This window comes from Pseudopipra pipra, chromosome W (genome assembly GCF_036250125.1).
Source record: "Pseudopipra pipra isolate bDixPip1 chromosome W, bDixPip1.hap1, whole genome shotgun sequence".
NCBI classification, from domain to species: Eukaryota; Metazoa; Chordata; class Aves; order Passeriformes; family Pipridae; genus Pseudopipra; species Pseudopipra pipra.
The window spans coordinates 34330471-34391566 of NC_087580.1; the positions used below are offsets into that span (position 1 = coordinate 34330471).

Below are 61096 nucleotides of genomic sequence, written 5' to 3' on the forward strand. Positions count from 1 at the left end.
TGTGGGCACTGTGTGACCACCTCTGGCATTAACACCCTACAGGAATGAAGACATTGACTGTGAATACACTTGTCTACCTGTAAACCTCAACTTTCTTTGCTACTATACAGCAATAACATTTTCTATCATATTGCAGCTACAGACTTAACAAATAGAATTGCATATATTGTGCTTTAGAAATTAAAATGCATTCCAAAGTCAGGCAATGCTAAACAATGAAAGTCTTGAACCCTCCCCCCCAAACCAGCCCCACTTTCTGGTTTCACCACCAGCCCACTTCCTCACTCTCTTCACACCGGGAGAAATTCTCTCTTTCCACCTCTGAAACAAAAATTCCCTCCCCAAAAGTGATCAGAAAGAGTCTACTAAGGCACTACTGCAAATGGAAGTTGTCTAATAACCATTCCTTCTAACTCAGGAAGGGGAGGAGGTGAAGAAAGTCACAAGAAATGTTTGGATTCCTTCCTCTTCGACGTCTTCTCTTCCCTATCTGACGCTCTGGGACATGTGCAGGGGGGTCAGCATCTCTTCAGAGATGGCTCCTTTCACATCAGAGCCCCTCAAATTGGCTTCCTGGAGGTCACAACCTGATAGGTCACAATTCTGAAGGGGAAAAGAAAAAGAAGTGTCAGTGAAATGCACCCAGAACTCTGTTCAAAGCTTTACTTGAAGTCCATTTACCTGAACTCCATTGTACTCTGAAGCTGGAGAGGTCAACCAAAAGCCAGCAATCCCCCAAATTACCAGCTGACTAGAGGATAGAAAGGAATAGGATGGAAAACGAATCCCAACTCACTTCCAAATCAGTTCCTGCCAACGTTGCTCCCCTGAGGTTACAGTTCTTTAGTTTGGTGTTTCTCAGCGTTGCAACTCGGAGGTTAATTCCAGTCATCTGACTGCCCTCCATGGCCACTCCTTTCAGGGTGGCACCTGGAACACACACAGAAAGGGGTTCTGTGAGGAAAACCAGTCAGAAACACAGCAGCTCCACACTGGTGCTGCCTCAGAGCTGTGTGAATTGGAGGAGGACAAGGGGATTTGGGGCTGAGATGGTCACAGACTCAGTGCAGCCCTTGTGGGCCCTTCTCAGGGTTGGACAAAGCACAGCTGGACCTTTTCTGGGCCATAGAAATGTACAAACACAGGCTTCACTTGGCACAGATTGACAAGGCAAAAGCTTCTCACCTTCCAGATTAGCTTGAAGGCCTGATGGGTCCTCAGAGTTGCAGCCTTTCAGGGACGCTCCCTCTGCGTTGGAGCGCAGCATCTTCACCCCTGGCAGGTTGGCACACTGGCACAGACAGGAGTCACTGAGAGCTGGAAGAACAACACCAAAGACAATCAAGAAGACACTTTTAATTTCTGCTTTGGGAGTAAATCCCATTAAATCATTAGTGTGAGGAGGTGTGAAAGCTTTGGGAACCAGAACAACTCTAGAATATATTTAAGAACTCGATGTTTTACACTGCTCTGTTTGTTCCAGTTCCTCTCTGTTAACACAAGCCCAGCCCTCCCAAGCTGCAGCAGCTCTTCCATCCAGCACAGACCCTGACAGGTCAGCCCTCTCCAGGTTGGCACAGTACAGGTTGGCACGGGCCAGATTGCAGCGGCTCAGATTGGCCACCTTGAAGTTGATGCAGCACCCCTGCAGTGTGTTCCATTGGATACAGAATCTAACATGGGTTTAGCGTGGCAGTGATCCCTAGGGAATATCTGCTGGCCTATCCAGTAGCCTCAGTAGAGGATGTGCTAAGGACACACCAGTAAGAGCTTCTTTTAGTTGCTCCAGTAGCTTTGCTCACTGGGCCATAAGGCATGCACCAGAAATCCTGTTAACATCTCCAGTGTTTAATTAAGCATGAGATCACATTGCTCAGTTCCACTGTTAAACTGCCTCTGTGGTGCAGCCTCAGCTCATCTGGGCACTGCAGGGCTGGGCAGAAAGGCTCTGGGTACTGAGGATCACGGCAGAACCCAGGCCCTGCTGCCATTTTGGGCAAGCTCATCTCAGGCAGCAAAACCCACCATGGAAAGATAATTTTTGGTGTGTCTGCAGGAACAAACCTGGGCCGTGCCATCCTCACTGGCAGTGTCATCTGTCCCCATCATGGGAGTGTCTCCCCTGTTCCTTAAGGAATGATACACATAAACCACCTCCCTGCAAATTTCACCCTAAAAGACAGTAGGGAGGAAACAGTCACATGTGATCCACAGCCTCAGACTCATCTCACTGCACTTGCCAATGCTCCTTAATTCTGGAGTCACTCTTACAACAAAGCATGCAAGTCACCCTCCCAAAGGAATTTTCCAACAGCCACCTCCGACAGCAAGAAGGGACTCTCCAAAACACCTCTGAAAATTTATTTACAATCATCTTCTGCCTTAAAACTGCCCCTGCTAGAGTCCCAGGAGTGATGCTGTACAGAAAACAGGCCATTTAAGGGAAAGTATTAATGAACAGGTGTGCCTCAACACATTTCCAGTCTGATACTGATCTGTTTCTTAAAAATCACATGCCCATCATCAGTCCTTGGTCAGAGCTGTGCAAAGCAATTCAGAGCTCTCTGGGCAGGTTGCACATGGAATTTGTGGACACAAGTCTTCCATGTGTCCTGTCATCCTGGGTTGATCTGTGTGACATCAGAAGGCAAGGTGGCCCAAAAATTGGGGGGAAAGAGTCTCCAAAACCTACACAGTCTCAATATGGACACAAGCAAGATGGAGGAAAAAATCAGAAAGTTATGGGGTGTTTTTCTTGGGAAACATTCAATTCATCCAAACAAACCCCAAACTGTACAAGATAATCTTTGCTGTGTGTCCCGCCCCCTTTTGTTTTTTTTTAAAGTGAGATAAAAAGCACTTCTACAATTTCATACTAAAAAAACCTTCATGGATAAGAAGCAGTATAAACACAGCATAATGCAAGATGCACATATCAATGTTGTGGAACAACTTAGTAGTGCCCCTGGCACCTGCTTGGATACAGAGATAACCCAGAAGTGAAGACTAAATGCAGCCACAGCAGCAGCTGCAACCTGCAGAATTCCCTCTCTTGAGAAAACCTATTTTTATGAATTATTCCTGTTCTTAAATACAAAGAACAGAAAAAAAACCCCTATTATCAAGACCTGTAGAGGCCATTTAGCTGCTGTAATGATCTACCCCATCAAACCTGAGACAAAAGCCAGGTCTCACATGCCTCACATGCACTCCCCAGCCCACCCCAAATGTACAGAGGGGGCTTCACTGTACCCACAGCATTCTCTTGATCTGGTTCCACGGGGATGAGAGTGTGATCTCTGAACTGCAGTCTGATTTTGCTGTCTATTTTTGGCAATTTCCCACCTAAGAAAAATAAATCCTCCTTAGAGAGGAAGAAAACCAGACAAACGGTTAAACTGAGCCCCCCTGTGCTCTCCCCACTCTCTCAAGGCTGGACTGTTTGTTAAGCTATGTTTCAACACCCACGTGTCCTCCAACTTGTTGTGGAGGGGGCAAGGAGAAGGAGATTTTTTAATTCTCTCACCTTTCCTGTCTGCAAATAACTATAATAAATAGCAAGCTAGAGCCCAGGGAAAACTGCTACCGGTTAAATGCTCTCGGGATACAGTTTATCACAGCTGCCAGTTCCAGTCTAGGAGAATCTTTATTCCACTCGAAGGGAGTGTCATCTCTCCCACTAGACACGGGGAGCAAACACACACGTGGGGCCTCACGGCACATGAAGCTGATGCTGGACTGGGATCTGGCAGAGTTCAGGCACACGGTGTGACTCTTGGGGTCGGTGCTGTGCCGGGCAAAGGCTTGGACTCGACGCTCCTCGTGGGTCCCTTCCACCTCAGCACGTTCTGTGATGGTGCGATGAGTTCCCTCTCTTTCAACACTTTTGTTCTTTTCAGGGCTCCTCGCTGCCCGGGGCCCGAAGCCCGCCTTCCGCGCGCCTGCTTCCCTGCCCGTTGTGGCGGCCGCAGCCAGGCGCTGAGTGCCCGCTCCCGGGCGGGCACGGCCGCTCGCTCCAGGAGTGGGGGGGCAGCGCCGGCGCCTCGAGGATTCCCGGGATTCCCTCGGCGGTTTCCTGGCAACGCTCCCCGCGCGCTCCTCGCTCCAGGGCCGAACGTGCGCAGCCAATGGGAGGCGGCGGAGTGGGCGGGGCGAGGCGGGGATTGGGCGGGGCGGGGGCGGGGCCGAGAGGGGCGGTTGGTGGGGTTTGGGTGGGAGCGGGCGGGGCCGGGAGCGGGAGCGCTGCTGCTGAGAGACCCCCGGGCAGCGACCCCCGGGCAGCGGCCCCCGGGGGAGAGACCCCCGGGCCGCTGGTGAGCGACCCCCGGTGCGCGGCCCCGGGGGAGGGAGCCCCCGTGCGCGGCCCCCGGCGCGTGGCCGCTGGTGAGCGACCCCCGGTGAGCGACCCCCAGTAAGTGACACCCGGTGAGCGACCCGCGGTGAACAAGCCCCGGTAAGTGACCCCTGCGGAGGGACCCCCGGTGAGCGACCCGCGGTGAACAACCCCTGGCAAGTGACCCACGGGCAGGGAGCCCCGGTAAGTCACCCCCGAGGAGGGACCCCCGGTGAGTGACCCCCGGGGACAGTCCCCCGGTGCGCGGCCCCCGGGGGTGTCTGTCCGGGGCTGGGCGCGTTCCTTCCCCGTGCAGAGCCGAGCGGGGCCGTGGCGGGAGCGGGGCCGGAGCGGAGCCGGCCGGGGGGGCAGAGGGGAGCCCTGAGCCGCCTTCTGCCCAGGGGGCTGCTGGAAAGGAGCCTGCGCTGGGAGGAGCGGGGGACGTGGCCCGAGGCTGAGGCAGGGGAGCTTCAGGTCAGCTCCTGGAGAAAGGTTTCTGACTGTGTTTTTCGGGGGGGGCTCGGGCACTGCAATGGGTTGCCCAGGTGGAGCCAGCACCCCGGCAGGTGTTTCAGAGGCGCCTGCATCTGGCCATGGCTGACACGCTTTAGTGGTTTGGGGGTTGCTGGGGCAGTGCTGGGCTGACAGTTGGACTTGATGGAATCATGGAACGTGCTGAGTTGGGAGGGTCCCACCGGCACCGTGGAGTCCAGCTCCTGAGTTTTAGGCACCACTAAAGGAACTGAATCTGCATCGAGCTGTTTGGCTCCAAAAACTCTTCTGCCCCTAGTCTACACTGCCAAGTAAAACAAAACAGACCGTGCAAAATAGAGGCCTGTGTTCCCCCCAAAGGGAAGGCAGGCAGTTACAAACCAGGACAGTAAATCAAAGCTCAGAACATACGTTCATGGTCCCCACAGTTGTATGACACATCAAACCAGTCCTCTGTTCATTACCCGTGTAGAACTCTCATCAGGAACCCCAAACTTTCTTGTGTGTATTTGTATAGATATGTTTAGATATGTATAGGTAGATAGATATACATACATAGATATGTATAGGTATATATTTGTGTGTATCTCTGTAAGATTCTGTATCTTTGGATGTGATATTGGCATGCTATTGTTGTGTGGCAACAAGTGGACTTAAAAGGTTGCAACACTTTAGGAGATCACCTTTCTGCTTGTGGGTCCTATTTTTTAAAGAAGGTAACAAGAAAAGAACTCTTTAGCCAAATATAAGTTAAGACATTAATCAGAGCAAATGTATGGATTTTTATTTCCAATTGTACAACAAGTCATTCAACTATTTGCATACTCCAAAGCTGGGTTGGAAACTTCTCCCTCAGAAATAAGAAAAACTGTTTTCTGAGGCTGTTACTGACAGCCATGGCAGAGTTTCCAATAACAAGTCCCCATTCTTGAAATGCAAAGCCTGAAAAATGAAACAAGCGTTAACCTGGAATTCTTGTTGCCAGCACTGATCTGGACAGAAGTTATTAGAGAGTGGAGCAAAGCTTGCACCACAAACAACCTTGGGCTCTGCATTCGTTGGTCATGGCAACAAAGTTCTGCTTTTCAACCCATCTGCTAAGGAAACCTTGCCAGAACTGTGAGCTTATAACACTACTTTTCTTAAGAAGTTACGAGGCCTTAATCCAGTGTACACAGATGAGACCCTGAAGTAGGAGAGAGTCCAGTTGCTGATGATCAGTGCAGATGAGGAATGAGCTCTGCTGAGTAGGCTTCAAGCTTTGTGATTTTTACAAGTGGACTATTTCAAATCTGTTGTAGAAGAAACAGTCTTTTCTGTTTTATCAACTTTCCACTTTCAGAATACTGGAGTTTATCCCTCAAATTCAGCCTGTAGTTTCAAAAGATAAAAATCCTTACAGGAAACCTTTCAGCCTCAGTAGCCAATTGCAACATACCCAGGGAAGTTCAGCAACAGCACCATTCATTAAATGAACTGTTCTGGCCCAGCCATCCCAGAGAGATTGAGCTCCAGTGCTAAACCCCATAGAGTGCCAAGTGCCATAAGAGCTGATTTTTGGCTTCGCTGAGATTCTCTCTGGTTTCATTTGGTGTAGCTGGAACATCTGGAGCAAAGGGTCTGGGCAAAAGTACATCCTTAGAAGGGTCCAGTACAAATCATGTGACAAGATTAGCAATTTCTCTAATTGAGGAAGTATATTAGATAAAGGAATGCATTTTTCTACCTCCTCTTTCCGCACTGCTGCTGTATTCCTTCCTCATGCCCTGTGAGCAGTCCCAGTGTTCTGTGATTGACGCCATAAGGGACTTGCTAACAGGGAACAAACACCTCTGAGACAAAAGGTGCCACCACAGAAAGCTCTTGCTGCCCAAGAAGAGCCCAGGCTGCACCAATGACTACACCTGAAGCCAAAGGATCCAGACTTTCTTTTCTGGTAGAAAGAGCTACTGTTCCCTTTTTTCAGTCCTGTGCTGCAATGGCAGGTCCCATGTTTTGAGAAATTGAATCCAAATGAAGGTTCCTGCCAGACAAAAGGTGCCACCCCAGAAAGTCTTGCTGCTGAAGAAGTGACCAGTCTTTCCCACACACTGCACCTCAAACCCAAAGCTTCCAGACTTTTTTTCCGGGTGGAAAAAGCTGCTGTTCCCTTTTTTCTGCCCTGTGCTGCAATGGCTGGTCCAACCTCCTGGAAAATTGAATCCAACTGAAGATTCCTGCAAGACAAAAGGTGCCACCACAGAAAGTTCTTCCTGTCCAAGAAGTGTCCAGGCTGTCTCACCAACTACACGTGAAGCCAAAGCTTCCAGACTTTTTTTCCTGGTGGAAAGAGCTGCTGTTCCCTTTTTTCTGCCCTGCGCTGCAATGGCCTGTCCCACCTCCTGGAATTTTGAATCCAAATGAAGATTCCTCCTAGACAAAAGGTGCCACCACAGAAAAAACTCTTGCTGCCCAAGAAGTGCCCAGACTACCCCAACAACTGCACCTCAAAGCCAAAGCTTCCAGGCTTTTTTTCCTGGTGGAAAGAGCTGCTCTTCCCTTTCTTCAGCCCTGCGCTGCAATGGCCAGTCCCACCTCCTGAAAAATTTTCTCTAAATGAAGATTGGTGCCAGACAAAAGGTGCCACCACAGAAAACTCTTTCCTGCCCCACAAGTGCCCAGGCTTCCCCAACAACTGCACCTCAAAGCCAAAGCTTTCAGACTTTTTTTCCTGGTGGAAAGAGCTGCTGTTCCCTTTTTTCTGCCCTGCGCTGCAATGGCCTGTCCCACCTCCTGGAATTTTGAATCCAAATGAAGATTCCTCCTAGAGAAAACATGCCACCACAGAAAACTCTTGCTGCCCAAGAAGTGCCCAGGCTGCCCCAACAACTGCACCTGAAGCCAAAGCTTCGAGACTTTTTTTCCTGGTGAAAAGAGCTGCTGTTCCCTTTTTTCTGCCCTACTCTGCAATGGCCTGGCGCACCTCCTGGAAAATAGAATGTAAATGAAGATTCCTGCCAGACAAAAGGTGCCACCACAGAAAGTTCTTCCTGCCCAAAAAGTGCCCAGACTCCCCGAACAACTGCACCTCAAAACCAAAGCTTCCAGACTTTTTTTCCTGGTGGAAAGAGCTGCTGTTCCCTTTTTTCTGCCCTGCGCTGCAATGGCCGGTCCCACCTCCTGGAATTTTGAATCCAAATGAAGACTCCTCCTAGACAAAACGTGCCACCAGAAAAAACTCTTGCTGCCCCAGAAGTGCCCAGGCTGCCCAACAACTGCACCTCAAAGCCAAAGCTTCCAGACTTTTTTTCCTGGTGGAAAGAGCTGCTGTTCCCTTTTTTCAGCCCTGCGCTGCAATGGCCTGTCCCACCTCCTGCAATTTTGAATCCAAATGAAGATTCCTGCCAGACAAAAAGTGCCACCACAGAAAACTCTTGCTGCCCCAGAAGTGCCCAGGCTGCCCCAACAACTACACCTGAAACCAAAGCTTCCAGGCTTTTTTTCCTGGTGGAAAGAGCTGCTGTTCCCTTTTTTCAGGCCTGCGCTGCAATGGCCGGTCCCACCTCCTGAAAAATTTACTCTAAATGAAGATTCCTGCAGACAAATTTGCCACCACAGAAAACTCTTTGCTGCCCAAGAAGTGCCCAGGCTGCACCAACCGCACCTGAAGCCAAAGCCTCCAGACTTTTTTTCCTGGTGAAAAGAGCTGCTGTTCCCTTTTTTCTGCCCTACTCTGCAATGGCCGGTCCCACCTCCTGGAAAATAGAATGTAAATGAAGATTCCTGCCAGACAAAAGGTGCCACCACAGAAGGTTCTTCCTGCCCAAGAAGTGCCCAGACTACCCCAACAACTGCACCTCAAAGCCAAAGCTTCCAGGCTTTTTTTCCTGGTGGAAAGAGCTGCTGTTCCCTTTTTTCAGCCCTGCACTGCAATGGCCTGTCCCACCTCCTGGAAAATTTTCTCTAAATGAAGATTCCTGCCAGACAAAAAGTGCCACCACAGAAAACTCTTTGCTGCCCCAGAAGTGCCCAGGCTGCCCCAACAACTGCACCTGAAGCCAAAGCTTCCAGACTTTTTTTCTCGGTGGGAAGAGCTGCTGTTCCCTTTTTTCAGCCCTGCTCTGCAATGGCCGGTCCCACCTCCTGTAAAAATTTACTCCAAATAAAGATTCCTGCCAGAAAAAACGTGCCATCACAGAAAACTCTTTGCTGCCCAAGAAGTGCCCAGGCTGCCCTAACAACTGCACCTCAAAGCCAAACGTTCCAGACGTTTTTTCCTGGTGGAAAGAGCTGCTGTTCCCTTTTTTCTGCCCTGCGCTGCAATGGCCGGTCCCACCTCCTGGAAAATTTACTCTAAATGAAGATTCCTGCCAGACAAAAGGTGCCACCACAGAAAACTCTTCCTGCCCCAGAAGTGCCCAGGCTGGACCAAAAACTGCACCTGAAGCCAAAGCTTCCAGACTTTTTTTCCTGGTGGAAAGAGCTGCTGTTCCCTTTTTTCTACCCTGCGCTGCAATGCCCGGTCCCACCTCCTGGAATTTTGAATCCAAATGAAGATTCCTCCTAGACAAAAGGTGCCACCAGAAAAAACTCTTGCTGCCCAAGAAGTGCCCAGGCTGCCCCAACAACTGCACCTGAAGCCAAAGCCTCCAGACTTTTTTTCCTGGTGGAAAGAGCTGCTGTTCCCTTTTTTCAGCCCTGCTCTGCAATGGCCGGTCCCACCTCCTGGAAAATTTACTCTAAATGAAGATTGCTGCCAGACAAAGGGTGCCACCACAGAAAGTTCTTGCTGCCCAAGAAGTGCCCAGGCTGCACCAACTGCACCTGAAGCCAAAGGTTCCAGACTTTTTTTTCATTAGGGAAAGAACTGCTGTTCCCTTTTTTCGGCCCTGCGCTTCAATGGCCGGTCCCACCTCCTGGGAAATAGAATGTAAATAAAGATTCCTGCCAGAAAAAAGTTGCCACCACAGAAAGTTCTTCCTGCCCAAGAAGTGTCCAGACTACCCGAACAACTGCACCTGAAAGCCAAAGCCTCCAGACTTTTTTTCCTGGTGGAAAGAGCTGCTGTTCCCTTTTTTCAGCCCTGTGCTGCAATGGCCTGTCCCACCTCCTGGAAAATTTTCTCTACATGAAGATTCCTGCCAGACAAAAAGTGCCACCACAGAAAACTCTTTGCTGCCCCAGAAGTGCCCAGGCTGCCCCAAAAACTGCACCTCAAAGCCAAAGCTTCCAGACTTTTTTTCCTGGTGGAAGGAGCTGCTGTTCCCTTTTTTTCTGCCCTGCGCTGCCATGGCTGGTCCCACCTCCTGGAATTTTGAATCCAAATGAAGATTCCTGCCAGACAAAAGGTGCCACCACAGAAGAAACTCCTGCTGCCCCAGAAGTGCCCAGACTACCCGAACAACTGCACCTCAAAGCCAAAGCCTCCAGACTTTTTTTCCTGGTGGAAAGAGCTGCTGTTCCCTTTTTTCAGGACTGCGCTGCAATGGCCGGTCCCACCTCCGGGAATTTTGAATCCAAATGAAGATTCCTCCTAGACAAAAGGTGCCACCACAGAAAACTCTTTGATGCCCAATAAGTGCCCAGGCTGCCCCAACAACTGCACCTGAAGCCAAAGCTTCCAGACTTTTTTTCCTGGTGGATAGAAATGCTGTTCCCTTTTTTCTGCCCTGTGCTGCAATGGCCGGTCCCACCTCCTGGAAAATAGAATGTAAATGAAGATTCCTCCTAGACAAAAGGTAACACCACGGAAAACTCTTCCTGCCCCAGAAGTGCCCAGGCTGCCCCAACAACTGCACCTCAAAGCCAAAGCTTCCAGACTTTTTTTCCTGGTGGAAGGAGCTGCTGTTCCCTTTTTTTCTGCCCTGCGCTGCAATGGCCGGTCCCACCTCCTGGAATTTTGAATCCAAATGAAGATTCCTCCTAGACAAAAGGTGTCACCAGAAAAAGCTCTTGCTGCCCCAGAAGTGCCCAGGCTGCCCCAACAACTGCACCTGAAGCCAAAGCCTCCAGACTTTTTTTCCTGGTGGAAAGAGCTGCTGTTCCCTTTTTTCAGCCCTGCTCTGCAATGGCCGGTCCCACCTCCTGGAAAATTTACTCTAAATGAAGATTGCTGCCAGACAAAGGGTGCCACCACAGAAAGTTCTTGCTGCCCAAGAAGTGCCCAGGCTGCACCAACTGCACCTGAAGCCAAAGGTTCCAGACTTTTTTTTCATTAGGGAAAGAGCTGCTGTTCCCTTTTTTCGGCCCTGCACTTCAATGGCCGGTCCCACCTCCTGGGAAATAGAATGTAAATGAAGATTCCTGCCAGACAAAAGTTGCCACCACAGAAAGTTCTTCCTGCCCAAGAAGTGTCCAGACTACCCCAACAACTGCACCTCAAAGCCAAAGCCTCCAGACTTTTTTTCCTGGTGGAAAGAGCTGCTGTTCCCTTTTTTCAGCCCTGCGCTGCATTGGCCGGTCCCACCTCCTGGAAAATTGAATCCAACTGAAGATTCCTGCCAGACAAAAGGTGCCACCACAGAAAAAACTCTCCCTGCCCAAAAAGTGCCCAGACTACCCGAACAACTGCACCTCAAAGCCAAAGCCTCCAGACTTTTTTTTCTGGCAGAAAGAGCTGCTGTTCCCTTTTTTCAGCCCTGCTCTGCGATGGCCTGTCTCACCTCCTGGATAATTTACTCTAAATAAGGATTGCTGCCAGACAAAGGGTGCCACCACAGAAAGTTCTTGCTGCCCAAGAACTGCCCAGGCTGCCTCACCAACTACACCTGAAACCAAAGGTTCCTGACTTTTTTCCTGGTGGAAAGAGCTGCTGTTCCCTTTTTTCTGCCCTGCTCTGTAATGGCCAGTCCCACCTCCTGGAAAATTGGATATAAATGAAGATTCGTGCCAGACAAAACGTGCCACCACAGAAGGCTCTTTGCTGCCCCAAAAGTGCCCAGGCTGCCCCAAGAACTGCACCTCAAAGCCAAAGGATCCAGACTTTTTTTCCTGGTGGAAAGAGCTGCTGTTCCCTTTTTTCAGGCCTGCGCTGCAATGGCCGGTCCCACCTCCTGGAAAAATTTACTCCAAATGAAGATTCCTGCAAGACAAAAGGTGCCACCACAGAAAGCTCTTCCTCCCAAGAAGTGCCCAGGCTGCCCCAACAACTGAACCTCAAAGTCAAACCTTCCAGACTATTTTTCCTGAGGGAAAGGGCTGCTAAATTTTTTTTTTTAGCCCACTCATGAATAGGTCAAAGTAACATCCAAAATAGACTCCAGATAAAGATTCCTGACAGACAAATGTCTTACCACAGAAAGCTCTTTGCTGCCCAAGAAGTGCCCAGGCTGCCCCAACAACTGCACCTGAAGCCAAAGAATCCAGACTTTATTTCCTGGTGGAAAGAGCTGCTTTTTTCAGGCCTGCGCTGCAATGGCCGGTCCCACCTCCTGAAAAATTTACTCTAAATGAAGATTGGTGCCAGACAAAAGGTGCCACCACAGAAAACTCTTGCTGCCCAAGAAGTGCCCAGGCAGCACCAACTGCACCTGAAGCCAAAGGTTCCAGACTTTTTTTCCTTAAGGAAAGAGCTGCTGTTCCCTTTTTTCTGCCCTGCGCTTCAATGGCCTGTCCCACCTCCTGGAAAATAGAATGTAAATAAAGATTCCTGCCAGACAAAAGGTGCCACCACAGAAAGTTCTTCCTGCCCAAAAAGTGTCCAGACTACCCGAACAACTGCACCTCAAAGCCAAAGCCTCCATACTTTTTTTCCTGGTGGAAAGAGCTGCTGTTCCCTTTTTTCAGGCCTGCGCTGCAATGGCCTGTCCCACCTCCTGGAATTTTGAATCCAAATGAAGATTTCTCCTAGATAACAGGTGCCACCAGAAAAAACTTTTGCTGCCCCAGAAGTGCCTTTGCTGCCCCAACAACTACACCTGAAGCCAAAGCCTCCTGACTTTTTTTCCTGGTGGAAAGAGCTGCTGTTCCCTTTTTCAGCCCTGCTCTGCAATGGCCTGTCCCACCTCCTGGAAAATTTACTCTAAATGAAGATTGCTGCCAGACAAAGGGTGCCACCACAGAAAGTTCTTGCTGCCCAAGAAGTGCCCAGGCTGCCCCAACAACTACACCTGAAGCCAAAGCTTCCAGACTTTTTTTTTGGTGGATAGAGCTGCTGTTCCCTTTTTTCAGGCCTGCGCTGCAATGGCCTGTCCCACCTCCTGGAATTTTGAATCTAAATGAAGATTTCTCCTAGATAACAGGTGCCACCAGAAAAAACTTTTGCTGCCCCAGAAGTGCCTTTGCTGCCCCAACAACTACACCTGAAGCCAAAGCTTCCAGACCTTTTTTCCTGATGGAAAGAGCTGCTGTTCCCTTTTTTCTGCCCTGCGCTGCAGTTGCCGGTCCCACCTCCTGGACTTTTTAATCCAAATGAAGATTCCTCCTAGACAAAAGGTGCCACCACAGAAAACTCTTTGATGCCCAAGAAGTGCCCAGGCTGTCCAAACAACTACACCTGAAGCCAAAGCTTCCAGACTTTTTTTCCTGTGGAAGGAACTGCTGTTCCCTTTTTTCTGCCCTACACTGCAATGGCCTGTCGCACCTCCTGGAAAATAGAATGTAAATGAAGATTCCTGCCAGACAAAAGGTGCCACCACAGAAGGTTCTTCCTGCTCAAGAAGTGCCCAGACTACCCCAACAACTGCACCTCATAGCCAAAGCTTCCAGGCTTTTTTTCCTGGTGGAAAGAGCTGCTGTTCCCTTTTTTCTGCCCTGCGCTGCAGTGGCCGGTCCCACCTCCTGGAATTTTGAATCCAAATGAAGATTCCTGCCAGACAAAAAGTGCCACCAGAAAAAACTCTTCCTGCCCAAGAAGTGCCCAGGCTGCCCCAACAACTACACCTCAAAACCAAAGCCTCCTGACTTTTTTTCCTGGTGGAAAGAGCTGCTGTTCCCTTTTTTAAGCCCTGCACTGCAATGGCCGGTCCCACCTCCTGGAAAATTGAATCCAACTGAAGATTCCTGCCAGACAAAAGGTGCCACCACAGAAAGTTCTTCCTGCCCAAAAAGTGCCCAGACTACCCGAACAACTGCACCTCAAAACCAAAGCTTCCAGACTTTTTTTCCTGGTGGAAAGAGCTGCTGTTCCATTTTTTTCAGCCCTGCGCTGCAATGGCCTGTCCCACCTCCTGGAAAATTGAACCCAGCTGAAGATTCCTGCCAGACAATACGTGCCACCACAGAAAACTCTTTGCTGCCCAGAAGTGCCCAGGTTACCTCAACAACTGCACCTCAAAACCAAAGCTTCCAGACTTTTTTTCCTGGTGGAAAGAGCTGCTGTTCCATTTTTTTCAAGCCTGCGCTGCAATGGCCTGTCCCACCTCCTGGAAAATTGAACCCAGCTGAAGATTCCTGCCAGACAAAATGTGCCACCACAGAAAAAACTCTTGCTGTCCAAGAAGTGCCCAGGCTGCCCCAACAACTACACCTCAAAACCAAAGCTTTCAGACTTTTTTTCCTGGTGGAAAGAGCTGCTGTTCCCTTTTTTCTGCCCTGCGCTGCAATGGCCTGTCCCACCTCCTGGAAAATTGAATCCAAATGAAGATTCCTGCCAGATAAAGGGTGCCACCAGAGAAAACTCTCTGATGCCCAAGAAGTGCCCAGGCTGCCCCAACAACTGCACCTCAAAGCCAAAGAATCCAGACTTTTTTACCTGGTGGATAGAGCTGCTGTTCCCTTTTTTCTGCCCTGCGCTGCAATGGCCGGTCCCACCTCCTGGAAAATAGAATGTAAATAAAGATTCCTCCTAGACAAAAGGTGCCACCACGGAAAACTCTTCCTACCCAAGAAGTGCCCAGGCTGCTCCAACAACTGCACCTGAAACCAAAGAATCCAGACATTTTTTCCTGGTGGAAGGCGCTGCTGTTCCCTTTTTTCTGCCCTGCGCTGCAATGGCCTGTCCCACCTCCTGGAAAATTGAACCCAGCTGAAGATTCCTGCCAGACAAAAGGTGCCACCACAGAAAACTCTTTGATGCCCAAGAAGTGCCCGGGCTGCCCCAACAACTACACCTGAAGCCAAAGCATCCAGACTTTTTTTCCTGTGGAAGGAACTGCTGTTCCCTTTTTTCTGCCCTGCGCTGCAATGGCCGGTCCCACCTCCTGGAATTTTGAATTCAAATGAAGATTCCTCCTAGACAAAAGGTGCCACCACAGAAAACTCTTTGCTGCCCAGAAGTGCCCAGGTCACCTCAACAACTGCACCTGAAGCCAAAGCCTCCAGACTTTTTTTCCTGGTGGAAAGAGCTGCTGTTCCCTTTTTTCTGCCCTGCGCTGCAGTTGCCGGTCCCACCTCCTGGAATTTTGAATCCAAATGAAGATTCCTCCTAGACAAAAGGTGCCACCACAGAAAACTCTTGCTGCCCAAGAAGTGCCCAGGCTGCCCCAACAACTACACCTGAAACCAAAGCCTCCAGACTTTTTTTCCTGGTGGAAAGAGCTGCTGTTCCCTTTTTTCTGCCCTGTGCTGCAATGGCCGGTCCCACCTCCTGGAAAATAGAATGTAAATGAAGATTCCTCCTAGACAAAAGGTGCCACCAGAAAAAACTCTTGCTGCCCAAGAAGTGCCCAGGCTGCCCCAACAACTACACCTCAAAACCAAAGCTTCCAGACCTTTTTTCCTGGTGGAAAGAGCTGCTGTTCCCTTTTTTCAGCCCTGCTCTGCCATGGCCGGTCCCACCTCCTGGAAAATTGAATCCAACTGAAGATTCCTACCAGACAAAAGGTGCCACCACTGAAAGTTCTTGCTGCCCAAGAAGTGCCCAGGCTGTCTCACCAACTACACGTGAAGCCAAAGCTTCCAGACTTTTTTTCCTGGTGGAAAGAGCTGCTGTTCCCTTTTTTCTGCCCTGCTCTGCAATGGCCGGTCCCACCTCCTGGAAAATGGAATGTAAATAAAGATTCCTGCCAGACAAAAGGTGCCACCACAGAAAAAACTCTTGCTGCCCAAGAAGTGCCCAGGCTGCCCCAACAACTGCACCTCAATGCCAAAAGTTCCAGACTTTTTTTCCTGGTGGAAAGAGCTGCTGTTCCCTTTTTTCTGCCCTGCGCTGCAATGGCTTGTCCCACCTCCTGGAAAATTTTCTCTGCATGAAGATTCCTGCCAGACAAAAAGTACCACCACAGAAAACTCTTTGCTGCCCCTGAAGTGCCCAGGCTGCTCCAACAACTGCACCTGAAGCCAAAGTTTCCAGACTTTTTTTCCTGGTGGAAGGAGCTGCTGTTCCCTTTTCTCAGCCCTGTTCTGCAATGGCCGGTCCCAGCTTTTAAAAAATTTACTCTAAATGTAGATTCCTGCCAGACAAAAAGTGCCACCACAGAAAATTCTTCCTGCCCAAGAAGTGCCCAGGCTGACCCAACAACTACACCTGAAGCCAAAGCTTCCAGACTTTTTTTCCAGGTGGAAAGAACTGCTGTTCCCTTTTCTCAGCCCTGTGATTCAATTGCCGGTCCCACCTCCTCAAAAATTGAATCCTACTGAAGATTCCTGCCAGACAAAAGGTGCCACCACAGAAAGTTCTTGCTGCCCAAGAATTGCCCAGGCTGCCCCATCAACTGCACCTGAATCCAGAGGATCCAGACTTTTTTTCCTGGTGGAAAGTGCTGCTGTTCCCTTTTTGCAGGCCTGCGCTGCAATGACCGATCTCACTGAAACAGGAGGCCAGGCCCAAAAGAGTTAAGTAAGAAATTTGGGCCTGCTAACAAGGTACCAACATCCAAGATGATCTGTGTTCGTTCTGTTCTGCTTACTGGACCAAAGCTTCAGAGAATAGTACAAGAACATGTAATAGGACTAGAAGCAATAAATTAGAAATATAACAGGATCAGGTAGACATTTGAATAGGAGAAATAGGCCGGGAGCCAGGGCTTTTCCCAAGCTTCAGTGAGCAGGTCAAGAACAATGGAAGAGAAGAAAGGTCAGGCTGAAGAAGATGAGTTTAAGCCCCCAGACCAACCAAAATTGAGGGCCAAGACAAGCACCGCCCCAAACCCCGCCTGAGCTCCAGCTATACTCCACCTATTATTACTATGCATAGATAGATGTTGTAATCACTTGAATATGCATTTAATCACATCTGAAGATTGTATAAAAATGCTGATTTTGTGTGAAGCCTTTGAGCAAGTTTGTCCAGAACGAGCTGGCTTACTCCCAACATTGAATAAACAAATACCTTGCTGCTTAAAGATAAAAAAAGTCTCTGAGCAGTTTCTCGGGCCGATTTTTCGGATTCACTTGGCGACCTGCAGCAGCACACCTTCTCCACCCGGCTGCGGAATCCCCCGGAGGACGGGACCCCCTTGGGCACCCTCGGGTAAGTCTTTTTACCCGAAGGGGCTCCCTTCTTCGGTGGCTTCTTGCGGGGGCTGGACAAGAACACTGCCTGTTGATAAAAGGTATTTGTATCTGGTTTCTGGTTTTGTTTGTTCTGGTTCTGGATACCCGTGAGTCAAGGCGGGACGCCGTCTCGCAGGGGACACAGGAGAGGACGCTCTCCCGGGGGAATATCCCCTCTGGTCTGGTCTGGTCTGGTTTTGTCTGTATTTGGCCCAATATTGTTATTGTGTACCTGATATATCTTGCTTACCTTGAAACATCCAGGAGCACATAGTTAAAGGTATTATCATGCTAAGAGTTGCCATATGAGAGGTAGTGCTGAAGAGTTAACTATAAGCACATCACTTTGGATAAGACCTAGAATTAAGATTTGTCAGTTTTGCAACTGTTAGTTATATGTATGAGCCTTGTGTAACAGATGTAAGGTTTGCCTCCCCGACAGACAAGGTTGGGTAGAACCAGTGTGCATATTGCAGAAAAGAGGGACACTGGAAGCAAGAATGCCCTGAATTAACAGGTGGAAATACAGGCATAGGAGAGGCTGTTGTTGCTTACAGAGTACTGAGTGAAGGGGGGGCCGGCAGGCCAGTGCTAGGGGACCTGCTGGTAAAAATTAAGCTAGGGGAAGAAAAAGAAGAATTAGATTTTCTAATTGATACTGGAGCTACATTTTCTGTTTTGAATTAATACCTAAAAGTGATAAATATGTTTAAATCGTGGGTGCCACTGGCCAATCAGAAAAGCTTTCTTTTGAAATCCCTAAAGTTCAAAATTGGAAAACAAATGGGAGTGCATCAGTTTTGGTATTTACCAAATTTATCCAAACTGGTATTGGGCAGAGACCTACTAGAAAATCTGGGAGCTGTAATAGAATTCAAACAAGGTTAAATTGAACTTAAGGTAAAGGAAGAACAATTAATAGCAGCTCTGAGTTTAGCAATGAGCTATGTGGAGCCAAGCCAGGGTAATTCAAATGTCAATCAAATTTTAGATCAGGTATACCCAGGAGTTTGGGCTACTGAAACACCAGGAAAGTCAAAAAGAGCAGCTCCCATTGAAATAGAATTAGAGACAGGAGCAAACCCAGTAGTTAGGAAGCAATATGCACTGAAGCTGGAAGACAGAAGAGGAATTGAGCCAATAATAGACAACTTTTTGAAATTAAGGTTTTGTAGAGTGTGAATCAGATTGCAACACCCCAATTTTACCAGTCAAAAAGACAAATGGAACACATAGGTTGGCTCAGGATTTAAGAGCAGTAAATAAAATAGCTAAAACATACATGCAGCTGTTGCAAACTTGTATACCTTATTAACAATATTAAAAGAAAGTGTAATTTGGTTCACAGTATTAGACTTAAGAGATGCCTTTTTTGCCTTCCCTTAACACAGGAAAGTCAAAGGATATTTGCCTTCAAGTGGGAAAATCCCACCACAGGAAGGAAAACTCATCTCATTTGGACAGTGTTACCTTAAGGGTTAGAAAATATTCCCACAATTTTGGGAATTAATTAGCTAAAGAATTGGAACAATGGCAGTCACCACTGGGAAAGGGTGTACTTTTATAATATGTGAATGATCTATTGATTGTTACTGAAAAACAAGGAGAATGTGCCCAATGGACAGTACCAAATATGCCTTTGGCATAGTTCACACTCATGGAGCAATTTGGAAAAAGAGGACTTTTAACTCTTCAAGGAAAAGTTGTGGAATATACTGAAGAAACTCTATGATTATTAGAAGCTGTACAACTCCCCTCTCAGGTGGCAATTATGCACTGCCAAGGACACCTGAAAGGTAACACTGTCCTGGAAATAAGAAACAGAAAAGCTGATGCAGAAGCTGAATTAGCTGCTGCAAGAAGTAAAGAACTATCAGTAGCAGCTTTAGTGCTAGAAGAACTAGACACAGATCAACAGGTAGAATATCAAGAAACAGATTATAAGTGGATACATGAAAATAGGTGTTAGACAATAGATGAAGTTAACTAAAAACAGATCAGTTAATACTGTTAGAAAAATTAGTGTGGCAATTTGTAAAAGTAAAACATGATAAAACTATTGGGGCTTAGACTCACTCTATTAGCATTTAAGGACTAGAGTAGCAGGACCAAATTTATTTACCACAATAGAGCAAGTCACATCCCAGTGTGTCTTTAATACTGGAACAAAAATACACCAAAGGGCAATAAGTAAAGGGCATTTCCCAGGTGAAATTTGGCAAAATAATTTCTCTGAGCTCCCAAGAAAAGGGGGGGGTCCTGTTATCTCTTAGTTTTGACTGATACATTTTCTGGATGGCCTGAAGCTTTCCCATGTAGAAAAGAAATGAATCAAAAGGAGTGGTTAAAGTCTTGTTGAATGAGATTATACCATGGTTTGGAATGCCTAAGAGCATCTCTTTAGATAGAGGTTCACACTTTTGTGCATGAATTGTACAAGCAATAAGTAAAGCATTAAAAATCAATTGGCAACTGCATATGCCCTACAGACTCCAAGCAAATGGGCAAGTAGAAAAGATGAATCTAAAATATGTCAAGAAACAAATTTTCATTGGTATCAAGCTTTACCTATTGCTTTAATCAGGCTAAGGGTCAAGCCTGGGAAACTGAGTCCATTTGAAATTCTATTGAGCAGACCCTACATGATGCAAGCTGTGAATAGTGAAGCTGTAGATCAAATCAGTAATCAATATGTGTGTGATCATGTTATGGCTGTAGGAAAACAATTGCAGAAAAATGCACAGTGGTGTTAGAACACCAACCCAAGCAGCCTGATTGTAACCTACATCCATCCAACCCTGGTGATCAGGTATATGTTAAGAATCTTTCAGGAGATCCACCACGAGAGAAGTGGGATGGACCCCAGCAGGTGCTGATGACCACCTTCACAGTGATCTGGGTGAAAGAGAAACCCACGTGGATCCACTGCTCTCGAGTCAAGAGGGTTCCAGAGGAAGCATGGAATCATCTACTATCAAGCCTCCTCAATGCTGATCTTTGGACTGATAAGTACATTGGTGTTTGATGAAATTCTTGCCCAAGAATCATTATAATCTCAAGCCTACAACGAGAGTTCTGGTCTACAATTTTATATAGACCCAGAACTTCCAGTTCACCCAGGCAAGCTGAACCAATACAATGCATCTGTTATAGTCCTCCAAGGAACAAGGGTACTGAATAATTGGTAAAATCCTGGTACCCCATACAATGCAAGTGTTTTAATAGGCACAGATCAGATGGTCACCCAGAACTGACGTTACTGTGAAATGTAATTAGTGGCTGATCAGTGTTGGCACACCTTCACTCTAGATAAATCAGTTTCTGTGATGTGTCAGTGGACATTCAGGGAAGGAAATATAACCAGGAGATTTCCAACCAGCAAATCTCCTACCACCCCATTGACTAAGACCACCACCAGTTCTACAACTCCTTCTTTAGCCTGTGAGAGTGTCCACAATTTAACTTTTGCTGGACACTCAAATGATTAGACACTCAAATGAACAGAAGCTGTTGTTAGATCCCACATATTCAGTGAGGAGGGTTCGAATAAACCTTCAAGTAAACATATCAAACATACAAAAAGATTGTCAGCCCTGTATTCAACAAAGCCTTAAAGGCTGGCATGCATAGATGATGGCCAGATCCCCTCGTACCAGAATTCAAAGAGATGTAACTGGATGGTTTGGCACAGGATTAAGTGTATTAAACACCATAGATCAAGAAGTATTAGTGAATAAACTAAGTGCTGTCACATGTGATCTAGGAAAATTCAAAGTCCCTTTAAGATCATCTTTGCTCACTTTGGCAGAAACACAATCATTGGCAGTTAAATTGTTAACATTAGTAGCTAACCACACTGCAAAAGATTTCACCAAAATTATTGACTATGCTGGTGTCATCCATAAAAGGTTTGCACTTGCAATACAATGTCTCCAAACTCAACAGTGGGTACAATCTGTAGCTGCAAGAATATTAAGGGAAGGAACCTCAGGAATATTACCACAGGAGGTAAGAGAAATAATAGCTAGAAACAGTTCTACTACACAATTTGAGAAAAATTACCAGGCATGGTGGCAGTTAGGGAACTTCACTTACAACCCTCAACATGAACAGATTGAAGCTTATGTACTCATTATCAGTACAGCTAAAGAAAAGACCATCTTTCCTATCCTGACATTAGGAGCCATACACCAAAATGTAATTGTCAGACCCATAGACCATAATGTTTGGGCAAGTTATGACCACACCAAGAAAAAGTGACAGTCAGTCAGTACTGAGGCATGTATTCCTAAAGGACAATTAGGATATATCTGTGAAAATGCTGTCGTAAGAAATGAGGATTTATGCTTAGATGCTGAAGATAGTGTGTGTGTACCTTTGAAATGCTTCCCCATGCTAAAACCCAATCACAAGTCTATTACGTAGGAAATGGTTGTGCATGTGTTAGAATCTTTTGTGTGAATTTTACCATAGATACTTGTCATGAAGTAGTGAGTGGTACTAATTTTTTGTTTTACTAAACTAATAGGCTGTGACTTTGATTATATCATTCTAGTGACTACTAGACAACTGATTGAAGCTGATTATACAATGTATCATGATGTGCCAAAATTGCAGACAGGAATGAACATTAATCTTCTAAAGCAATGCTTAAACATCCTGATATAGAAAAAATGGTCCAGGAAGTGAACAGAATGACTAAACGAATGCTCTGGCAAGTAGAACATAACACTGAAAGCATAAAAACTGTTTTAACCAAAGTAGAAAAAGTGGGAGAGCACCACTGGTGGGACATCTTTACAGGATACTCCCCCACGGCATCACAAGTGTTCCACTATTTGATACATCCAATACTGGTATTAGGAGCTGGCATGATTCTACTACTGGTCCTAATTGTTTGGCTATGGTACAAATCAAGCATCATGGTTAGAAGGATGCAGATAATGTGGGCTGTGATGAATACCTATCAAAATTCATTGGAACTTGACGAAAGAATTCATAAATTCTAAACAAAAAGGGGGAAATGAAACAGGAGGCCAGGCCCAAAAGAGTTAACTAAGAAATTTGGGCCTGCTAACAAGCTACCAACATCCAAACCGATCCATGCTCATTCTGTTCTACTTACTGGACCAAAGCTTAAGAGAATAGTACAAGAACATGTAATAGGCCTAGAAGCAATAAATTAGAAATGCAGTAAGATAAGGTAGACATTTAAATAGGAGAAACAGGCCGGGAGCCAGGGCTTTTTCCAAGCTTCAGTGAGCGGGTCAAGAACAATGGAAGAGAAGGAAGGTCAAGCTGAGGAAGATGAGTTGAAGCCCCCAGGCCCACCAAAATTGAGGGCCAAGAGAAGCACCGCCCCAAGCCCTGCCTGAGCTCCACCTATACTCCGCCTATTATTAATATGCATAGATAGATGTTGTAATCACTTGAATATGCATTTAATCACATCTGAAGATTGTATAAAAATGCTGATTTTGTGTGAAGCCTTTGAGCAAGTTTGTCCAGCGCGAGCTGGCTTGCTCCCAACGTTGAATAAACAAATACCTTGCTGCTTAAAGATAAAAAAAGTCTCTGAGCAGTTTCTTGGACCGATTTTTCGGATTCATGACATCATACCATTTCTGTGACATCACACTTCCCATGTGACATCGCAGCTCCCCTGTGACATCACATCTTTGTTGTGACATCAAGGATTCTCTGTGACATCAAATCCATCATATGACATCACATCATATCATCCCTGTGAAATCACATCCTCCCCGTGACATCACAGCTCTCCTGCGACATCACAGCTCCCCTGTGACATCACATCTTTCCTGTGTCATCACATCTCCCTCATGACGTCACAGTCATATGACATCACATCTATCCTGTGATATCATATAATCCCTGTGATGTCACATCCTCCCCTGTGACATCACAGCTCTCATGTGACATCACATCTCCACATGACATCACATCTTCCCCGTGACATCACACCTCCCCTCTGACATCACACCTCCACTGTGACATCACACCTCCCCTATGATGTCACAACCATCATATGACATCACACCTCTTCTGTGAAATCATAACATCTCTGTGATGTCACATCCTCCCCTGTGACATCACAACTCCCCTATGACATCACAACCATCATATGACATCACACCTTTGATATCGTATCATCCCTGTGACATCACATCCTCCCCTCTGACATCACATCCTCCCTGTGACATCACATCGTCCCTGTGACATCACACCTCCCCATGATATCACATCTCCCCTGTGACATCACATCCAGTCACATCCAGATCCATCCCAAGGTTGGAGGGGTGTGTGAGACAGGCAGAACCACAAATGCCTGCACAGCCCAGAGCAGTCAGTGTGGGGCTGCGCTTGCTGCTGCAGAGACCCCCAGGGAACAAACCCAGGCAGGAGTTTTGGGGGGGGTTGTGTCCCTAAGGAGGACACTTGCCTTATTATTGCTTATTATTTGCAATATCTTACAGATCTATCACACAACACCTAAGGATGGATTCTATAGAATATGTGCCATAGATATTTGGGTTGGGTCTGGCTGAGCTGCAGTTCAGTTCCCCACAGCAGCCCTCCCAGGGCTGGGCTTGGCATTGGCAGCTGGAAGGGGGTTGAGAACACCCCAGTGTTTTGGCCACTGCTGAGCACAGCACCAACACTGGGACATTCCTTCCTTAGCTGAGGGCAAGAGCCTGGCAGGGGACCCAAGTAGGCCAGCTGAGCCCAACTGACCCAAGGGACATTGCAGACCATGGGAGGTCAGCTCAGCTCTAAAAGCTGAGGCAGGGAGCAGGAGGGGGGCATTCATTGTCTGATGGCTGCCTGCTGAGGAACCGTCCCACGGACCCAAGCCCTGCTCCTCGGGAGTGGCCGACCATGGCTGCTCATGGGAAGCAGAGAACAAACCCTGTTGTCTTTGGCTTTAAATAAACTGCCTTATCTAAATCCACAGGTTGCTTTTTTTCCCACCTTACTCTTACCCCTGTCCCACTGGGAAGGGGAGTGATAGAGTGGCTGGGAGGGCACCTGGTGTTCAACCACAGTCAACCCACCACACACCTGAACACTTCCAGAGACTGCACCACCTCCCTGGGCTACTTGTTCCAATGCCTGAACACTCTCTCAGGGGAAAAAGGGTTTTGGAATATCTAATCTAAGCCTCACCTGATGCACCTTGAGGCCGCTTCCTCTCTTCCTGTCACTAAAGGCTTTGCAGAAGAGATCGACCCCCACACCCTCTAAAACCTCCTTTCAGGTCATTGCAGAGAGCAATGAGGTCCCCCCTGAGCCTCCCCTTCTCCACACCCAACAAGCCCAGTTCCCTCAGCCGTCCCTCAGCAGACATGTTTTCCAGAGCCTTCCCCAGCTCCATTCCCTTCTCTGGACACGCTCCAGCCCCTCAAGGGCCTTTTGGCACTGAGGGGCCAGAACTGGACACAGCACTCCAGGTGGGGCCTCCCCAGTGCCCAGCACAGAGGGGCAATCAGTTCTCTGCTCCTGCTGGTCACACTCTTCTCCACAAAGACCACGATGCCCTTGGCCTTCTTGCCCCCCTGGGCACACTCTGCCTCATATCCAGCCGCTGTCAAGCAGCACCCCCAAGTCCCTTCCTGCTGAGCAGCTCTCCAGCCCCTCTGCCCCCAGCCTGGAGCGTTCCAGGGGCTTGTTGGGAGCCAAGAGCAGGCCCTGACACTTGGCCTTATTGATCCAGCCTGTCCAGATCCCAGAGTATGTTCCAGGAAGGACATGATGGAACCTCATGGAACCAAGGACCATTGTGACACTGTGGGGCCTTCTGGAGCCAAAGGAGCCCTGGGACACTATGGAATCTCATGGAATCAAGGCAGCACTGTCACCCTGGGAAAACTCCTGGAATTCAGGGCCCATTGTGACACTGCAGCTCCCCATGGAACAAAAGGAACCCTGGAACGCTGCAGAAACTCATGGAACCAAGGGACCATTGTGACATTGAGGGGGCTGATGGAATCAGGAGACCACTGGGACAATCCAGGGTCTCATGAAATCAAAGGAATTCTGGCACACTGTCAAACCTCCTGGAACCAAGGGTTCCTGCTGACATGTGTGTCCTCCTGGAACCAAGGGAGCCCAGAGATATTTCTGAACCTCCCAGAATCCAGGGGCCATTGGGACCCTGCAGAACCTCCTGCATTCAAGTGCTCCTTGTGAAACTGCAGGCTCTCCTGGAACCCAAGGATTCCTGGAACACTGCAGAGCTCACGGAACCAAGGGGCCACTGTCCCACTGCAGCTCCTTCTGAAGCACAAGGGACCCTGGGACAATGGGAAATCTCTGAGAATCCAAAGGGCATTTGGGGACTGCAGGGCCTCATGGAACTAAAGGAACCTTTGGAGACTGTGGAAGCTCATGGAATCAAGGGGTCATTGTGACATGTGGGGCCTCCTGGAAGCAAAGGAATCCTGAGAATGTCTGTGGGAACAAGTTAAGGCAGCAGCAGCTTCATTCAGTTAACCAAGATCAACAAAGAGTGTTTTGGCCTTGACTGGTGTTTTCCATCCAGAGAGTGCTGTTTGCCAAAGTGGAAACCACTTGGAACGCTCTGCATGGCAACCTGTGTTTTTGTCTGGTGGCTGAACACAGCCAGCACATGAGGGGAGGGGAATGTGTGGGATCAGGGCACTGCTTTGGGGCCATGCTGGGAATTCCAGTGGACTAAAAGACAAAGCCCAGGTGCTGTTTCCAAAGGAACCCCAATGAAAGGAGGACGCCGGAAAGATGGGAGGACAAGTCCCGGAATGGAACTCTGTGTGTGCAGCCTCATTTTCTCCTTCAGCACCCACAGGAGAGGAGGCAAAAAGTGAGGGTTGGGACCCAAAAACAGTTTTGAGGATAAAATGAGGATTGAGGGGACAATGGGAAAGTGGGAGGAACAGGGAGAAGGGTGGAAAAGGGGAGGTGGTCTGGTGGGTCGAATGGTCCCATGGGGGTCTTTGGGTACAAAGGGGTTGGGAAAGGGAGGTGGCCCCCCTGAGCTCCCAACATACTGAGGGGTGCTGGATCCAATCTCAGCCTTGGATTATGCCAGCACTTTCAGTTTAAAGGAATTACAGAGGTGTGACTGAATCATTTTTGTACTCCAGGTTAAATGATGGCAAATCAGATTTATTGATAGAAATGAATTTATTTAGAGTTACAAATGATCACACAAAAGATCTTCATCAGAATTATTGACTGCACAATACAAACACTAAAACAACCACGAGCACAGGACAAGATAGGATAGTGCTCTACACTAAAGCAATTGTTGAAGCAATTCTACTAAAGCTGGCAGAAAAGCAATGATTATTAATTGGAGATGGATGGAACTCCTCCAGACCAACGCTGGTGAGGAGATCTCTGCTCTCAGACTCAAGGACTGACCTTAGTGGGTCCCCAGTCAAGGCAGGAATTTCCACACATCCCCAAGAAGGGTTCTCTTGGAAGAAGCTGCCCCTGGGAAAGGGGACTGGCCCATTCTGGTCAAAAGGGATGGACTGACAGTCACTGGACTCCAGGGGTTGCCTCAACATCAGGGGGTTCATTTGGGGTGGAAGCAGCGGCTGAAGCTCTTCTCGAAGTCGGGGCACTGGTAGGGCTTCTCTTACTGGTGGGCCCTCTGGTGTGAGGTCAAGTTAGAGCTCTGGATGAAGCTCTTCCCACACTCCCCACACTTGTAGGGCCTCTCCCCGCTGTGGATGCGCCGGTGCCTGACAAGGTGGGAGTTCCGGTTGAAGCCCTTCCCGCAGTGGGGGCAGCGGAAGGGCCTCTCATCCGTGTGCGTCCGCTGGTGCAGGAGGAGATGTGAGCTGGTCTGAAACCTCTTCCCACATTCCAAGCACTTGTAGGGCCGTTCTCCAGTGTGAATGCGCTGGTGGGTGCAGAGGGTAGAGCTCTGCCTGAAGCTCTTCCCACATTCCCTACATGTGTAGGGCCGCACCCCAGTGTGGATGTGCTGGTGGGTTAGGAGGGTAGAGCTTTTACTGAAGCTCTTTCCACATTCCCTACACTTGTAGGGCCGTTCCCCAGTGTGGATGCGTTGGTGGGTGCGGAGGGTGGAGCTCTGGTTGAAGCTCTTCCCACACACCCCACATGTGTAGGGCCGTTCCCCAGTGTGGATGTGCCAGTGAGTAAGGAGATCTCTGCTCTTCCTGAAGCTCTTCCCACATTCCAAGCACTTGAAAGGCTTCTCCCTGCTGGGAGGCTGATCAGGGACCACCAGGTCAGAGCTCTGCCTCAAGCTCCGGCCGCCTTCCCGGCACAGGCTGGCTCTTTCCTCCTCAGAGCACCCTGGGATGGCTTTGGAGCCCCTCCTGCGGGGGGATCTCCGGCCCTTTTCCTCCCCGCTGCCTTCCTGCGCCGTGGAGCCCTTCAAAACGGCCTCTCCCACCAGGGTCTCACGGGGGGATTTGTCCTCCGGGCTCTCCGTCCTCAGCTCGGGGCCTGGGGCAGGAAGCAAGAAGGACAGGCAGGGGATTTGCCTCCGGCCCACAGGGAAGGCCAAGGACATCCCCCCAACTCCGGCCCCGTCAGGACGGCGGCGCCAGCGGGGTTGTCCTGCAGCCGGGGCCATGCTGGGCTGACAGAGCCAGCACAACACCCGCCCAAAGGGACACTGACTGCCTCCTCACCTGCCTGGGGGGCCCAAGGCATCTTCCTCTTCCTCGCAGCCTCCTCCTCCATCCGACCAAGCTTTGGGAAGGACAAATCCTGATGGGGGGAAAACAAGGGCTGAGTGCGTTGGCTTGGGGGTTCCTCCTGCCCAAGTCCATCTCTAGAACTCACCGGGCATCCTGTGTCCATAAAAACCTCCAAACCACCAAGAATAAGTCCAGAAAAACCCAAATCATTGAGATTCAGGCAAAAGCCCTTCAGAAATAGTGAGAAGACTCCAGCCCCCCCAAACTGCAAAAAGTTGACATTCAGCTAAAAAATACTCTAAAATATGAAGATTAGCCCAAAAAAATTCTCCTAAGAGTTCCCCTTCTCTGGTTTCCCCCCTCTGGGGATGCTGGGGGTCCCACTTAGGGATGTTGGGAGTGTTGGGGGTCCCAGGGGTCCCTTCTCTGACTCTCGCCTTCAGGGTGCCGCATTCCCAGGAATTCCCCCTCTCCAGGTTCTCCACTTTGTTGTCCTAGGGGATCCCAGGGGTCCCCACTGTCCAGACTTCCCCTTTTCTGTGCCCCCCCTCTCCAGGCTCTTGAAGCTCCTCCCTCTCTCCAGCCTACCCCACACTCCAGGGATCAAGGCATGGGGACACCAAGGCACACCCACAATCCTACTCCCGCTCTCCCCCCTCCTATTATCCCCTGTCTCACCCCTTTCCCACCAGCCCCCAAAACCCCGGCTCCCCCCAGCTCCCTTTAGGGGTGACCCACCACCCCTCATGCTCCCTTTGGGGGTCCCACCCACTCTTTTCACTTCTCTCTGTACAAAATTGCTTCCTAATATCCAACCTAAACCTCCCCTGGCACAGCTCAAGACCCAGCCCTCTTGTCCTACTGCTGCTTCCTGGCACAACAGCCCCACCCCCACCTGGCTCCAACCTCCTGGCAGGGACTTGCAGACAGTCAGGAGGTCTCCCCTGAGCCTCCTCTTCTCCAGCCTCAACACCCCCAGCTCCCTCAGCCTCTCCTCACACCACTTGGGCTCCACTCCCTTCCCCAGCCTCGCTGCTCTTCTCTGGATCCTCTGACCCCAAAAATGCTCCCCCTCCCATAGAAAGGCCAAGGGCATCTGGGGACACACTGGGGAATTTGGGGGGCTTTGTTGGGCACTGGGTGATTACTGGGGGATACTGGGACACACTGGGGGGAACCAGAGGGCATTGGGAGGACTGGGGGGTTACTGAGGGACACTGGGAGGGCACTGGGAGGGACTGGGGGGGAACTGGGGCACACTGGGGGGCACTCGCAGAGAACTGGGGAGTTACTGGGGGATTACCAGGATACATGGAGGGACACTGGCAGGTTACTGGGCCATACTGGGGGTTACTGGGTGCTCACTGCAGGATCAGTGGGCCATACTGGGGGTTACTGGGTGCTCACTGCAGGATCAGTGGGCCATACTGGGGGGCAGTGGGAGGTCACTGGGACACACTGGCTGGTCACTGAGGGGGTTACTGGGCCATACTGAGGGTAACTGGGAGGTCACTGGGATATACTGGGGCACTGGGATCCCCTTACCCGGATGTGGTACATCCCCCCACCCCGGATTTTGGGGAGCATCCCTAGGCGCCCCCCCGGGGGCTGGGGGACCCCTTGAACCCCATTGCTGGGCTTTAGGGGACCCCCTAAAATCCCCTCAAAACCACTGAAATCCACCCCTCGACCCATCAAAACCTCCTCAAGGACCCCTCATCCCTCCCCAGCACCCTCTAAACCCTCTCAGTGACCCACAAAACCCACCTGAGACTCCCCAAGCCCATTCAGGGACCCCCAATCCCCCCCACGGGCCCTCCAAACCGTCTGGGACACCTTAAACCCCCTAGAGACCCCAAAACTGCCTCGAAGGTCCCTGCAAAGCCTCCCAGGAACCCCAAACCTCCCCAGAGACCCCCAAAGCCCACCTGGGACACCCCAAATCTTCTCAGAAAACGAAACCCCCATCAGAGCCCCCCAAAACCTTTAAGGGACCTTCAACCTCCCCCCTGAGTCCCTTCAGGGACCCCTCAAAACGTCCCCGGGAACCCCCAAACCCCCCCGCTAAACCCTCCCGAGCCCTCCAGCCTTTCCACCCACACCCGCGCTCCCCGCAGCCCCCGAGGGGATCCCCAGACCCCGCTCTCGCCACCCCCCCGCCAACTCACCCAGCGAAGTGCAGCGGCCGCAGGCGAGTCCTCCTCACTCCCGACCACGAGGACAAAATGGCGCCCGCTCCGCGCGCCCTCCGCCTTTACAGACCCGCCCCGCAGCCAATCAGCGCGCGGCCACGGCCCCTGCCCGCCCTTCGCCACGCCCCCACCTGCGCGGTGCATTGTGGGAGTTGTATTCCCTGCGGTGGGGGAGGACCGGACTTGTTGGGTTTTAGTTTTTCTGTCTTCTTTTATTTTCTCTTTTTTTCTTTCTTTCTTATCTTTCTTTTTTCTTTCTTCTTTCATTTTCCTCTTATTTTTCTTTCTCGTTCTTCTTTTTTTTTTTGTTCTTTTTTTTTCAAATTTTTTCCTGCTTTTTCTTTCTTTTCTCCTTTTTTCTCCTTTTTCTTTTTTTTCTTCCTTTTCTTTGTTTTTCTTTTTCTTTTTCTTTTTTTTTCCTTTTTCCTTGTTTTTTATACATTATTTTCTATCAGTTGTACTTTCAATCAGTTGTACTTTCAAGGAAAATGTAAACACGTATCAAAACAATCTCTAGGTACATAGCTTACAACAACAGATAATCTGCCATTGTTCCACGTTTGTGAGGATTCCCAAGATCACAAACCCTGAGACACCAAGGGTGGAAGTGAAGCAACTTTATCCTGTCCCTTGCCACAGCCTTCAATCCACACCCAGCCCTGGATTTCTGCAAAGCCGCTGGGCAGGAGCAGGAGATGGAGCTGGTGCTCGGCGGGAGGGGCAGGAACAACAAACCCGTGTCTTTGGCACAGGGGAAGGAATTTAGTGCTTGAGGGGTTGCATTCCACAGGCTGCCCTGGGGATCAGCTTATGCTTGGACAGTAAGAACAGCAAGAACATTCCTAATAAAAATGCCAGAGGGAAGGGAGCGGAGGGGGAGCAGGGGCAGGAAAAGGAAGCAGAGCGATGGAAGATGGGCTGGGGCGGTCGGGGCTGGGGGAAGGCAGGCTGGACAATGCCTGGTTTGGTCCAGCAGCTGGACCAACTCCAGGGCAGATGTCGGGGGAGCCTCTGCCACAGGGACATGGACAAACAGACCCTACAAAAGCTCTCAGAGGGGTTGGGGGCTCTGGGCGGGGCTGCGCTCTCGCCTCAAGCCAGGATATCCCAGGGCAGTGGAACAGCAATTCCTGTCAGCTCCCAGCAAAGATTATTGGGGTTTGCACTGGGGAAATATTGACGCTCCAGCTTCTTCTCTTTTTAGAACTTTGAGCTTGCAGTCGGGTAGAAGGGCTGGTGGGGGAGTGGGAAGAGACCCATTTTGAGGGACACATCTCATCCCTCAGTTAGATGGAGCTAAACCTCTGATCTTGCTTAGGAATAGCTGCTGATGCTCAGTTGTCTTCTTTTCCTTCTGCTTTAGTGGGATATTACATTTCCCTGCAGTACTGGTGATAGAATGCTATGTCAGCTGGAATGGTTTGGTTCTCACAGAAAGCATAAATGCATTTTAAGGAAGGTATTTTTAAATAGGGGAGGCCTCAAAAAAAAAAAAACCAAACAAAATCCCAAAGGTAATATAAGTGCAGAATCAAGTGAACTTTGGGGTTTCCTTTTTAATTCTTGGGTAGAAAAGCCATCCCAGTCAGGGACAGCAATTTCTTGCATTGCTGAAAAAAAACCCATCAACAAACAAAAAAAGAAATCTGAATTTTTTCTCCTTCAGATTTGGTTTTGATCATAAGAATCCTTGTAGTTAAAAGGGCTAATTTACTCTTTCTAGAGGAATGTTTTAAGTGTGATTATCACAATATCACAGCTGCTGACAAGGTCTAAAATAGGACATTGACCTTGAACGTGTTCCTGTGTTTAGGATGTGGTACTTAACATTCAAGAAACAATAGAACTGCAGCTCATTTATTAAGGTATCATCTCAAAATGTTCACTCTCGCTCTGTAAATACATGTCACAAGGATTGTAGAAAGCTTGCAGTATCCCAGGAAGTACATGTGGTATTTTATCAGTCTAAATATGCATAAGATTTTCAAGATTTCTGCTGGCAATACTCCATAACTAAAGTAAATTTTCCCTTTGGTGCTGCACTAGTTTATGATTTAATTGTTACTGACATTCCACCAGTCATATTATTAGCTTCACCAAATGAAAGGGAAATAATCCTGTATTAATTAAAGAGAGCAACTGAATTCCCTCACTCATCTTATCCTTGGCTTTCTAAGACAGTGATGCACTTCAGCTTCCCTACAGAAACTTCCACTAAAAAATAGCTTGAGGTGATAGTGAGAGATCCATATTGAAGGGTGTGCCTGAATTATCTTTAGGGAGGAGACCTTTTTGGTTGGTTACAGACAATGTGCCTGTGGCTCCCTTTTTCTGTCTGGGTTTTTTTCCCTTTCTTTTTGTCAAAGGCTTTGGAAAAGGTGTTTTGTCAAGAGAATAATATTCATTTATAGCAATGTGAATGGTTTCTATCCTGTACCATTGAAGGCAGTCATCTAAATACCCATACCCATGCCCTTGGAAATAAAACAAGGAGAAAACATGGAGTATTTGTTTGAGACCAGATACCTTGAATGTAGTTCAGTAACATGGAAAGGCAATTGCTGTTATTTCACAGAGACATTTCTTTGTATGCTGGAACTGAGAGTAGCAGCAAAAGCTAAAAGCCTTTCAATGTGTCTTTGTGAACACACTGTGGGTAAGTTCAAAGGAGCATTCAGAGATTGTGTTGTGTGAGCTTTTTTCCCTCAGATCAAAACAAGGAGTAATTAATGCTAAATCCAGCAGATGGCTTTCAAGTAATAACTTGGTCCAGTTTGTCCAACTGTGTACAAACAGGTGAGGAAAATCTGGAACTTTAGAAGGGTTAGTTTTTTACCTCATTAGCAGGATATCCAGGGGTGCACCAAGTGCCTGCCAGTGAGGAGCACAAGAGACCAGTAGACAGTGACAATCTTGTTCTAATGTTAATCTCACTGGAGCACAGAATGAGGTCACATCTGAGTTATGTTTCTTAATTTAGTGATTGGGAATAAAGAGAAAATCACATATTTGATGACACTTTAGGATTTATTTCACACTCTTAACAACAAGGTATTTTGCAGCTGGACTTTGAATAAGGTTCCACGGTGTATTGCAAATTAGTATCTCAAGTTAACAGTCTACTTCTTCCCAAACAGAAATCTTGTAGGAAACAACTTGTACAAGAGCACTCTATTGTCATCCTCCAAAACCTTGGAGAAATCCCAGAGACCCCTCAGGAAGGAATTTGGGGCCTCAAGCACATGACCCGTATATAGAGGCTGAGGACTCAGGGGTCAGTGGCGTGAAGATTGAGGACAGAAGAGGAGTAGCCTGAGAGGTCTGGAAGGGGGGTGTCAGAGATGGTGGAGCTTTTCTTCCTGTCAGAAAACAGCCTAAGAAAGAACTAGTGCCACCAAGGGCAGCTGGGGTGGCCTAGAGTGGTGACAAGAATCAAGAAATTTCCCTCTGAGGTCAGTGTTGTGGTGCAATATGTCACAAAGAAGGAGTCTGGATGAGCCCAAGGCTTTGTGTGTGCAGGAAGAGCCAGGGAGGACGCAGAGATGTCAGTGCAGGAAGGTGCCAGCCAGGTGGGGCAGCCGGGGGGATGAGGACAGCCTGCAGGGAAAGGGGCAGGGCATGGACACCGTAGGACAGCCTGGGCTGGAGAGGAGACAGGGAGGGGGAGAAGCTGAAAGGCCCTGACACAGCCACCTTCTGCAGGCCTTTGGCCATGGCTGCTGTCTGTGCCCCTGATGCCAGGAGGAGGGAAGTGCCCCTTGCAGCCCTGGGGCCTCATGGCCTCCTTGTCCCTGCTCAGCAGCCTGGCAGGTGCCACCCCATGGTCCTGCCCTTGGCATTGCACATCCCACATCCCAGTGCCCCAGGAAGAGCCCTGAGGAATGAGGCAGGGACAGGATGTGCCTTCCCAGGGGCTGGGGGTCAGGGCTTGGTCCTCTGGATCAAGGAAACAAGTCAAAGTTTCTTCAGCATCAGAGCCACCTTTCCCTTGCTTGTCCATCCTTGTCATCACTGTCTGCAGTTTTCTGCTCTAACTGGAACCCGGGGACACGTTCTCAGTTGTGTCCCTCAGTGAGACTCATTAGCACTACAAGAAAAATTAGTGTTTCAGTCGCACTTTGACTTGTTGAAAAGTTGTTTGAACTTCCTCTCAGGGACTGAGTCTCATGTAAACAACATCAACATCCCCTGAGGGTCATGAAATGCCTGGGGCTGTTGCTGTGCTGCTGAGCTGGGCCGGGCTCCTGGCACGCAGGGAGCTCCTGACAACCAAGAAGAGCTTCAAAGAGACAGCTCTGCTGGTGGGCAGCTCCTCTGCACAGCCCAGCAGGGCTGAGGGCACTGCCTGCAGCACCCAGGGCACAGGAGAGAAGGCAGAGAGATGAGAGGCAGCCTGGGCTGGGAGGTGACTGAGCTCTCACTACAGGAGAAACCTTCCCAGGATTTGAAAGAAAGAATTCTCTGGCTGTGGGAAAGTTTAACTTGCCTTCTTGGAGGCATCTCCTAAAGCTGCCACATCCCACAGCTTCCAGGATCTTTCAGCAGGACTCTCCCAGTTGCTGCAGTGCAGGGGACGTGGCCATATGGCAGAGCAGGGCAGGAGGTGCAGGCAGCAAGGGCAGAGAGGAGAAGGGAGCAGGAGGTTCAAGGGATCCTGGGGTGGGAGGACAGGGCAGAGCTGCTCAGGGCAGGAACCTTGCCAGCCCTTTGCCACGGTCAGGCTCTGGCTGCAGAGCAGTGCAGGTGAGTTCCTGCAAGTGCCTCTGCCAGCTGCCAAATGGCAGCAGTGGCAGGAGCTGTCAGGATGGCTCTGCTGGATTTGCTGGGGTGCAGCAGGAGAAGCTGCTGCAGAGCAGGACTTGCTGCTGCCCCATCAGAGGCCCAGGGCCAGAAGGTTCCCTGTGCCAGGGCTGGCTGTGGGGTGGGAAGGTGGGGGTGCAGCCAGGGGTGCCCAGGGCTGTGGTGCAGAGCAGGGTCCTGCCCCCAGGGCTCTGTGTGCTGGGGCAGGGACTCTGCTGCCTGCCAGGGGCAGCTCTCAGCCCGGCCAAGGAGCTCCCACGGCCCTGCAAGGAGAAGGGGTGGGTGGAAGGAGTGACCCCTCATGGCAGGGCAGGGCTGGGCAGGGCCCTTCAGCTGCAGGCTCAGGGCTCCTCACAGCTTCAGCTCTACCTCCTCCATTTCCAGGGGCCCTTCTCAGGAAGCACATCCCCCCAGAACACCTCCCCCTTCCCAGCCACCGCAGGCTGTCTGGGATCTGCTCTGCAGCCCCTGCCCAGGCAGAGCTGCCCCTGGGCACTGGGCTGGGGATGGCTCTGGCAGCACTGGCAGGGAGCTGAGCTGGGCACAGGCAGGGGCTGCTGGCAGGAACAGCTCCTCACCCAGAGACAGGCAGGCAGGGAGAGGCAGCTGCTGCCACAAGTGCTGGGCAGGGGGATGTGGGCCCCTCCCTGCTGTCCCCCCTTCCCTGAGCAGCTCCTGCCTGGGCTCCTTTCCCAGCCTAAGCAGAGCCTGTGCCCTCAGGCCCACGGGGGCTGGGCTGTGCATTGCCCTGCAGCAGCCAGAGCCCAGGCAAGGACAAGGCCCTGATTTCCAGCTGTCTCTCTGTGTCCCTCCTCCCTTGGCAGCAGCACTGTGGCATTTCACTGCCATCCCCTGCTGCCTGGGCTCTCCTTGTTCTCACCAGTGGGTTTTCTGAGCCAGTGTGGGGGTTGGGGGTGGCAGATTCCTGTCCAGACACAACACCTTTGGGTGCTGCTGTGGGGATGTGTCTGTGGGAGCCAAGTGCCCAGGTGCCCTCCAGGCACCTTCAGAGTATTCAGCTGTTTGCCTGGGTGTCCTGCAGGGCTGCAGGTGCCCTCCAGAAGGGCACAGCTCTGCCATAGGATCTCTGTGCTGCACAGGATCCCCATGGAGAAAACTTCTCAGTGCTAAATCCATGGAAGTGCTCTGGGCAGCTGTACTTGGGAGCTGCAATGATCCCTCTGTGTGGCAGTCTGGGAGGATAGAGATGAGATCCTAATCAGGCATCCTGAGGAGAGGCAAGGATTCTCTCAATGTGCTCTTTGAACCAGGATTCCTCTGATCCCAGAAGTGCCTTGTTTCTTTTTGCAGGGAATTCCTAAGACCATCCCTCTTCAGCTCCAAGCTGCCAGCCAGGGGCAGCTGTGAACGGGAAAGATGGCCAGCTCTTGTCTCTGCACCAAGAGACCACTCCTTTGCCTCTCAAGACTCACAAGATTTCACTTGGAGCACAAAGTCCCCCAAATCCCCTCCCTCTGTTCTGCCCTTGGCCAAACTGTGACCAGCAGTTCTGGAAACACTTTGATACATCACAAGTGCATTTAATTGGAGCTCACCCTGTGCTCCAAGTTGCCTCTCACTGCACAGCAAGAAGGATTCTTCGGGAGCCCATTCCAGGGTCCCTGCTCTCAGTGCCCCCTTCAGCCAGCAAATCCCAGAGCTCAGGGAGAGGGATGCAGAGAGATCTTCCTGAAAAGAGGCCCTGAATGTTGAATTGCTATGAGACCTGCAAGATGTTTTGCTGATTGAGTCTGGCCTAATTCAGTTCTGCCTTTTTTACCTCAACAGAAAACCATACCCTGAGGCATCAAATGTCCAACAGCAGCTCCATGCCCCAGTTCCTCCTCCTGGCATTCGCAGACAGGCGGGAGCTGCAGCTCCTGCACTTCTGGCTCTTCCTGGCCATCTCCCTGGCTGCCCTCCTGGCCAACGGCCTCATCCTCACCGCTGTAGCCTGCGACCACCACCTGCACACCCCCATGGGCTTCTTCCTGCTCAACCTCTCCCTCAGAGACCTGGGCTGCATCTGCACCACTGTCCCCAAAGCCATGCACAATTCCCTCTGGGACACCGGAACCATCCCCTACACAGGATGTGCTGCACAGCTCTTTTTCTTTGCCTTCTTCATCTCAGCAGAGTTTTATCTCCTCACCATCATGTGCTACGACCGCTACGTTGCCATCTGCAAACCCCTGCACTACGGGACCCTCCTGGGCAGCAGAGCTTGTGCCCACATGGCAGCAGCTGCCTGGGCCACTGCCTTTCTCAGTGCTCTGCTGCACACAGCCAATACATTTTCCCTGCCCCTGTGCCAGGGCAATGCCCTGGGCCAGTTCTTCTGTGAAATCCCACACATCCTCAAGCTCTCCTGCTCACACTCAGGCTACCTCAGGGAAATTGGGCTTATTGTGTTTAGTGCCTGTCTAATATTTGGTGGTTTTGTTTTCTTTGTTTTCTCCTATGTGCAGATCTTCAGGGCTGTGCTGAGGATCCCCTCTCAGCAGGGACGGCACAAAGCCTTTTCCACGTGCCTCCCTCACCTGGTTGTGGTCTCCCTGTTTATCAGCACTTTATTCTTTGCCCACCTGAAGCCCCCTTCCATCTCCTCCCCATCCCTCGATCTTATTGTGTCACTCATGTACTCAGTGGTGTCTCCAACACTGAACCCCCTCATCTGCAGCCTCAGGAACCAGGAGCTCAAGGATGCTCTGAGGAAACTCATAACTGGGTGTTTTTCAGAAGCAATAAACTCTCCTTCTTCTGCATGTTATGTACCTCATTAAAGGCCAATCCTGTTATGGACGTCATTAAAGGCCCACCATATCTTCTCTGTTTTTTACTCTTGGTAGGGCTGTTATTTTTGTGAGAATTTGTTCACACCAAAAAATCTTTATATCTATAAAGATATAAATAAAGATATATATATCTCTTTATATAGCTATAAACACCATTTTCAATTCTGTGTTTGCCTTTCTAGCCTGGCCCACAGGCTGTACAAATTGGGAATTTTACTCACTGTGTGCTTAAACCAAATAAAGAACTCTGCATTGGCTTGTTTGCCTGACATCTTTCCTCTCTGACTTCTCTGCAGCTGCAGGGTCGGTGCCTCTGTGCAGAGCTGGGCCAGAAAAGAGTCCCAGCAGAGCAGCACTGCCAGGGAGCAGCAGCCCTTCTCCTGCGTGGCCTCCTCTCCCTTCCCTTCCACACTGTCCTGCAGAGCCCTGTGTTGTTGGAGGCCTCAGTGCTCTGGCAGTGGGTCCCAGTCCTGCTGCAGGACTGTCCAGGGACTGCAGGCAGGGACAGCCACGGGCACTGCTGGCACAGAGCTGACCTCTGCAGCAGCACTGCCATCCTGCAGGGGCATCTCCTCAGGCCAGGGCCTCAAAGCTTCAATGTTCTTTCCACTTTGCTCTCCAGGATGTGCCCAACACAACGCCCTGCAGAGGAAACCAGCAGTGACCAGCACAAGGGTGGGAGTGCTCAGGGTGGGGGCACCCAGCAGTGCCCTGGCACAGCCAGCGCCGCTCCCAGCACTGGCCTCTCACCCCAGGCCATTGGGCTTGTTCTTCCCTCCAAGGAGGGACAGCAAATGACCAGCTCAGGAGTCCATGTTTGCACTGCATGGACAAGACATGCCCATGTGTCACAGCTTGGGGCTGGGGGGGTGGAAGGCTTAGACAAAGTTGATGGCAGAAGCCGTCTCGCTGAGCTACAAGGGGCAGAAAGGACCCCCTTGCTTTGCAAATTCCTTCTCAGAGAGGAGCCTGGCTGTGGCTGGATCCAATCTCAGACTCAGATTTTCATTTCAATTGAAGGAATTATAGAGGTGTGATGCAATCACTTTGTCCTGCAGGTTTTAGTGATGGCAAATCAGAAATATTTCTATAAAAACAATGATTTATTATGACAAATGAATAAAAAATTGATCAGACAAGTGAACAGATGAAAGACCTTAAACAGAATTATTTACTTCAAATTATAAAAGCCAAAAACCCTTAGTAGTATAGTGTAATGAAGCCAGGTAACACCTGAAAAGCGAATTTAAGCAATATAAAGAGTTAAGCACAAAATGTAGAAGCAAGCTTTAGCAAGGCACATAGAATTCAGCATTAGGAAAGCGGAGACAATAAATTCACTGAGGTACAGGTCACTCTGACACAGGAGAACATAAACATGAACAGAAAATGCTAGTACACACAAAAAGAGACATAGGGAGAGGAAACCAAAGAGATAAAGAGAGGGACATGCCAAGAAATTAGGTATTGGTGCCAAATACCGAAACTCTCTGCCAAATTCATAAGGAAGCTACCCAAATTAGGGAAGGTTCAAAAGTTTAGGAGGATGATGATGAAAAGGACATGAGGTTCATGATGAAGGAAGACCGGAACTCCCACCGAAGTTCTCCCCAAATTAAGGACCACGCCTCTAACTCCGCCTCAACTCCACCTGTTATGAATATTAAAAGTAGATGTTGCAATGTAATGAATATTCATAATATATGATGTAATTGCTTGGCAAAACGTGTATAAAAGTTGGATTGTGTGTTTCTCGAGTTGGAGCAGTTTGTCCAGGGCGACCTGGCTGCTCCCCGGCCGTGAAATAAATACCTCCTGCTTATAGACTGAAATTCTGTCTCTGAGCAGTTTCTCCGCGCCTTGTTTTGGGGCATAAATTGGCATCAATTTGGCGAGCCAGGCAGGAGAGGGGGGTCTTCCTGAGCCAGGACCCAAGGGGCCGGGACGCTCTCAGGGCCCCCCGACTGAATTTTTGTCGGCAGAGTCTCCCAGACCCCTTGGATCTGCGCAACGGTGGACAAGAACCTCTTGCTTCAAATTAAGAGGTATTTATGTTTTGAACTGCAGTTTATAAAGGAAAGTAATTAAGTTGGTGGGGATAGGACGCTATCGCCCAAAAGGGAGCTGAGGGACGCCTCAGCATTAGCCCTAAAGCTGGGTTAGAGTCCCAGGTATTGAAAGTTGCAGGTTAGAGTCCTGCACAGATAGCAGGTTAGAGTCCTGCCAAGAAAGGGTTAGAGTCCCTAAACGGGTTAGAGGCCCGACACTGCAGTGTAAAATTGTCTTTTCTTTGTAATGCTGTGTTCACCCTTTATGTTTCTGTGTCCTGTTTGCAAATGTTCTTGCTCTAATTTACCCTGATCATTCTTTGTTTGTTTGTTTGTTTTGTGTAAGATATTGTCTGGTAATGCATTGGAAACTGTGCTCGACTCAGAAAATTAACCATTTTTAATTCTTCCGAGGCTGCTTGAGAGTTTCTAGGAGCTTTAGGACCCAGAAAAGCTCCTTGTACTAGCAAAGAATTCTTGGAATGCGGTTTCTCTTGCAAACTGTTCTGGTTTTTGTCAACGAGTAAAACGAAACTAAAATAAGCTATTTAGGTACTGAGAGAGAGTCTCATTTACGATTTCATTGTTTGCAGCAGTTTGTTTGTCTGTTGAAAAAATTAGATGTTGTGTTTTTCATATACGGTATAGTCCTTGAGACGTCTTTTTAACTCTATATGGGAAATGATTGCAATCTCAGTTCTATAAAAGTGAATAAGCTCTTGCCGGCACGTATAAATCCTAGGATTAAAATCTGTCCTTTCTGTTATTGTTCACTGTATGTTAGAGCTTTGTGTAACAATTGTGGTAAATATATTCTGGGTCCAAGAGGAACACAAGAAATAGCGCTCAATCGTACCCTTACCTTCCACTGTATACGCTGTTGGTCAAATCAAGATTTGGCAGAAACTAAGTGGGTGAGATTTTATTGCTGCCATACTCATAGACAGGTATTTGTAACATCTTGGTTGCATTTTCTGTAAGAAGTGTGTTTTATAGTTTGCAGCAACATCCTGTGAGTTTGTGGTAACATAAATCGGACAGCCGACAGCAAAGCCATATCTCTCGGTCTGCGGCGCCATCTCGCGACCTTGCTTGGTAACGCAGATTGCTCAGATAGAAACCAGAAGGTAGGAAAGTTCTCCTATATCAAGTGTGCAAGTGTGAATGTGAGTGTGATTGAGACGCGGCTCTGCTGCGGGGCGAGTGGGAGTCCCGCTCTGCGGTTCCTGTTCTCCGCGAGGAGCCAGGCCAGAAACGGACGAAGCGATTGGAGATTGCGTACATGAAGTGTTGGGGCAGAATCAGAAATACTCTAAGACGGTGGAATAGGATAAGGAAAGTATTGCGATTTAAAGTAGAATTTACTGACATACCGAAAGCTACACAGTGTGAATACGTTAGTGGAAGCCTAGCCCAATTGGACATAGAAGCACGGATTCAGAGACAAGAATTGCTTGACATAATAGAATATCACGTAAAGGAATTCATAAGAAAAATAGAAAAGGAGAGTGGGAGGTTGGGATACGATCCTCTAGTATTAGAAGAGTTTCTTGGTTGGACACCCGTTTGGGAACACGATCCCCAGATTAGCTGGTATATTACTGACGCACAGATAGTAGAAAAATCTGGAAGAGCACCCTATAGGTTTGTCTGATAAGCCCCTACCTCTCACAAACCTTATCCATCACTACATCACCAGGCCCTACGATAATAATGGGAAGCCAGCAAAGTAAGGACATAAATATGAAAACCCCCCTGGGGTGTATCCTAAAGCATTGGAGAGATCTAGGGGGAGCCCCAGGAGGAAACATAAGCAAGAAAACACTCTTAAAGTACTGCACGCAATGGTGGCCTCTGTATAAACTAGATGATGATGAAAAATGGCCACCTGAAGGGACAATAAATTACAACACTATTTTACAGCTTATGTTGTTCCTCCGTCGACTGGGCAAGTGGGATGAAGTGATTTATTGCGATATGTTTTTCACGCTCAGGAATAAGCCTGAGTGGCAGAGAGAATGCGGAGTAAATGTTGCACCGCAGGACCCCTTGGTTTTAGCTTTGGAAAAGGATAAGAAAAATTTGAAACCAAAAGAACGTTGTTGTGATGCTTGTAGTATCGGACAACAGTGTCTTAAATTAAAAAGAAGGGACAGTGAAGAAGAAAGTAGAATAAGTCTATGGGAGTACCAACCATATGCTCCAGGATACGGGATACCACGACCAAAGCGGAGAGAAGGTGAAAGAGACACTAGCCTATTAGGAGATATTTCACTAGAGCTAGGAAGATTTAGGACCGGATATAGTCCTCAAAAATCAAAAGACAGTTGGGAAGAAAGTAGCCCATCAAAATCGGAGAGCCCCCAAGGAGAAAGCAGCTCGCAGGGACTGAGTAGTCCACAGGGATCAGAAAGTTACAGAGAAGAAAGCAGTCCACCTAGATTAGAGGTCGATAGGGAAAAAAGTAGCCTGATAAGACCGGAGGGTCACGGGGAAGAGAGTAGTCCGCCTAAACCAAAAGACGACAGAAATAGAGATAGCAGTACACCAAGAAAAGAAGATAGCATCTATAGAGTGGAGAGTAGCACACCAAGAGCTGATTATGAGGGCGAAAGTAGCCCATTGAGACCAAGGGGCAATGAAAAGAAGGGTGATTTCCCCAAGGCAAGATGTAGTAAAGAAGATAGTGACATTATAACTCAAGGGGAAAAGGAAAACAACTCACAAAGATTAAACATAGTGATTCAAATAGACGATAAAAGGGATACCAGAGAGATAGAGGAAAATGAGGAGCGCAGCCCCGGGCAGGCTGAGCGCCGACAGCGTCTCCTCCAAACCCAGAGAGAGAGGCGGCTGGACTGTGTGAATCATGCTAGAGGGTTGGCAGAAGATGACTGGGCAGGAACGGGGAGTGAAGACGAGGAACCGAAACGGGGAAAGAGAAAAGAAAAAAGAAAGAATAGAATAGATACTGGGACCCAAGAAGAAGACCCTGGGGGAGGAACTAGTCACCTACACTATACTAGATCTGTAGCACGAAAAGAGGCAAGAGAAAGGATCGGGGGAAGTCATACAATAGCTCCCCTCCGACAGATAATGCCTATCGCAGGAGACCAGGGACGAGTAAAGGTAAAGATGCCATTTACAACGAGTGATTTGAACAGCTGGAGAGAAGAAGCCCGGAATTTTAGGAAAAATCCAGAAGGGGTAGCTAAGAGGTTCGAGTTAATTGCAAAGAACCTAGACATTGACTGGAATGATATAGCAGTAATGCTATCAGAATTAACAGAAACGGAAAAGGAACTAGTATTAAAAACGGGGAGAGATCATGCCAGCATGTTCCCTGAAGAGTTAGAAGTTGTATTTCCAAGTAGAGATCCGGAGTGGGATCCAAACGACCCCGATTCTTATGGGAAACTGGTGCAATATAGGAAGCTAATAGCATTAGGTCTGCGGAAAGCAATACCTAAAGCCATTAACTGGGCAGCTTTGTATGATGTTAGACAGGGAAAGGATGAAAGTCCCTCAGAATTTCTGGATAGACTCAGGACCGCCATGAGACAATATACACCCCTAGACCCAGCATCAGAAGAAGGGAGACAACAGCTACTAGGATTGGTAATGGGGCAGTGTACTCCCGACATTAGAAGGAAATTACAAAAACTTAAACATCCAGCAAATAGAGATCTAGAGACATTGATGAATGAGGCCTGGGAAGTATACAACAACAGAGAAAAAGAAGAGAAAAAGAAGGAAGATAAGAGAATTGCTCGAGTCGTGGCAGTAGCAGTGGCAACTCAAAACGCAAAATTCCCAGATGCAGGTGCCAGGGGTAGAGGTCGTGGTTACCCTATGAGGGGGAGAGGGGGATTCAAGCCCCAACCCATCAGAGTAGGACCGGATCAATGCTCCAATTGCTTCCAGATAGGCCATTGGAAACGAGACTGTCCCCAGCTAAGAGAAAGGCTTGCAAACACTGCCATTGCACATCAGAGCAGTGACTGAGGGGGACCGGTGAGTCGTTCCCTAGCAGACCCACTGGTTAAAATGGAGCTAGGGGAAGGTGAAAAAGAATTAGATTTTCTGATAGACACAGGGGCAACATTTTCGGTTTTAAATCAAGAGTTGGTACCCAAGAGCGATGAATTTGTACAAGTTGTGGGAGCAACAGGCCAACCAGAAAAAGCTTATTTCCTAAAACCTATTAAATACAAAATTGGAAAACAAATGGGGATCCATCAGTTTCTGTACTTACCAAATTCTCCAAAACCTCTACTGGGTAGAGATTTATTGGAAAATTTGGGAGCTGTAATAAAATTCAACAAAGACAAACTGGAATTCCAGGTAAATGAAGAACAACTGATTACAGCCTTAAGCTTGACGATCAGTTACATAGAGCCGAAACCTGAAAGTCGGAGTATTGAGCAGATTATGAGTGAGGCATACCCATTGGTATGGGCTACTGATGTACCTGGGAAATCAAGACAGGCAACACCTATTGTTATCGAACTTATACCTGGAGCAAGACCAGTAGTAAGGAAGCAGTATCCCCTGAGATTAGAAGACAGGAAAGGGGTCGAACCCATAATTGAGAAATTCCTGGAATTAGGACTATTAGTGGAATGTGAATCAGATTATAACACACCAATCCTGCCAGTTAAGAAACCAAATGGAACTTATAGACTGGTTCAAGATTTGAGAGCTGTGAATGCAATAACTAAAACTCTACACCCAGTGGTGGCAAACCCTTATACCCTCTTGACTAAGCTAAAGGACAATTTAATTTGGTTCACAGTGTTAGATCTAAAAGATGCATTCTTTTGCCTTCCCTTAGCCCCAGAAAGCCAAAAGATTTTTGCCTTTGAATGGGAATCTGTGAGTAAAGGGAGAAAGACCCAATTAACCTGGACAGTGTTACCTCAAGGCTACAAAAACAGTCCAACAATCTTTGGGAATCAATTAGCCAAAGAATTGGAACAATGGGAAAGGCCACAGGGGGATGGTACTCTTCTGCAATACGTGGATGATCTGCTGATAGCAACTGAATCAGAAGAAGAGTGTGTTAAATGGACTATTTCTTTGTTGAATTTCTTGGGACTAAGTGGATATCGAGTCTCTCAACAGAAAGCGCAACTGGTGCAAGAAAAGGTAGTATACCTGGGATATGAGATCTCCAGAGGACAACGATCCCTAGGAACAGCGAGGAAAGAAGCCATTTGCCAGATGCCCAGACCAGAAACGGTGAGAGATCTACGAGCCTTTCTGGGAATGACAGGTTGGTGTCGCTTATGGATCTACCAATATGGGGTACTCGCCAAGCCATTGTATGATTTATTAAAAGAAGCTAAGAGTATCCTGGTTTGGACTCCCGAAGCAGAGGGAGCTTTTAAGAGACTGAAACAAGAACTCATGAGAGCCCCGGCTTTGGGCCTCCCTGATGTAACAAAACCATTCTGGCTGTTCTCTCATGAACGGCAAGGGATGGCTTTAGGAGTCTTGGCGCAACAGTTGGGACCACACAAAAGAGCTGTGGCCTATTTCTCCAAACAGCTGGATGAAGTAAGTAAAGGATGGCCCAGCTGTTTGAAAGCGGTGGCCGCAGTGATCATAAATATAGAAGAGGCCAGAAAACTCACGATGGGCCAGAAAATGACTGTATTAGTGTCCCACACTGTGTCTGCTGTACTAGAACAAAAGGGTGGCCATTGGTTGTCGCCTTCCAGATTCCTAAAGTACCAAGCAATCCTAGCTGAATCAGATGACGTAACCATTCAAGTAACTAACATTGTGAATCCAGCCTCATTTCTAGAAGGAAGAATGTCAGCAGAACCAATAGAGCATGACTGCCTGGAAACCATCGAAGCAGTCTACTCCAGTCGCCCGGATCTCAAAGAAGAGCCATTAGAAGATGCAGACAACTGGTTCTCGGACGGCAGTAGCTTCGTGAAGCAAGGAGTAAGGATGGCAGGCTATGCAGTGACCACAACGGAAGAGGTAATCGAATCAAATCCTTTACCTGCAGGGACCTCAGCCCAAAAGGCAGAACTAATAGCTCTCACCCGAGTTCTGGAATTAGCAGAAGGCATACGAATTAATATTTGGACAGACTCTAAGTATGCCTTCTCCGTCGTGCATGCTCATGGAGCAATTTGGAAAGAAAGAGGACTGCTAACTGCTCAAGGGAAAACAGTCAAACATGCAGAAGAAATTCTACGATTGTTAGAAGCAGTCCAGCTCCCAACACAAGTGGCCATAATGCATTGCAAGGGACACCTGAAAGGTAACACTGTTCCAGAAATAGGAAATAGGAGAGCTGATGCAGAAGCTAAATTAGCTGCTGCAAGAACTGAAGAAGTGGTTATAACAGCTCTAATACCAGAAGAGCTAAATACCGACTTCCAACCAGATTACCAGGACTCAGATCATAGGTGGATTCAAAAGAACAAGGGCAAATTATTAGACAATGGATGGGGTCAATTAGAAACAGGACAATTAATAATACCAGAGAAGTTAATGTGGCAATTTGTGAAAACAGAACATGAGAAAACACATTGGAGTTTAGACCCGCTTTACCAGTATTTGCAAACTAGAATAGCAGGGCCAAAATTATTTACTACTGTAAAACAAGTTACAACCCAATGCGAACGATGCCTGAAGAATAACCCAAATACAGGGACCAAGATACATCAGGGAGCAATAAATCGAGGTAAATTCCCAGGTGAAGTATGGCAGATTGATTTCTCTGAACTCCCAAGAAAAGGGGGGTATAGGTACCTATTGGTACTAACTGATACATTTTCTGGGTGGCCTGAAGCATTTCCCTGCAGAACAAACAAGGAGAGGGAGGTAACTAAAGTTTTGCTAAACGAAATTATACCACGATTTGGAATACCAAGGAGTATATCCTCAGACAGAGGTACACATTTCTGTGCAAAAGTTGTGAGAGCAATAAGCAAAGCATTGCAGATTAAATGGCAATTACATACGCCCTACAGACCACAAGCTAGTGGGCAAGTAGAAAAGATGAATCATCTCATCAAACAACAAATTGCTAAAATATGTCAAGAAACTAACTTACAATGGTATCAAGCTCTGCCTATTGCTCTGATTAGATTGAGGGTCAAACCTCGATCAAAAGAAAAGTTGAGCCCGTTTGAAATTCTGTACGGTAGACCTTATGCTATGCAAGTTGTAAATAGTGATGCTGTAGACCAAATAGGCAATCAATATATATATGATTATGTAATTGCTGTAGGAAAACATTTTGATAAAAATGCTGCAGTAGTAATAGAACACCAACCCAAGCAACCTGACTGTAAATTGCATCCATTTAACCCCGGTGATTGGGTGTATGTTAAGAATCTTTTAGGAAAACCCCTACAAGAAAAGTGGGAGGGACCTTTCCAAGTGCTGCTGACCACCTTCACCGCGGTTAGGATCAAGGAGCGACCTACATGGATTCACTACTCTCGAGTCAAGAAAGCTCCAGAAGATAAGCAAGAAAACTCCACATCATGAAGCCGACGTCCTTCCAAATTACTTCGATCTGGACCGTTGGACTTTTGATAAGTATAGTTTTATCCCAAAACTCTACTTCTGAAGGACCGTGGTCTAATGCTTACATAGAAGTACCTTTCGAAGGTGATTTCCCAGAAATGGAGATTTATATTTTACATAACAAGCAACCTTACACGCCGGACCCAGGCTATCTCATAGCACAAAAGGGAGACCAATTTCAAATAGGGTGTCGAGAAGTTGAGAGACTAATAGGGAAAACAGATAGGTTAACACTGATAATTAAATTCTGGCCAGATGAATCTAAACAGGATTTAATCACTTATAGCCAAGTAAAAAGAGGTCAGCCCATTGTTTGGATTCAATGGCCGGGACCAATCTCATGTCAGTGGGATAGTTTTGAAGGAGGCAGAGCACAATGTGAAATTCTATTCGAGTTAGATCACTCAGTGACATTCACCTGTAATAGGGAAGCCAAAATCCCTAAACCCATTCCTGAGGGAAGCTCTCCAGGTGGTTACACCGTTATAAAAAGAATTTCACTAGCCAAAGACCCAATTGTGAACCCATCTCGTGAAATCACTCCACAAGTAGAATGTAGAAGAATACATAATTTTACTTTGATAGGACCTCAAGTAATAAGACAGTCAAATGAGTTGAAGTTACTACTAGATCCTACATATTCTCTAAAGAAGGTACAGATGAACATTCAGACAGACATTACACACTTACAAGAAGATTGCCAGCCGTTCGTAAAGCAAAGCCTCAAAGGCTGGAATGCCTGGTTAGCGACTAAGTCACTTCACAAACGAACACAAAGAGATATAAGTGGATGGGTTGGCACAGGGTTTGGTATAATGAACACCATAGACCAAGAGGTAATACTAAATAAGTTGAGTACCGTCACTTCCAATCTAGGTAAGCTTAAAGTACCTTTAAGCTCATCTATGCTAACTTTAGCAGAAACACAATCCTTAGTAGTTAAATTGATGGCTCTAGTAGCTGACCACACCGCTGAAGATTTTGTCAAAATTGCTGATTACGCTGGAGATATTAGCAAAGAAGTTGCACTTGCTATCCAGTGCGTTCAAACACAACAATGGATACAGTCAGTAGCGGCAGGAATATTGAGAGAAGGGATGTCAGGTATACTACCTCAAGAAATAAGAGAAACAATATTAAGAGATAGCTCCACTACACGATTTGAAATAGACCACCAGGCTTGGTGGCAATTAGTTAATTTTACTTATGATCCACAACAAGAACATGTTGAGGCCTATGTCCTCACCATCAGCGCTGCAGAAGAGAGAGCTATCTTCCCCATTCTAACATTAGGAACTATACATCAAGATGTCATTGTCAGACCTGTAGATCATAATGTCTGGGCAAACTATGACAACACTAAGAACAAGTGGCAATCAATTAGCACAGAAGCATGTATTCCTAAAGGACAATTAGGTTATATTTGCGAAAATACCATAGTAGAAGCTGAAGACTTATGCTTAGATGCTGAAGACAGTATATGCACTTTTGAAATGCTTCCGCACAATAGAACCCGATCACAAGTATTCTATATAGGAAATGGATGCGCTTGTATTAGAACCCCTTGTGTTGATGTAGTTATAGATAATTGTCTTGAAGTGACTAATGATACTAACTTTTGTATATGTAACTTCACCAAAATTGTAGGTTGTGACTTTAGCTATACTGCACCCATAACCACACAGCAGTTAATCGAAGCTGAGTACACTTTGTATCATGAAGTACCCAAACTACAGATAGGCATGGATACTAAGCTTCTCAAAGAAATGCTTATGCATCCTGAAGTAAGAAAGTTAGCTCAAAAGGTGAATCAAACGACCCAACGCATGGTGTGGCAAGTAGAGCATAATTCAGAAGGTATAAAGAATATCTTGACGAAAGTTGCACAAGTAGGTCAACATCACTGGTGGGACATTTTCACAGGGTACTCTCCAACAGCAACTCAAGTCTTTCACTACCTAGTACACCCCATATTGATTATAGCTATAGGCATGTTCTTGTTAACCCTCATGAACATATGCCTGTGGTGTAAGTTAAGGTCCATGGTCAAGAGAACCCAAATGATCTGGGCAATGATAAAAGCATATCAGCGCCCTTTAGGATTAGAACTTGACGAAGGAATTCGTAAGTTCTAAGAAAAGGGGGGAAATGAAGCCAGGTAACACCTGAAAAGCGAATTTAAGCAATATAAAGAGTTAAGCACAAAATGTAGAAGCAAGCTTTAGCAAGGCACATAGAATTCAGCATTAGGAAAGCGGAGACAATAAATTCACTGAGATACCGGTCACTCTGACACAGGAGAACATAAACATGAACAGAAAATGCTAGTACACACAAAAAGAGACATATGGAGAGGAAACCAAAGAGATAAAGAGAGGGACATGCCAAGAAATTAGGTATTGGTGCCAAATACCGAAACTCTCTGCCAAATTCATAAGGAAGCTACCCAAATTAGGGAAGGTTCAAAAGTTTAGGAGGATGATGATGAAAAGGACATGAGGTTCATGATGAAGGAAGACCGGAACTCCCACCGAAGTTCTCCCCAAATTAAGGACCACGCCTCTAACTCCGCCTCAACTCCACCTGTTATGAATATTAAAAGTAGATGTTGCAATGTAATGAATATTCATAATATATGATGTAATTGCTTAGCAAAAAGTGTATAAAAGTTGGATTGTGTGTTTCTCGAGTTGGAGCAGTTTGTCCAGGGCGACCTGGCTGCTCCCCGGCCGTGAAATAAATACCTCCTGCTTATAGACTGAAATTCTGTCTCTGAGCAGTTTCTCCGCGCCTTGTTTTGGGGCATAAATTGGCATCAGCACCTTCATGGGAGACACAGAACAGCTTCTTATCCCAGATTTCTCCCTGTCCCCTGCACTTCCCCAATGGACTGGACATCAGCTGCTGGCCACAGCTGAGCACACAGACACTGGAGTGTTGAACATGCGAGACTGGGCTGATTTTTTTTCCAGAAGGCAAGAAAACAAGCAAAAAGAACACAAGGAAGCTTGAGTCTCTCTGTCCAATCTAATTGTCCTGTGAAACTCAGCAGCTGATGGTGGTTTTGTGCTGCTGCTAATCACTTCCACCCAAAAATCAGGCCAGGAAGGAGCAACAGCTTCTGACAGATGCCAAGTCTTGCCACTAATTGCTCCAGCTGCCGCTCCCAACAGCCACCTGCAAGAGGGCAGACCTCAGTGCCCCTTGGCTTTGGCTGCCCTCTGGTAGAGAAGTCCCCCGGGGGCACAGCTCTTTGGGGCAGGAGACAGGCAGCAGCCCTGAATCCAAAAAATCGGTCTGAAAAACTGCTCAGAGACTTTTTTATCTTTAAGCAGCAAGGTATTTGTTTATTCAACGTTGGGAGCAAGCCAGCTCGCACTGGACAAACTTGCTCGCCGGCTCCTCAGAAAATCAACACTTTTATACAATTTTCAGATATGATTAAATGCATATTCAAGTGATTACAACATCTATCAATGCATATTAATAATAGGCGGAGTATAGATGGAGCTCAGGCGGGGCTTGGGGTGGTGCTTCTCTTGGCTCCCCATTTCGGAGGGTAGTTCCCATCTTCCTCCATAGGGGAAGGGGCTTCAACTCATCTTCCTCAGCTTGACCCTTCTTCCTTTCCATTGTTCTTGACCCGCTCACTGAAGCTTGGAAAAAGCCCTGGCTCCAGGCCTATTTCTCCTATTCAAATGTCTACCTGATCCTGTTATATTTCTAATTTATTGCTTCTAGGCCTATTACATGTTCTTGCACTATTCCCTGAAGCTTTGGTCCAATAAGTAGAACAGAATGAGCACAGATCATTTTGGATGTTGGTAACTTGTTTGCAGGCCCAAATTTCTTAGTTAACTCTTTTGGGCCTGGCCTCCTGTTTCAGCCTTGCCAGGACTTGGGGTGGTGGCAGGTCTCCTTGGGCCAGGACTTGCCAGAGGCTTTCCCTCAAGAATCCCAAGAGGAGGCAGGGAATGCTGAGCAGAGCAAGCCCTGCCCGGATGTCCCATCAGGATGACACTGTTCTAGGGGGAATTCACTGTATCTGCTAACTCTTCCTGACTGGCTTAATGACTCAGCCATGGTGTGTCCCTGTCACTCAGATCCCTTCTTGGCCGCACCTGATGTTGTGATTCGTGTGACTGACCATACCTTTACCATCCCTGTAAGTAATCCTTCTTATTTTAGTTGTCATGGCTGAGCTTCGTGAACGAAGATTTGGGGAGGGCTCTACCCAAGTTTGTTGCAAGCGCGTTGGTGGCTAAAAAGGCCAATACAAGACAGGCATGTCTGGTTGCAAAAGGTACAGCAGAAAGACTCCTTAGGTGGTGTATTCTGCAAGACAGAAAGCATCAGCAGCGTTACAGATGGTGTGTCTCCAGGCCTCACGATTGGAGGCCAGAGTAGACCAGTGATGGTGATCAATATGGCCAAGGCTGAGATGTTGTTTCAGGGAGTCCTTGTATCTTTTCTTCGGGGCTCCTCTCTTGCGGCAGCCGGTGGCAAGTTCACCATAAAGCAGGATCTTAGGGAGGCGGTGGTTGGTCCTTCATCCTGGAGACGTGCCCTGCCCATTGCAGCTGTGTTCTCAACAACATGGCCTCAATACTTGTGACTGCTGCTTGTTCTAGAACAGATGTGTTGGTCCTACAAACTGATTTACATGTGCACATGAGCAAAACATGAAAATGCAAATATATTGTTTGTACTGAGTATCTCTCCAAGTGTCTATTTATAGATTTGGCTCTTTTTCAATATTTTTTATTCCAAATGCTTTCAAATCTTTGCATGTGTATGTGTTCTCTCATATAAAAATCACCCATAAGGAATCCCTATGCATGTGTCATTTGATGGGGTCACTTTTCTGTGTTAAGTTCCCTGGAATACACCCTCCTTACAATATGACAGCTGATCCATTTGGAAACTCACCAAAGGATAGGTCAGCTTCGTTTCTCCCTCATTATCTCCTAAGATTTGATATTCAGGGGCTGAAACATGATGGTCTCTCCTTCTGTCCTGATCTGTTTCCTCTAAGCCCTCCTTTTCCTGCTCACGTGGCTTCCACTGCCTTGTTAGCTTGTCATCCCCCCCACTTTACACCCCCAAATAACACATTTTTCCCCTCCCCCTTTGAGCCATCACTACTTTTCTATCAACCATCTTCCATCCAAGCCAGCAGTTCTCTTCCCTGCCAGTGCTGCTGCTTGGAGAACCAGAAATCCTGAGCTGTCCTTTGCATGTTGATAAACAAAGCAGTGGCTTCTTCCCCTGGGGGCTGAAAGTGTCCCCTCCCCCAGACTGGGGCCTGGAATTCCAACCACATTCCTGAACTTGGGTTTCAGTCTGGGGGAGGGAAAAAGAAGAAAAGGTGAAGAGATTACAGCAGCAAGTAAACTGGGGCTAAGTGTACCTTCATTTTCTCAAGCTGTTCTGTAGAAATAAATAAAAATAGTACTATGGGGGGGGGAAGCTCAAGCCAGGTATCAGTTTACTGAATTTTATCTGGGAATACAGAATAAGAACATACCTGCAAACACACATCTGCACTAACTTATCAAACTGTACAGTGCAAAATCTGACCCCAAGGAGTCTGTACAAAACAGTGGGAATGGAATCAGAGAGGGGAAGGAAATCATCCTCAGCAGTGCCTGTCCCAGTCAAGGGGCATTACTGAGCAGCACCTACATTTCCATGGCTCTCTGGGCAGGTCATTTTTCATGTGTGCCAAACAACACATCTTGAAGCTTCTTCCCATTGAAATACTAGAGACATTTCAGGGCATCTGAACAGCCAGATTCTTAAAGCACAACGACCTCAAGGCAAGGGAGGAAGTGAGATTCAGTGGCACTTGGCAGAAGCTGCCCAGTGCATTGTGTCAAATGGGTATTTACCCAAAGGAACAACAAGCTCAAGCCATCAGGGAAAGAGCCAGATGATGAAAGGGTGTTAGCTGCTGAGAATTTCTTTGGGAAGAAGTAGATTGTTAACTAGATAGAAATTTGCAATATACTGTGGAACCTTATTCAAAGTCCAGCTGGAAAATACCTTGTTGTTAAGAGTGTGAAATAAATCCTAAAGTGTCCTCAACTATGTGATTTTCTCTTTATTCCCAATCACTAATTAAAGAAACATAACTCAGATGTGATCTCACCCTGTGCTCCAGTGAGATCAACATTAGAACAATATTGTCACTGTCTCCTGGTCTCTTGTGCTCCTCACTGGAAGGCACTTGGTGCACCCCTGGATATCCTGCTAATGAGGTAAAAAAAATAACCCTTCTAAAGTTCCAGATTTTCCTCACCTGTTTGGACACAGTTGGAAAAACTGGACCAAGTTATTACTTGAAAGCCACCTGCTGGATTTAGCATTAATTACTCCTTGTTTTGATTGTGGAGGAAAAAAGCTCACACAACACAATCTCTGTGGACCCACCCAACAGAGAAAACATCCCCAGGGTCTTGTTAGAGCACAAACCTGCAAACAGGGATGACAGGTCAGAGAATCACAGAATCATCAAGGTTGGAAGAGACCTTCCAGATCTTCTAGTCCAACTGTAAACCCAGCACCACCAGAATCATCCCTAAACCCCATCCCAAAGTGCCACATTCAGATGTCATCTGAACAATTCCAGAGACTGCACCACCTCCCTGGGCTACTTGTTCCAATGCCTGAACACTCTCTCAGGGGAAAAAGGGTTTTTGAATATCTAATATGAACCTTGCCTGATGCAATTTAAGGCCGTTTCCTCTCTTCCTGTCACTAAAGGCTTTGCAGAAGAGACCAACCCCCACCCCACTAAAACCTCCTTTCAGGTCATTGCAGAGAGCAATGAGGTTCCCCCTGAGCCTCCCCTTCTCCAGACTCAACAAGCCCAGTTCCCTCAGCCGTCCCTCAGCAGACATGTTTTCCAGAGCCTTCCCCAGCTCTGTTCCCTTCTCTGGACACGCTCCAGCCCCTCAAGGGCCTTTTGGCACTGAGGGGCCAGAACTGGACACAGCACTCCAGGTGGGGCCTCAGCAGTGCCCAGCACAGAGAGGCAATCAGTTCTCTGCTCCTGCTGGTCACACTCTTCTCCACAAAGGCCACGATGCCCTTGGCCTTCTTGCCCCCCTGGGCACACTCTGCCTCATATTCAGCCGCTGTCAAGCAGCACCCCCAAGTCCCTTCCTGCTGAGCAGCTCTCCAGCCCCTCTGCCCCCAGCCTGGAGCCTTCCAGGGGCTTGTTGGGACCCAAGGGCAGGCCCTGACACTTGGCCTTATTGATCCAGCCTGTCCAGATCCCTCTGCAGAGCCTTCCTGCCCTCCAGCACATCCACACTCACACCCAGATCAGTCAGTCTCCCAAACAGGACAAAGTCTGACCACCAGCAGTCCAATGTGTCACTTCTGCTGCCCTCTCCTTCCTCCACCCAGAATGGAAAACTCCATCATTTTGGGGTCTCTGTGCCCATCGGCTCCAACCACCACATCCCCCACCAGTCACAGAATCATGGAATGGTTTGGGTTGGAAGGGACCTTAAAGAGCATCTCAGTCCAACCCCCTGCCATGGGCAGGGACACCTTCCACTAGACTCAGAGCTCAGAGCCCCATCCAGCCTGGCCTTGAACACTTCCAGGGATGGGGCAGCCAAAACTTCTCTGAGCAACCTCTGCCAGGATCTCACTACCATCACAGCCCAGAAATTCTTCCTAATATCCCATCTAACCCTTCCCTTTCTCTGTGTGAAGCCATTCCCCTTGTCCTGTCACTCCAGGCCCTTGTCCAAAGTCTCTCTCCATCTTTCTTGTTGGCTCCCTTCAGGCACTGGAAGGCCACAATTAGGTCACCCCAAACCCTTCTTTTCCCCAGCCTGAACAATCCCATTTCTCTCAGCCTTTCCTCACAGCAGAGCTGCTCCATTCCTCTGATCACTTTGATGGTCTCCTCTGCACTTGCTCCAACAGGTCCATGTCCTTCCTGTGCTGGAGCCCAGAGCTGGAGGCAGCTCTGCAGGGGTGACAACATTACAGCCCTGTGTGTTCCAGCAAGGACATTGTGGAACCTTATGGAACCCAGGGACCCTTGTGACACTGTAGGGCCTTCTGGAGCCAAAGGAACCCTGGAACACTGTGGAATCTCATGAAATCAAGGGAGAATTGTTCCATGAAGGGCATCATGGAACCAAGGGAGCCCTGAGACATTTTGGGACCTCGTAGAATCAGGGGCCATTGTGACACTGAGGAACCTTGGGGACTCAGAGGCAACTGTGACACTGCAGGGCCTCATGGAACCAAGGGAGCCCTGAGACTTTTCAGAACCTCATGGAATCAAGGGGCCACTGTGACACTGCAGGGCTCATGGAACCAAAGGAATCCTGGGACACTGTGGAATCTCATGGAACCAAGGGGCCACTGTGATATGTGGGGCCTCCTAGAACCAAAGGAGTCCTGAGACATTTTGCAAAGCCATGGAATCAAGGGTCCATTGTCACACTGCAGAGCCTTAAGAAGCCAAATGGACTCTGTGACTCTGTGGAACCTCATGGAATCTAGTGGCCATTCCCACACTGTAAAACCTCAGGGATACTGTCAGGTTCCCATTATTAAGAGACACCTCTGCCCAAATTCAGCTGCAAAGGAGACCATGTGCCAAAGTCAGCAGTCCAGCTTTGATTTAACAGTAAATAGGAGGGAGAGAGAGAAAGAAATGGAAAGAGAGAGAAGAAAGGGGTGGTGGGAAGACAGAGAGAGAGAGACAGAGATGAAGTAAATGTATCACACCATGGAGATCCCTGAGGCTCCCACCGGTCCTTCTTCACCCTGCTCTGCTCAGTGGAGGGTCCCCAAGTTGTGCTTCTGGGCTATCACTTTTATACAGCCCAAGCCCCAGGTATTCAGGGGGTAGATGCTGTTCCCACAGCTTGGGCTGGTACATGTACAAGGACTTGCTTCCTTTCCCACAGCTTGCCACAGTGGGAGTTTTGCTTCCAGTCTGCAGGTGGGAATCTTTGTCTGGATGGGTTCCCCAGACCTGCCTTACCAGCCCTGGCTTCCTGTTGGGGCTGTCTGCTCTTTCCCACACTCTGCACAGTGCACTTCTGTCCTGGGGGCTACTTCCAAAGCTTCACCTCCCTTTAGGCCTTGGAATTAAAGGCCTTCCTGTTTGCCACCAGTGCTTGTGTGTTGTGGTGCCTTATGGGATTTTCCTGCTTTGACAGTGTTTTGAGACAGTTCATTGTGCCCTTCAAGTCCTTCCATGTGCACACACACGCCACTCTCACCAGTGTCTGGCCCTCCAAAGAACACAAGCCCTGATGATTTGTAGCTCCCACTCCAGTGGTTGGCACTTGGACCTCCCTCCGTACCCAGAGCTCAGAGCTCCCTTGTGCCAGAAAGTGTAAAGAGATTGTGCCTCATTCTGCCAAGACAACCCTTGGAAAAAAGTGTCCCTCTGTGTTTCCTGGGATAAGAGCACTCTATTTTCATCTTCCAAAACCTTGGAGAGGTCCCAGAGATCTCCCAGGAGGGAATTTGGGGCTTCAAGCACATGACCCGTATATAGAGGCTGAGGACTCAGGGGTCAGGGGTGTGAAGATTGAGGACAGTAGAGGAGTAGCCTGAGAGGTCTGGAAGGGGGGTGTCAGAGCTGGTGGAGCTTTTCTTCCTGTCAGAAAACAGCCTAAGAAAGAACTAGTGCCACCAAGGGCAGCTGGGGTGGCCTAGACCGGTGAAAAGAAGTCAGAAATTTCCCTCTGAGGTCAGTGTTGTGGTGCAATATGTCACAAAGCAGGAGTCTGGATGAGCCCAAGGCTTTGTGTGTGCAGGAAGAGCCAGGGAGGACGCAGAGATGTCAGTGCAGGAAGGTGCCAGCCAGGTGGGGCAGCCGGGGGGATGACGACAGCCTGCAGGGAAAGGGGCAGGGCATGGACACCGTAGGACAGCCTGGGCTGGAGAGGAGACAGGGATGGGGAGAAACTGAAAGGCCCTGACACAGCCACCTTCTGCAGGCCTTTGGCCATGGCTGCTGTCTGTGCCCCTGATGCCAGGAGGAGGGGAGTGGCCCTTGCAGCCCTGGGGCCTCAGGGCCTCCTTGTCCCTGCTCAGCAGCCTGGCAGGTGCCACCCCATGGTCCTGCCCTTGGCACTGCACATCCCACAGCCCAGTGCCCCAGGAAGAGCCCTGAGGAATGAGGAAGGGAGAGAATCTGCCTTCCCAGGGGCTGGGGGTCAGGGCTTGGCCCTTTGGATTAAGGAAACAAGTCAAGGTTTATTCAGATTAGAGCCACCTTTCCCTTGCTTGTCCATCCTTGTCATCACTGTCTGCAGTTTTCTGCTCTAACAGGAACATGAGGACACGTTCTCAGTTGTGTCCCTCAGTGAGACTCATTAGCACAACAAGAAACTTCAGTGTTTCAATAACACTTTGACTTCTTGAAAAGTTGTTTGAACTTCCTCTCAGGGACTGAGTGTCATGTAAACAACATCAAACCCCCCTGAGGGTCATGAAATGCCTGGGGCTGTTGCTGTGCTGCTGAGCTGGGCCAGGCTCCTGACACACAGGGTGCTCCTGGCAGGCAAGAAGAGCTTCAAAGAGACAGCTCTGCTGGTGAGCAGCTCCTCTGCACAGCCCAGCAGGGCTGAGGGCACTGCCAGGGCAGCTCAGGGACACCAGCAGGGCACAGACAGAGCTTCAAGGGGCTCAGCACTGGCAGGGTGGCTGAGAGCTCCCTGCAGGAGGAATCTTGGCAGGGCTGCACATGGTGAGTCTGTGGCTGCAGGGCAGTGCAGGGGCAGCTCCTGGAGGGAACTCCTAAAGCTGGCCCAGCCCCAGCTGATGGGATGGGTGAGCAGGGGCTGTTTTGGGGCACGTTGGAAGAGCTGTGAAGCCGGGGGTGCAGCCAGGGGTGCCCAGGGCTGTGGGGCAGAGCAGGGTCCTGCAGCCCAGGGTGCTGTGCTGGGCAGGGACTCTGCTGCCTGCCAGGGGCAGCTCTCAGCCGGCCTGGGGAGCTGCTGCCAGGGCTGGGGCAGAAGGGCTGTGGGCAAGGAGCAAACCTGGCAGCTGAGGGGGGATCTTTTCCATGTCTTGCTATTGCAGGGTCAGACCTGCTCAAAGTTCCAGATCACTACACAATATTGAATGGAGAATTTTTTGCAAAGCTCAAAAAAGACAGGGGCTACAAGAAAGGAATTAGTCCTGAGGTGTGTTTCCTGCTTAGGCATTGTAGCAGAGACATTGTTCTCTCAGTTCAGGAGCCTGCACTGAAATTCAAACTCTTTTACTCTCAGAGGTGAATATTTCAGGCAGGATCAGAAATGAGCACAGGATCCTGGGCAGTGCTGAGCCTTCCCTTGGGGGTGGGCACTCTCCTGTCCCAGCCCTTGCCTTCCCTGCAGGAGGGCTCCTGTCCTGCTCTGTCCAGCACATCTGAACCTCTGGGCTTGCACAGGGGACACTTCATAGAGCTGCCCTTTCAAGCAGCACACTGCCCTGCTCTCAGCACAGATCTTGGTGGGGTTTTTAAAGATGAATCTGTGTGTGAAGTCATCTTCAAGGTAGCCCAAGGGAAAGTGCAGGGCAGATGGGAAACAGGCTGAGAGGCACTGCAGCTCTCCTGGCTCTGCAATAAGCAACGGAGAGCTCAACCCTTCTGCCTGTCCTGGCTCAACACTCTTCAGATTTGTCATCAGAAAAATTTGCCTAAGAAAATGCCCCCAGGTGTTATGACTGTAACAAAAAACCCAGTCAAAATTATTTTAAAGACACACTGTGCCTCCCTTCTGCAGCCCAAATTGCACCAAGACAATAGTACAGGAATTGAACTTTTCCATCAAAGCTTGATTCCATGTGACATCCCCTGTAATCATGAGAGCTGTCCAAAACCAGCTCCATGTCTGCACTGCAGCAGAGAAAAAACTGAGTCCTTGGTAGCACATGGGCAGAACTCCTGCTCCTCACAGCACCCTCAGAGAGCACAACCCAGAGAAAAGAAATGCCTTGACTTGGAGGGGATTTCCCTGAAAACTGCACTGGCTTTGCTGACAGGGGGCTGTCTTAATTGTTCCCTGTGCTTTCCTTTTTTGAACAGACCCTGTGCTAAGAAGCAGCGAATGTCCAACAGCAGCTCCCTCACCCACTTCCTCCTCCTGGCATTGGCAGACAGGAGGGAGCTGCAGCTCCTGCACTTCTGGCTCTTCCTGGCCATCTCCCTGGCTGCCCTCCTGGCCAACGGCCTCATCCTCAGCGCCGTAGCCTGTGACCACCACCTGCACACCCCCATGGGCTTCTTCCTGCTCAACCTCTCCCTCACAGACCTGGGCTGCATCTGCACCACTGTCCCCAAAGCCATGCACAATTCCCTCTGGGGCACCACAACCATCTCCTACCAGGGATGTGCTGCACAGGTCTTTTTCTTTCTGTTCTTCATCACAGCAGAGTTTTCCCTCCTCACCATCATGTGCTACGACCGCTACGTTGCCATCTGCAAACCCCTGCACTACGGGACCCTCCTGGGCAGCAGAGCTTGTGCCCACATGGCAGCAGCTGCCTGGGCCGCTGGGTTTCTCATTGCTCTGCTGCACACAGCCAATACATTTTCCCTGCCCCTGTGCCAGGGCAATGCCCTGGGCCAGTTCTTCTGTGAAATCCCACACATCCTCAAGCTCTCTTGCTCAGGCACGTACCTGAGGGAAACTGGGCTTCTTGCTTTTAGTGCTTTTCCTTTTCTGGGTTGCTTAATTTTTATTGTGTTCTCCTATGTGCAGGTCTTCAGGGCTGTGCTGAGGATCCCCTCTCAGCAGGGATGGCACAAAGCCTTTTCCACGTGCCTCCCTCACCTGGCCGTGGTCTCGATCTTTGTCAGCACTGGCGTATTTGCCTACCTGAAGCCCCCCTCCATCTCCTCCCCATCCCTGGATCTGGCCCTGTCAGTTCTGTACTCAGTGGTGCCTCCAGCACTGAACCCCCTCATCTACAGTTTGAGGAACCAGGAGGTCAAGGATGCCCTTAGAAAAATGATGACTGGATGCTTTTCAGGAGCAATTATGTGCCTGGTTTCTGGTGTGTAGCATTCAGAATGGGACTCCTTAATGGACCAGCCTTCCTGCTCAGGTTTTTCGTGAAGGTCATCCAGTTCTTCTTGCAATAATTTTCTCTGCAATTTAATATTCTTAGGCACCTGCCTTCTAATTTTAGGTCCATCTTTTCATTTTGACACTGACACTGTATAAATGATGAATTGTGCTCACTGAGTATTTAAACAAAATAAAGAACCCTGCAGTGCCTTCTTTGTCCAAGACTCTTCTTCTTAGATGTTCCTAAAGGACAGCACACTGCAGGACAGGGTGTATTTGCAAACTGGAAGGGGACAATAATCCCAGCCCAGCAGCACTGCCAGGGAGCAGCAGGGCTTGGTCTTTGCAGAGCTGCTCTCTTGCCACTTCCACACTGTCCTCCTGAGCCCCTTTTTCACTGTAAGGCCTGAGTGCTCTCTGAGCACAGTCATGTGGGCTGGAAGCCCTTGGAGCACAGGCAGGGACAGGCCCTGGGAACTTGTGAAGCAGAGCTGGGCTCCCTTCCAGCATCTCCAGGATGCTGTGGGATCTTCTGAGGCCACTGCATGTACTGGATCACTTCTTCTGTGTCCTTGCTCCAGGGCTGGAACTCTCCTGCAGTGTCACCATGACACTCCTGCTCTCTGCTTTCCAGGTTCCATTTTCAGATCCAGTCTTCCCCTCCTGTTCACAGGGACATCCTGTGAGTGCTTCAGAGCTGCCATCCTGGGGCAGCTCCTGCCCAGCATGGGCAGGCACAAGGTCTCTCCACCTGCCCCTCTCACCTCCCCAGTGCCACTGTTTTCTGCAGCCTCCTCCTCCTA

At 48.6% G+C, this 61096-nt stretch overlaps 3 protein-coding genes and 1 pseudogene across 3 annotated transcripts; 2 read left to right on the forward strand and 2 right to left on the reverse strand.

Annotated features, from left to right (window-relative positions):
- Positions 1-133: 133 nt before the first annotated feature.
- LOC135405577 (BTB/POZ domain-containing protein KCTD9-like) lies at positions 134-1451 on the reverse strand. Its single transcript, XM_064640284.1, has 3 exons — positions 1186-1451; positions 797-930; positions 134-603 (listed from the first exon to the last, which is right to left on the reverse strand). The coding sequence occupies exons 1-3, from the start codon at positions 1382-1384 to the stop codon at positions 487-489; spliced, it is 450 nt and encodes a 149-aa protein (XP_064496354.1). The 5' UTR covers positions 1385-1451; the 3' UTR covers positions 134-486.
- A 25302-nt stretch (positions 1452-26753) lies between these two features.
- Positions 26754-27722, reverse strand: LOC135404999 (zinc finger protein 239-like; annotated as a pseudogene).
- An 8933-nt stretch (positions 27723-36655) lies between these two features.
- On the forward strand, positions 36656-37639 carry LOC135405423 (olfactory receptor 14J1-like). The gene has a single exon (XM_064640120.1). The coding sequence runs from the start codon at positions 36656-36658 to the stop codon at positions 37625-37627; it is 972 nt and encodes a 323-aa protein (XP_064496190.1). The 3' UTR covers positions 37628-37639.
- Positions 37640-59330: 21691 nt separating this feature from the next.
- LOC135405000 (olfactory receptor 14J1-like) lies at positions 59331-60287 on the forward strand. Its single transcript, XM_064639720.1, has one exon. It carries the CDS (start codon positions 59331-59333, stop codon positions 60285-60287), a length of 957 nt encoding a protein of 318 aa, XP_064495790.1.
- The last annotated feature ends 809 nt before the right edge of the window (positions 60288-61096 follow it).

Excerpts from the sequence above, each read along its gene's own strand:
- LOC135405577 (XM_064640284.1), bottom strand. The coding sequence starts at position 1,384 with ATGGGATTTACTCCCAAAGCAGAAATTAAAAGTGTCTTCTTGATTGTC. Across the intron at positions 931-1,185 it reads CCTTCAAGCTAATCTGGAAG|GTGCCACCCTGAAAGGAGTG; the intron begins GTGAGAAGCTTT and ends TGTGTGTTCCAG. Across the intron at positions 604-796 it reads TGGCAGGAACTGATTTGGAA|AATTGTGACCTATCAGGTTG; the intron begins GTGAGTTGGGAT and ends TTTCCCCTTCAG.
- LOC135405423 (XM_064640120.1), top strand. The coding sequence starts at position 36,656 with ATGTCCAACAGCAGCTCCATGCCCCAGTTCCTCCTCCTGGCATTCGCA.
- LOC135405000 (XM_064639720.1), top strand. The coding sequence starts at position 59,331 with ATGTCCAACAGCAGCTCCCTCACCCACTTCCTCCTCCTGGCATTGGCA.